The sequence below is a fragment of the Coregonus clupeaformis genome, unplaced genomic scaffold, assembly GCF_020615455.1.
Source record: "Coregonus clupeaformis isolate EN_2021a unplaced genomic scaffold, ASM2061545v1 scaf1070, whole genome shotgun sequence".
NCBI classification, from domain to species: domain Eukaryota; kingdom Metazoa; phylum Chordata; class Actinopteri; order Salmoniformes; family Salmonidae; genus Coregonus; species Coregonus clupeaformis.
This window is the reverse complement of record NW_025534524.1, coordinates 38,083-99,030: the sequence shown is the minus strand read 5'-3', so window position 1 is coordinate 99,030 and position 60,948 is coordinate 38,083. Positions and strand designations below refer to the sequence as shown.

The 60,948-nt window shown below is 39.1% G+C and overlaps 1 protein-coding gene across 1 annotated transcript; it reads right to left on the bottom strand.

Moving 5' to 3' along the window:
- Positions 1 to 8,605: 8,605 nt before the first annotated feature.
- Positions 8,606 to 27,309, bottom strand: LOC123486218 (PI-PLC X domain-containing protein 1-like; the record flags this gene model as incomplete). The annotated part of the gene is made up of 5 exons (XM_045217477.1): positions 27,249 to 27,309; positions 24,855 to 24,997; positions 23,771 to 23,899; positions 23,308 to 23,463; positions 8,606 to 8,692 (listed from the first exon to the last, which is right to left on the bottom strand). Coding segments are annotated over exons 1-5 (573 nt in total), but the record flags the coding sequence as incomplete, so codon positions are not given.
- Positions 27,310 to 60,948: the final 33,639 nt, after the last annotated feature.

The window sequence follows — 60,948 nt, the reverse complement described above, 5'->3', positions numbered from 1 at the left end:
CAGTGATGTTTTGGGGCTGTCGCTGGGCAACACAGACTTTCAACTCCCTCCAAAGATTTTCTATGGGGGTTGAGATCTGGAGACTGGCTAGGCCACTCCAGGACCTTGAAATGCTTCTACGAAGCCACTCCTTCGTTGCCCGGGCGGTGTGTTTGGGATCATTGTCATGCTGAAAGACCCAGCCACGTTTCATCTTCAATGCCCTTGCTGATGGAAGGAGGTTTTCACTCAAAATCTCACAATACATGGCCCCCATTCATTCTTTCCTTTACACGGATCAGTCGTCCTGGTCCCTTTGCAGAAAAACAGCCCCAAAGCATGATGTTTCCACCCCCCATGCTTCACAGTAGGTATGGTGTTCTTTGGATGCAACTCAGCATTCTTTGTCCTCCAAACACGACGAGTTGAGTTTTTACCAAAACGTTCTATTTTGGTTTCATCTGACCATATGACATTCTCCCAATCCTCTTCCTGGATCATCCAAATGCACTCTAGCAAACTTCAGACGGGCCTGGACATGTACTGGCTTAAGCAGGGGGACACGTCTGGCACTGCAGGATTTGAGTCTCTGGCAGCGTAGTGTGTTACTGATGGTAGGCTTTGTTACTTTGGTCCCAGCTCTCTGCAGGTCATTCACTAGGTCCCCCGTGTGGTTCTTGTGATCATTTTGACCCCACGGGGTGAGATCTTGCGTGGAGCCCCAGATCGAGGGGAGATTATCAGTGGTCTTGTATGTCTTCCATTTCCTAATAATTGCTCCCACAGTTGATTTCTTCAAACCAAGCTGCTTACCTATTGCAGATTCAGTCTTCCCAGCCTGGTGCAGGTCTACAATTTTGTTTCTGGTGTCCTTTGACAGCTCTTTGGTCTTGGCCATAGTGGAGTTTGGAGTGTGACTGTTTGAGGTTGTGGACAGGTGTCTTTTATACTGATAACAAGTTCAAACAGGTGCCATTAATACAGGTAACAGTGGAGGACAGAGGAGCCTCTTAAAGAATAAGCTACAGGTCTGTGAGAGCCAGAAATCTTGCTTGTTTGTAGGTGACCAAATACTTATTTTCCACCATAATTTGCAAATAAATTCATAAAAAATCCTACAATGTGATTTTCTGGAGAAAAAAAATCTCAATTTGTCTGTCATAGTTGACGTGTACCTATGATGAAAATTACAGGCCTCTCTCATCTTTTTAAGTGGGAGAACTTGCACAATTGGTGGCTTACTAAATACTTTTTTCCCCACTGTATTTAGATAGCTTTCTTTCATTGATCCCTAATATTCTGAACCTGCTCTCTCGATATATATATTGATTTTTTGAATAAAAAAAAAACCTTTATTTAACTAGGCAAGTCAGTTAAGAACAAATTCTTATTTACAATGACGGCCTACCAAAAGGCAAAAGGCCTCCTGCGGGACGGGGACGGGGGCTGGGATAAAAAAAAATATATATATATAAATATAGGACAAACACACATCACAACAAGAGAGGCACACAACACTACATAAAGAGAGACGCCACAACACTACATAAAGAGAGATGCCACAACACTACATAAAGAGAGACGCCACAACACTACATAAAGAGAGATGCCACAACACTACATAAAGAGAGACACCACAACACTACATAAAGAGAGACACCACAACACTACATAAAGAGACACCACAACACTACATAAAGAGAGACGCCACAACACTACATAAAGAGAGACACCACAACACTACATAAAGAGAGTCACCACAACACTGCATAAAGAGAGACACCACAACACTACATAAAGAGAGACGCACAACACTACATAAAGAGAGACGCCTACAACACTACATAAAAGAGAGACGCCACAACACTACATAAAGAGAGACACCACAACACTACATAAAGAGAGACGCCACAACACTACATAAAGAGAGACACCACAACACTGCATAAAGAGAGACACCCACAACACTACATAAAGAGAGACGCCACAACACTACATAAAGAGAGTCACCACAACACTGCATAAAGAGAGACACCACAACACTCACATAAAGAGAGACGCCACAACACTACATAAAGAGAGACGCCACAACACTACATAAAGAGAGACGCCACAACACTACACTAAAGAGAGACACCACAACACTACATAAAGAGAGACGCCCACAACACTACATAAAGAGAGACACCACAACACTGCATAAAGAGAGACACCACAACACTACATAAAGAGAGACGCCACAACACTACATAAAGAGAGACACCACAACACTACATAAAGAGAGACGCCACAACACTACATAAAGAGAGACCTAAGACAACACTACATAAAGAGAGACGCCACAACACTACATAAAGAGAGACGCCACAACACTACATAAAGAGAGACGCCACAACACTACATAAAGAGAGACACCACAACACTGCATAAAGAGAGACACCACAACACTACATAAAGAGAGACGCCACAACACTACATAAAGAGAGACACCACAACACTACATAAAGAGAGACGCCACAACACTACATAAAGAGAGACCTAAGACAACACTACATAAAGAGAGACACCACAACACTACATAAAGAGAGACGCTACAACACTACATAAAGAGAGACGCCACAACACTACATAAAGAGAGACACCACAACACTACATAAAGAGAGACGCCACAACACTACATAAAGAGAGTCACCACAACACTGCATAAAGAGAGACACCACAACACTACATAAAGAGAGACACCACAACACTACATAAAGAGAGACACCACAACACTACATAAAGAGAGACACCACAACACTACATAAAGAGAGACACCACAACACTACATAAAGAGAGACACCACAACACTACATAAAGAGAGACACCACAACACTACATAAAGAGAGACACCACAACACTACATAAAGAGAGACACCACAACACTACTAAGAGACACCACAACACTACATAAAGAGAGACACCACAACACTACATAAAGAGAGACACCACAACACTACATAAAGAGAGACGCCACAACACTACATAAAGAGAGACACCACAACACTACATAAAGAGAGACACCACTACACTACATAAAGAGAGACACCACAACACTACATAAAGAGAGACACCACAACACTACATAAAGAGAGACGCCACAACACTACATAAAGAGAGACACCACAACACTACATAAAGAGAGACGCCACAACACTACATAAAGAGAGACACCACAACACTACATAAAGAGAGACGCCACAACACTACATAAAGAGAGACGCCACAACACTACATAAAGAGAGACACCACAACACTACATAAAGAGAGACGCCACAACACTACATAAAGAGAGACGCCACAACACTACATAAAGAGAGACGCCACAACACTACATAAAGAGAGACACCACAACACTACATAAAGAGAGACACCACAACACTACATAAAGAGAGACACCACAACACTACATAAAGAGAGACACCACAACACTACATAAAGAGAGACACCACAACACTACATAAAGAGAGACGCCACAACACTACATAAAGAGAGACGCCACAACACTACATAAAGAGAGACGCCACAACACTACATAAAGAGAGACACCACAACACTACATAAAGAGAGACACCACAACACTACATAAAGAGAGACACCACAACACTACATAAAGAGAGAGACACCACAACACTACATAAAGAGAGACATCACAACACTACATAAAGAGAGACACCACAACACTCACATAAAGAGAGACACCACAACACTACATAAAGAGAGACACCACAACACTACATAAAGAGAGACACCACAACACTACATAAAGAGAGACACCACAACACTACATAAAGAGAGACACCACAACACTACATAAAGAGAGACACCACAACACTACATAAAGAGAGACACCACAACACTACATAAAGAGAGACACCACAACACTACATAAAGAGAGACACCACAATACTACATAAAGAGAGACGCCACAACACTACATAAAGAGAGACGCCACAACACTACATAAAGAGAGACACCACAACACTACATAAAGAGAGACACCACAACACTACATAAAGAGAGACACCACAACACTACATAAAGAGAGACACCACAACACTACATAAAGAGAGACACCACAACACTACATAAAGAGAGACACCACAACACTACATAAAGAGAGACACCACAACACTACATAAAGAGAGACACCACAACACTACATAAAGAGAGACACCACAACACTACATAAAGAGAGACACCACAACACTACATAAAGAGAGACGCCACAACACTACATAAAGAGAGACACCACAACACTACATAAAGAGAGACACCACTACACTACATAAAGAGAGACACCACAACACTACATAAAGAGAGACACCACAACACTACATAAAGAGAGAGACGCCACAACACTACATAAAGAGAGACACCACAACACTACATAAAGAGAGACGCCACAACACTACATAAAGAGAGACACCACAACACTACATAAAGAGAGACGCCACAACACTACATAAAGAGAGACACCACAACACTACATAAAGAGACACCACAACACTACATAAAGAGAGACGCCTACAACAATACATAAAGAGAGACACCACAACACTACATAAAGAGAGACACCACAACACTACATAAAGAGAGACGCCACAACACTACATAAAGAGAGACGCCACAACACTACATAAAGAGAGACACCACAACAATACATAAAGAGACACCACAACACTACATAAAGAGAGACGCCACAACACTACATAAAGAGAGACACCACAACACTACATAAAGAGAGAACACCACAACACTACATAAAGAGAGACACCACAACACTACATAAAGAGAGACACCACAACACTACATAAAGAGACACCACAACACTACATAAAGAGAGACGCCACAACAATACATAAAGAGAGACACCACAACACTACATAAAGAGAGACACCACAACACTACATAAAGAGAGACACCACAACACTACATAAAGAGAGACGCCTACAACACTACATAAAGAGAGACACCACAACACTACATAAAGAGAGACACCACAACACTACATAAAGAGAGACACCAACACTACATAAAGAGAGACACCACAACACTACATAAAGAGACACCACAACACTACATAAAGAGAGACACCACAACACTACATAAAGAGAGACGCCACAACACTACATAAAGAGACACCACAACACTACATAAAGAGAGACACCACAACACTACATAAAGAGAGACACCACAACACTACATAAAGAGACACCACAACACTACATAAAGAGAGACACCACAACACTACATAAAGAGACACCACAACACTACATAAAGAGAGACACCACAACACTACATAAAGAGAGACACCACAACACTACATAAAGAGAGACACCACAACACTACATAAAGAGACACCACAACACTACATAAAGAGAGACACCACAACACTACATAAAGAGAGACACCACAACACTACATAAAGAGACACCACAACACTACATAAAGAGAGACACCACAACACTACATAAAGAGACACCACAACACTACATAAAGAGAGACACCACAACACTACATAAAGAGAGACACCACAACACTACATAAAGAGAGACACCACAACACTACATAAAGAGAGACACCACAACACTACATAAAGAGAGACACCACAACACTACATAAAGAGACACCACAACACTACATAAAGAGAGACACCACAACACTACATAAAGAGAGACACCACAACACTACATAAAGAGAGACACCACAACACTACATAAAGAGAGACGCCACAATACTACATAAAGAGAGACACCACAACACTACATAAAAGAGAGACACCACAACACTACATAAAGAGAGACACCACAACACTACATAGAGAGACACCACAACACTACATAAAGAGAGACGCCACAACACTACATAAAGAGAGACACCACAACACTACATAAAGAGAGACACCACAACACTACATAAAGAGAGACACCACAACACTACATAAAGAGAGACACCACAACACTACATAAAGAGACACCACAACACTACATAAAGAGAGACACCACAACACTACATAAAGAGAGACACCACAACACTACATAAAGAGAGACACCACAACACTACATAAAGAGAGACACCACAACACTACATAAAAGAGACACCACAACACTACATAAAGAGAGACGCCACAACACTACATAAAGAGAGACAACACAACACTACATAAAGAGAGACGCCACAACACTACATAAAGAGAGACGCCACAACACTACATAAAGAGAGACACCACAACACTACATAAAGAGAGACAACACAACACTACATAAAGAGAGACACCACAACACTACATAAAGAGAGACACCACAACACTACATAAAGAGAGACAACACAACACTACATAAAGAGAGACGCCACAACACTACATAAAGAGAGACGCCACAACACTACATAAAGAGAGACACCACAACACTACATAAAGAGAGACAACACAACACTACATAAAGAGAGACACCACAACACTACATAAAGAGAGACGCCACAACACTACATAAAGAGAGACACCACAACACTACATAAAGAGAGACGTCCACAACACTACATAAAGAGAGACGCCACAACACTACATAAAGAGAGACACCCACAACACTACATAAAGAGAGACACCACAACACTACATAAAGAGAGACGCCACAACACTACATAAAGAGAGACACCACAACACTACATAAAGAGAGACACCACAACACTACATAAAGAGAGACGCCACAACACTACATAAAGAGAGACACCACAACACTACATAAAGAGAGACACCACAACCCTACATAAAGAGAGACACCACAACACTACATAAAGAGAGACGCACAACACTACATAAAAGAGAGACACCACAACACTACATAAAGAGAGACACCACAACACTACATAAAGAGAGACGCCACAACACTACATAAAGAGAGACACCACAACACTACATAAAGAGAGACACCACAACACTACATAAAGAGAGACACCACAACACTACATAAAGAGAGACACCACAACACTACATAAAGAGAGACGCCACAACACTACATAAAGAGAGACACCACAACACTACATAAAGAGAGACACCACAACACTACATAAAGAGAGACACCACAACACTACATAAAGAGAGACACCACAACACTACATAAAGAGAGACACCACAACACTACATAAAGAGAGACACCACAACACTACATAAAGAGAGACGCCACAACACTACATAAAGAGAGAACGCCACAACACTACATAAAGAGAGACGCGCACAACACTACATAAAGAGAGACAACACAACACTACATAAAGAGAGACGCCACAACACTACATAAAGAGAGACGCCACAACACTACATAAAGAGAGACACCACAACACTACATAAAGAGAGACGCCTACAACACTACATAAAGAGAGACGCCACAACACTACATAAAGAGAGACACCACAACACTACATAAAGAGAGACACCACAACACTACATAAAGAGAGACGCCACAACACTACATAAAGAGAGACACCACAACACTACATAAAGAGAGACGCCACAACACTACATAAAGAGAGACACCACAACACTACATAAAGAGAGACACCACAACACTACATAAAGAGAGACGCCACAACACTACATAAAGAGAGAAACCACAACACTACATAAAGAGAGACACCACAACACTACATAAAGAGAGACACCACAACACTACATAAAGAGAGACACCACAACACTACATAAAGAGAGACGCCACAACACTACATAAAGAGAGACACCACAACACTACATAAAGAGAGACGCCACAACACTACATAAAGAGAGAAACCACAACACTACATAAAGAGAGACACCACAACACTACATAAAGAGAGAGACCACAACACTACATAAAGAGAGACACCACAACACTACATAAAGAGAATGTGACTGTCAGAACGGGTGTTGTATGTGGAGGATGAGGGCTGCAGTAGGTATCTCAGATAGGGGAGTGAGGCCTAAGAGAGTTTTGTAAATAAGCATCAACCAGTGGGTCTTGCGACGGTTATCCAGCGATGACCAGTTTACAGAGGAGGATGTATAGATGTGTTCTAGTTTTCTATTTGAGTCTGTCAACAAAATTCTAACTAAAAGGTACAGCGGTCTAAGCGGCGTCACTACAGCCCAAAATTCAAAATATGAAAAGGTACACAGTATTTAAAGGGATGGCTTAAGATAGATGTACTGGAAAACCTTATTGAATGAAAACTCCACGAGAAACTCTGTTGGCCAGCAAGTGGGAGGGGTTACAGTGGTTGAATTACATTTATTCTGAGCGCATAAGGTAACTTAAGGTAGCCATAAGATACGTCTGAATACCAAATACTGAGAAGTGGGTAGGAGGGGTGCATAGAAAAGGCGTACATTTCTGAAGTCTGAATCGGCCCCTAAAAGTGCACAGCAGCACTTCTATTTCAAAATTATTTGCATAGGCAGTGTTAGATAATCCTTACTCTGCACAATATTTCATAGCAAAATGTGGCCATCTGCAGGTTACCTGGGCGGCCATGTTGTTTCCTGTGTTCGAACTCCTCGATCAGAGCCTCAGCTTTACACTTGTTGGCCCACCAGTAGGGGATGTGGAGGCCAAAGGTCGCTGTAGAGGCGGACCACGCAGTGCTCATAGGAGACAATCACCTGGTAACCCAGCGACCACAGGTTCCTCAGTGTCACCACTTCCTGGAACACAGAGGATCATGGGAATGTTGGGATCAGGGAATGGAATCACGGGAAATTATGGCTCATGCCATGCTAGGAAACATTGTGGTAACACTATATCATTTATTTATTTATTTTTATAATACACAACATACACATACAAACCACAACATACAGACGCACACAAACATCCACGACATCCCACCTGACCACACCCCCATCTCCAGATCAACAACATCCCACCTGGCCACACCCACCTGACCACACCCCCATCTCCAGCGCCAGCTTCACTCTCTGCCACATGGCTTCAAACCACACCATTTTGTTTCTCTGTCGCCCACGCACTTTCAACATTTAGATAATAAAGCATTTGACCTTTCCATTGTGTTAACGTTGAAGGATTGGTTGATTCCCAGTTTTTAAGTATAAATTTTTTCAAGATAACTGACGAGAAAAGTTAACGTCCAACCCATCGGGTATCTCACTGCACCCTCATATGCTATATCTTGAAATATGCTGACAGACAGATTAAAAGTACATTTACATTGTAATACTTCGACAGCCAAGTTTCAACTCTGCCCACTGGATTAAGCTTACATTTGTCTTAACTGTCATTTCGTTAGTTCTGTCCCAACCTCCATCTTCTGCCAATATCAGTTCTTTTTAAGTCTTGGTTCCAGTAGTTATACTTTTTTTCGAAGAGATTGTAAATTGTACAGGTTTTCTGCAAGGTTTGGTATATCTTACCTATCATATGAACATCATTTTCTAACTCAAATAGGATTCCCCTCAAGATTGCTCTGATGTCCAAAAGATTTCAGATCAAAATGTTGTTATATGAAACTTTTAAATTGCATGTATTGGAAAACATCTACATTGGTCAGTCCAAAATTGCTTTTTAATTCTGTAATGGAAATACATTTCTTTCCTATTACCAAGTCATTTACGGTATGGCAGCGTAAGTGAGGCTGACGTGAGGGCGCCCTGACGAAACTACGTTGGAGAGTACATAAACTGCCTCTACCCTCTGTTCTATTGGAGAGTACATAAACTGCCTCTACCCTCTGTTCTGTTGAGAGTACATAAACTGCCTCTACCCTCTGTTCTATTGGAGAGTACATAAACTGCCTCTACCTCCTGTTCTATTGGAGAGTACATAAACTGCCTCTACCCTCTGTTCTATTGGAGAGTACATAAACTGCCTCTACCCTCTGTTCTATTGAGAGTACATAAACTGCCTCTACCCTCTGTTCTATTGGAGAGTACATAAACTGCCTCTACCCTCTGTTCTATTGGAGAGTACATAAACTGCCTCTACCCTCTGTTCTATTGGAGAGTACATAAACTGCCTCTACCCTCTGTTCTATTGGAGAGTACATAAACTGCCTCTACCCTCTGTTCTATTGGAGAGTAGCATAAACTGCCTCTACCCTCTGTTCTATTGAGAGTACATAAACTGCCTCTACCTCTGTTCTATTGAGAGTACATAAACTGCCTCTAGCCTCTGTTCTATTGGAGAGTACATAAACTGCCTCTAGCCTCTGTTCTATTGGAGAGTACATAAACTGCCTCTACCCTCTGTTCTGATTGGAGAGTCAAAACTGCCTCTACCCTCAGTTCTGTTGGAGAGTACATAACTGCCTCTACCACTCCTGTTCTATTGGAGTACATAAACTGCCCACTCTACCCTCTGTTCTATTGAGAGTACATAACTGCCTCTACCCTCTGTTCTATTGGAGAGTACATAAACTGCCTCACCCTCTGTTCTATTGGAGAGTACATAAACTGCCTCTACCCTCTGTTCTATTATAGAGTACACATAAACTGCCTCTACCCTCTGTTCTATTGGAGAGTACATAAACCTCTACCCTCTGTTCTATTGGAGAGTACATAAACTGCCTCTACCCTCTGTTCTATTGGAGAGTACATAAACTGCCTCTACCCTCTGTTCTATTGGAGAGTACATAAACTGCCTCTACCCTCTGTTCTATTGGAGAGTACATAAACTGTCTCTACCCTCTGTTCTATTGGAGAGTACATAAACTGCCTCTACCCTCTGTTCTATTGGAGAGTACATAAACTGCCTCTACCCTCTGTTCTATTGAGAGTACATAAACTGCCTCTACCCTCTGTTCTATTGGAGAGTACATAAACTGCCTCTACCTCTGTTCTATTGAGAGTACATGCAAACTGCCTCTACCCTCTGTTCTATTGGAGATACATAAACTGCCTCTACCCTCTGTTCTGTTGGAGAGTACATAAACTGCCTCTACCCTCTGTTCTATTGGAGAGTACATAAACCGCCTCTACCCTCTGTTCTATTGAGAGTACATAAACTGCCTCTACCCTCTGTTATATTGGAGAGTACATAAACTGCCTCTACCCTCTGTTCTATTGGAGAGTACATAAACTGCCTCTACCCTCTGTTCTATTGGAGAGTACATAACTGCCTCTACCCTCTGTTCTGTTGGAGAGTACATAAACTGCCTCTACCCTCTGTTCTATTGGAGAGTACATAAACTGCCTCTACCCTCTGTTCTATTGGAGAGTACATAAACTGCCTCTACCCTCTGTTCTATTGGAGAGTACATAAACTGCCTCTAGCCTCTGTTCTATTGAGAGGATATAAACTGCCTCTAGCCTCTGTTCTATGTGAGAGTACATAAACTGCCTCTACCCTCTGTTCTATTGGAGAGTACATAAACTGCCTCTACCCTCTGTTCTATTGGAGAGTACATAAACTGCCTCTACCCTCTGTTCTATTGAGAACTAACTGGATGAGCTCCGTTCGAGACCATCCTATCAACGGACCTGAAGAACTGCAATATCCTATGTTTCTGCAATATTCTATCCTCTGTCGCGGCTGAACAAGGACATGGATAATATACATGTAAATGTTTTTTCTATTCATCGGCAGGACAGAACAGCAACGCTGGAAAGCTCAAGAGGGGAGGTGTGTGTATTTGTTAACAACAGCTGGTAAACAATCTCTAATATTAAGGAAGTCTCCGAGGTTCTCTCGCCTGAGTTAAAATCCCTAATGTTAAGCTGTAGACAACACTATTTACCAAGAGAGTTTATTTATATTTTTCATAGCTGTCTATTTACTACCACAAACCAATGCTGGCACTAAGACCGCACTCAACGAGCTGTATAGGGTCATAAGCAACAAGAAAATGCTCATCCAGAGGCAGCACTCCCAGTGGCTGGTTATTTTAATGCAGGGAAACTGAAATACTTGAAAAAGTAAGGGCCTAGACAGCTGCCCTGGGGAATTCCTGATTCTACCTGGATTATGTTGGAGACGCTTCATTAAAGAACATCCTCTGTGTTCTGTTAGACAGGTAACTCTTTATCCACAATATAGCAGGAGGTGTAAAGCCATGGGCGGCAGGTAGCTTAGTGGGTAAGAGCGTTGTGCCAGTAACCGAAAGGTCGCTGGTTCTAATCCCTGAGCCGACTAGGTGAAAAATCTGCCGATGTGCCCTTAAGCAAGGCACTTAACCCTAAATTGCTCTGTAAGTCGCTCTGGATAAGAGCGTCTGCTAAATGACTAAAATGTAAATTTAATAACACATACGGTCTTCCAGCAGCAGACTATGATCGATAATGTCAAAAACGCACTGAAGTCTAACAAAAACAGCCCCTCACAATATTTTTGTCATCAATTTCTCTCAGCCAATCATCAGTCATTTGTGCAAGTGCAGTGCTTGTTGAATGTCCTTCCCTATAAGCGTGCTGAAAGTCTGTTGCAATTTGTTTACTGTAAAATAGCATTGTATCTGGTCAAACACCATTTTTTTCAAAAAGTTTTCTAAGGGTTGGTAACAGGCTAATTGGTCGGCTATTTGAGCCAGTTAAGGGGCTTTACTATTCTTAGGTAGCGGAATGACTTTTGCTTCCCTCCAGGCCTGAGGGCACACATTCAGTAGGCTTAAATTGAAGAGATGGCAAATAGGAGTGGCAATATCGTCTCGCTATTATCCTCAGTAATTTTCCATCCAAGTTGTCAGACCCCGGTGGCTTGTAATTGTTGATAGACAACAATACTTTTTTCACCTCTTCCACACTCACTTTACGGAATTCAAAAGTACAATGCTTGTCTTTCATAATTTGGTCAGATATACAGTGGGGAAAAAAAGTATTTAGTCAGCCACCAATTGTGCAAGTTCTCCCACTTAAAAAGATGAGAGGCCTGTAATTTTCATCATAGGTACACGTCAACTATGACAGACAAATTGAGGAAAAAAAACCCAGAAAATCACATTGTAGGATTTTTAATGAATTTATTTGCAAATTATGGTGGAAAATAAGTATTTGGTCAATAACAAAAGTTTCTCAATACTTTGTTATATACCCTTTGTTGGCAATGACACAGGTCAAACGTTTTCTGTTAAGTCTTCACGAGGTTTTCACACACTGTTGCTGGTATTTTGGCCCATTCCTCCATGCAGATCTCCTCTAGAGCAGTGATGTTTTGGGGCTGTCGCTGGGCAACACAGACTTTCAACTCCTCCAAAGATTTTCTATGGGGTTGAGATCTGGAGACTGGCTAGGCCACTCCAGGACCTTGAAATGCTTCTTACGAAGCCACTCCTTCGTTGCCCGGGCGGTGTGTTTGGGATCATTGTCATGCTGAAAGACCCAGCCACGTTTCATCTTCAATGCCCTTGCTGATGGAAGGAGGTTTTCACTCAAACTCTCACGATACATTGGCCCCATTCATTCTTTCCTTTACACGGATCAGTCGTCCTGGTCCCTTTGCAGAAAAACAGCCCCAAAGCATGATGTTTCCACCCCCATGCTTCACAGTAGGTATGGTGTTCTTTGGATGCATCTCAGCATTCTTTGTCCTCCAAACACGACGAGTTGAGTTTTTACCAAAAAGTTCTATTTTGGTTTCATCTGACCATATGACATTCTCCCAATCCTCTTCTGGATCATCCAAATGCACTCTAGCAAACTTCAGACGGGCCTGGACATGTACTGGCTTAAGCAGGGGGACACGTCTGGCACTGCAGGATTTGAGTCCCTGGCGTCGAGTGTGTTACTGATGGTAGGCTTTGTTACTTTGGTCCCAGCTCTCTGCAGGTCATTCACTAGGTCCCCCGTGTGGTTCCTGGGATTTTTGCTCACCGTTCTTGTGATCATTTTGACCCCACGGGGTGAGATCTTGCGTGGAGCCCCAGATCGAGGGAGATTATCAGTGGTCTTGTATGTCTTCCATTTCCTAACAATTGCTCCCACAGTTGATTTCTTCAAACCAAGCTGCTTACCTATTGCAGATTCAGTCTTCCCAGACTGGTGCAGGTCTACAATTTTGTTTCTGATGTCCTTTGACAGCTCTTTGGTCTTGGCCATAGTGGAGTTTGGAGTGTGACTGTTTCAGGTTGTGGACAGGTGTCTTTTATACTGATAACAAGTTCAAACAGGTGCCATTAATACTGGTAACGAGTGGAGGACAGAGGAGCCTCTAAATAAGAAGTTACAGGTCTGTGAGAGCCAGAAATCTTGCTTGTTTGTAGGTGACCAAATACTTATTTTCCACCATAATTTGCAAATAAATTCATTAAAATCCTACAATGTGATTTTCTGGACATTTTTTTCTCAATTTGTCTGTCATAGTTGACGTGTACCTATGATGAAAATTACAGGCCTCTCTCTCATCTTTTTAAGTGGGAGAACTTGCACAATTGGTGGCTGACTAAATACTCTTTTTCCCCACTGTATGCTACTGCCCCGACTGTTGATCTGGCTGTGTCAAAACCAGTGGAGGCTCCTCAGAGGAGGAAGGAGAGGACCATCCTCCTCAGTGGATTTCATAATAATAAAAACAGTAAAACATAAAAAAAGTTATCCTTTTTAGATAAAACTATACTAAATACAGTTGAAGTCGGAAGTTTACATACACCTTAGCCAAATACATTTCAACTCAGTTTTTCACTATTCCTGACATTTAATCCTAGTACAAATTCCCTGTCTTAGGTCAGTTAGGATCACCACTTTATTTTAAGAATGTGAAATGTCAGAATAATAGTAGAGAGAATGATTTATTTCAGCTTTTATTTCTTTCATCACATTCCCAGAGGGTCAGAAGTGTACATACACTCAATTAGTATTTGGTAGCATTGCCTTTAAATTGTTTAACTTGGGTCAAACATTTCGGTAGCCTTCCACAAGCTTCCCACAATAAGTTGGGTGAATTTTGGCCCATTCCTCCTGACAGAGCTGGTGTAACTGAGTCAGGTTTGTAGGCCTCCTTGCGCACACACGCTTTTCAGTTCTGCCCACACATTTTCTATAGGATTGAGGTCAGGGCTTTGTTATGGCCACTCCAATACCTTGACTTTGTTGTCCTTAAGCCATTTTGCCACAATTTTGAAAGTATGCTTGAGGTCATTGTCCATTTAGAAGACCCATTTGCGTACCAAGCTTTAACTTCCTGACTGATGTCTTGAGATGTTGCTTCAATATATCCACATCATTTTCCTTCCTCATGATGCCATCTATTTTGTGAAGTGCACCAGTCCCTCCCTGCAGCAACGCACCCCCACAGCATGATGCTGCCACCCCCGTGCTTCATGGTTGGGATGGTGTTCTTCAGCTTGCAAGTCTTCCCCTTTTTCCTCCAATCACGATGGTCATTATGGCCAAACAGTTCTATTTTTGTTTCATCAGACCAGAGGACATTTCTCCAAAAGTACGATCTTTGTCCCCATGTGCAGTTGCAAACCGTAGACTGGCTTTTTTTATGGCGGTTTTGGAGCAGTGGCTTTTCCTTGCTGAGCGGCCTTTCAGGTTATGTCGATGTAGGACTAGTTTTACTGTGGATATAGATAATTCTGTACATGTTTCCTCCAGAATCTTCACAAGGTCCTTTGCTGTTGTTCTGGGATTGATTTGCACTTTTCGCACCCAAAATCACGTTCATCTCTAGGAGACAGAACGCATCTCCTTCCTGAGCGGTATGACGGCTGCGTGGTCCCATGGTGTTTATACTTACGTACTATTGTTTGTACAGATGAACGTGGTACCTTGAGTCGTTGGAAATTCCTCCCAAGGGATGAACCAAACTTGTGGAGGTTTCTGTTTTTTTCCTGAAGTCTTGGCTGATTTCTTTTGATTTTCCCATGATGTCAAGCAAAGAGGCACTGAGTTTGAAGGTAGGCCTTGAAATACATCCCCAGGTACACTTCCAATTGACTCAAATGATGTCAATTAGCCTATCAGAAGCTTCTAAAGCCATGACATCATTTCTAGAATTTTTCAAGCTGTTTAAAGGCACAGTCAACATTTACATTTACGTCATTTAGCAGACGCTCTTATCCAGAGCGACTTACATTATTTTTTAAAATCTTTTTATTTTTTTTATTTTTTCCATACCCCCAACCCTGGCGTTGCAAAACGCCATGCTCTACCAACTGAGCTACATCCCTGCAGGCCATTCCCTCCCCTCCTGGACGACGCTGGGCCAATTGCCGCGCCCCATGGGCCTCCCGGTCACGGCCGGCTACGACAGAGCCTGGATTCGAACCAGGATCTCTAGTGGCACAGCTAGCACTGCGATGCAGTGCCTTAGACCACTGCGCCACTCAGGAGAGCATAGTTGTGCCATAGTGTATATAAACTTCTGACCCACTGGAAATGTAATATAGTGAATTATAAGTGAAATAATCTGTCTGTAAACAATTATTGGAAAAAATTACTTGTCATGCACAAAGTAGATGTCCTAACCGACTTGCCAAAACTATAGTTTATTAACAAGAAATTTGTGGAGTGATTGAAAACGTTAATCAAATCAAATTTTATTTGCCACATGCGACGGAATACAACAGGTGCAGAGTAGACATTACAGTGAAAATGCTGTGATTGGTTGGCAAGGTACAGAGAGGGAAAAGGATTTGATCCCCAGCTGATTTTTTTACGTTTGCCCACTGACAAAGACATGATCAGTCTATAATTTTAATGGTAGGTTTATTTGAACAGTGAGAGACAGAATAACAACAAAGAAATCCAGAAAACGCATGTCAAAAATGTTATAAATTGATTTGCATTTTAATGAGGGAAATAAGTATTTGACCCCTCGGCAAAAACATGACTTAGTACTTGGTGGCAAAACCCTTGTTGGCAATCACAGAGGTCAGACGTTTCTTGTAGTTGGCTACCAGGTTTGCACACTCCTCTTTGCAGATCTTCTCCAAGTCATTAAGGTTTCGAGGCTGACGTTTCGGCAACTCGAACCTTCAGCTCCCTCCACAGATTTTCTATGGGATTAAGGTCTGGAGACTGGCTAGGCCACTCCAGGACCTTAATGTGCTTCTTGAGCCACTCCTTTGTTGCCTTGGCCGTGTGTTTTGGGTCATTGTCATGCTGGAATACCCATCCACGACCCATTTTCAATGCCCTGGCTGAGGGGAAGGAGGTTCGCACCCAGGATTTGACGGTACATGGCCCCATCCATCGTCCCTTTGATGCGGTGAAGTTGTCCTGTCCCCTTAGCAGAAAAACACCCCCAAGGCATGTTTTCCACCTCCATGTTTGACGGTGGGGATGGTGTTCTTGGGATCATAGACAGCATTCCTCCTCCTCCAAACACGGCGAGTTGTGTTGATGACAAAGAGCCTGATTTGGTCTCATCTGACCACAACACTTTCACCCAGTTCTCCTCTGAATCATTCAGATGTTAATTGTCAAAACTTCAGACGGGCCTGTATATGTGCTTTCTTGAGTAGGGGACTTTGCGGGCGCTGCAGGATTTCAGTCCTTCACGGCATAGTGTGTTACCAATTGTTTTCTTGGTGACTATGGTCCCAGCTGCCTTGAGATCATTGAAAAGATCCTCCCATGTAGTTTTGGGCTGATTCTCACCGTTCTCATGATCATTGCAACTCCACGAGGTGAGATCTTGCATGGAGCCCCAGGCCGAGGGAGATTGACAATTCTTTGTGTTTCTTCCAATTGCGAATAATCGCACCAACTGTTGTCACCTTCTCACCAAGCTGCTTGGCGATGGTCTTGTAGCCCATTCCAGCCTTGTGTAGGTCTACAATCTTGTCCCTGACATCCTTGGAGAGCTCTTTGGTCTTGGGCCATGGTGGAGAGTTTGGAATCTGATTGATTGATTGCTTCTGTGGACAGGTGTCTTTATACAGGTAACAAACTGAGATTAGAAGCACTCCTTTACGAGTGTGCTCCTAATCTCAGCTCGTTACCTGTATAAAAGACACCTGGGAGCCAGAAATCTTTCTGATTGAGAGGGGGTCAAATACTTATTTCCCTCATTAAAATGCAAATCAATTTATAACATTTTTGACATGCTTTTTCTGGATTTTGTTGTTGTTATTCTGTCTCTCAGTGTTCAAATAAACCTACCATTAAAATTATAGACTGATCATGTCTTTGTCAGTGGGCAACGTACAAAAATCAGCAGGGGATCAAATACTTGTTTCCCCCACTGTATATCAGTTAACATACAGTACATCTATCCCTCTTGATACATTTTCCTGTAGTGTTCTGTCTGTCTGATGATCCTCTGACACTATACTGTTTCCCTCCCTGTATATAGCCTCCCTACTGTCCCTGTAGATCCCTCCCTGTATATAGCCTCCCTACTGTCCCTGTAGATCCCCTCCCTGTATATAGCCTCCCTGTATATAGCCTCCCTACTGTCCCTGTAGATCCTCCCTGTATATAGCCTCCCTGTATATAGCCTCCCTGTATAGCCTCCCTGTATATAGCCTCCCTACTGTCCCTGTAGATCCTCCCTGTATATAGCCTCCCTACTGTCCCTGTAGATCCTCCCTGTATATAGCCTCCTGTATATAGCCTCCCTACTGTCCCTGTAGATCCCCCCTGTATATAGCCTCCCCTACTGTTTCCTCCTGTATATAGCCTCCCTACTGTTCCCCTCCTGTATATAGCCTCCTGTATATAGCCTCCCTACTGTCCCTGTAGATCCCTCCCTGTATATAGCCTCCCTACTGTCCTGTAGATCCCTCCTGTATATAGCCTCCCTTATATAGCCTCCCTGTAGATCCCCTCCCTGTATATAGCCTCCTGTATATAGCCTCCCTGTATATAGCCTCCCTGTATATAGCCTCCCTGTAGATCCCCTCCCTGTATATAGCCTCCCTGTATATAGCCTCCCTACTGTCCCTGTAGATCCCCTCCCTGTATATAGCCTCCCTACTGTCCCTGTAGATCCCCTCCCTGTATATAGCCTCCCTGTATATAGCCTCCTGTATATAGCCTCCCTACTGTCCCTGTATATAGCCTCCCTGTATATAGCCTCCCCTGTATATAGCCTCCTGTATATAGCCTCCCTACTGTCCCTGTATATAGCCTCCCTGTATATAGCCTCCTGTATATAGCCTCCCTACTGTCCCTGTATATAGCCTCCTGTATATAGCCTCCCTGTATATAGCCTCCCTGTATATAGCCTCCCTACTGTCCCTGTAGATCCCCTCCCTGTATATAGCCTCCCTGTATATAGCCTCCCTACTGTCCCTGTAGATCCCCTCCCTGTATATAGCCTCCCTGTATATAGCCTCCTGTAGATCCTCCCTGTATATAGCCTCCCTGTATATAGCCTCCCTGTAGATCCCCTCCCTGTATATAGCCTCCCTACTGTTCCCCTCCTGTATATGGCCTCCTGTATATAGCCTCCCTACTGTCCCTGTAGATCCCCTCCCTGTAGATCCCCTCCCTGTATATAGCCTCCCTGTATATAGCCTCCCTGTATATAGCCTCCCTGTATATAGCCTCCCTACTGTCCCTGTAGATCCTCCCTGCATATAGCCTCCCTACTGTCCCTGTAGATCCCCCTCCTGTATATAGCCTCCCTGTATATAAGCCTCCCTGTATATAGCCTCCCTGTATATAGCCTCCTTGTATATAGCCTCCTGTATATAGCCTCCTGTAGATCCCCTCCCTGTATATAGCCTCCTGTATATAGCCTCCTGTATAAGCCTCCCTGTATATAGCCTCCTGTATATAGCCTCCCTGTAGATCCTCCTGTATATAGCCTCCCTACTGTCCCTGTATATAGCCCTCCCTGTATATAGCCTCCCTACTGTCCCTGTAGATCCCCTCCCTGTATATAGCCTCCCTGTATATAGCCTCCCTGTATATAGCCTCCCTGTATATAGCCTCCCTACTGTCCCTGTATATAGCCTCCCTGTATATAGCCTCCCTGTATATAGCCTCCCTACTGTCCCTGTATATAGCCTCCCTGTATATAGCCTCCCTGTATATAGCCTCCCTGTATATAGCCTCCCTGTATATAGCCTCCCTGTATATAGCCTCCCTGTATATAGCCTCCCTGTATATAGCCTCCCTACTGTCCCTGTATATAGCCTCCTGTATATAGCCTCCTGTATATAGCCTCCCTACTGTCCCTGTATATAGCCTCCCTACTGTCCCTGTATATAGCCTCCCTGTATATAGCCTCCCTGTATATAGCCTCCCTGTATATAGCCTCCCTACTGTCCCTGTAGATCCCCTCCCTGTATATAGCCTCCCTGTATATAGCCTCCCTACTGTCCCTGTAGATCCTCCCTGTATATAGCCTCCCTGTATATAGCCTCCCTACTGTCCCTGTAGATCCCCTCCCTGTATATAGCCTCCCTGTATATAGCCTCCCTGTATATAGCCTCCCTACTGTCCCTGTAGATCCCCTCCCTGTATATAGCCTCCCTGTATATAGCCTCCCTGTATATAGCCTCCCTGTAGATCCCCTCCCTGTAGATCCCCTCCCTGTATATAGCCTCCCTGTATATAGCCTCCCTGTATATAGCCTCCCTACTGTTTCCTCCCCTGTATATAGCCTCCCTACTGTTTCCTCCTGTATATAGCCTCCTGTATATAGCCTCCCTACTGTTCCCCTCCCTGTATATAGCCTCCCTGTATATAGCCTCCCTGTATATAGCCTCCCTGTATATAGCCTCCTACTGTCCCTGTAGATCCCCCTCCTGTATATAGCCTCCCTACTGTCCCTGTAGATCCCTCCCTGTATATAGCCTCCCTGTATATAGCCTCCCTGTATATAGCCTCCCTGTATATAGCCTCCCTGTATATAGCCTCCCTGTATATAGCCTCCCTGTAGATCCCCTCCCTGTATATAGCCTCCCTGTATATAGCCTCCCTGTATATAGCCTCCCTGTATATAGCCTCCCTGTAGATCCCCTCCTGTATATAGCCTCCCTGTATATAGCCTCCCTACTGTCCCTGTAGATCCCTCCCTGTATATAGCCTCCCTGTATAAGCCTCCTGTATATAGCCTCCCTGTATATAGCCTCCCTGTATATAGCCTCCCTGTATGTAGCCTCCTGTATATAGCCTCCTGTATATAGCCTCCTGTAGATCCCCTCCTGTATATAGCCTCCCTACTGTCCCTGTAGATCCCTCCCTGTATATAGCCTCCTGTATATAGCCTCCCTGTATATAGCCTCCTGTATATAGCCTCCTGTATATAGCCTCCTGTATATAGCCTCCCTGTATATAGCCTCCTGTATATAGCCTCCTGTATATAGCCTCCCTGTATATAGCCTCCCTGTATATAGCCTCCCTACTGTCCCTGTATATAGCCTCCTGTATATAGCCTCCCTGTATATAGCCTCCCTACTGTCCCTGTATATAGCCTCCCTGTATATAAGCCTCCCTGTATATAGCTCTCCCTACTGTCCCTGTATATAGCCTCCCTACTGTCCCTGTAGATCCCCTCCCTGTATATAGCCCTAACCCTACTGTCCCTGTATATAGCCTCCCTACTGTCCCTGTAGATCCCCTCCCTGTATATAGCCTCCCTGTATATAGCCTCCCTACTGTCCCTGTAGATCCCCTCCCTGTATATAGCCTCCCTGTATATAGCCTCCCTACTGTCCCTGTATATAGCCCTAACCCTACTGTCCCTGTATATAGCCTCCCTACTGTCCCTGTAGATCCCCTCCCTGTATATAGCCCTAACCCTACTGTCCCTGTATATAGCCTCCCTACTGTCCCTGTATATAGCCCTAACCCTACTGTCCCTGTATATAGCCTCCCTACTGTCCCTGTATATAGCCTCCCTACTGTCCCTGTATATAGCCCTAACCCTACTGTCCCTGTATATAGCCTCCCTACTGTCCCTGTATATAGCCCCTAACCCTACTGTCCCTGTATATAGCCTCCCTACTGTCCCTGTAGATCCCCTCCCTGTATATAGCCCTAACCCTACTGTCCCTGTATATAGCCTCCCTACTGTCCCTGTATATAGCCTCCCTGTAGATCCCCTCCCTGTAGATCCCCTCCCTACTGTCCCTGTAGATCCCCTCCCTGTAGATCCCCTCCCTACTGTCCCTGTAGATCCCCTCCCTGTAGATCCCCTCCCTACTGTCCCTGTAGATCCTTTCTGGTCAGAAATGGGGAAGTGATTGCTTCCTACAAGAGCACAAAACATTTCCATTTCCAGCCTCTTTGAAAATCGAGTCATGTAAAAAGCTTTCCTATGTCAGTGTTTGGGACAGTGTTGTATTGAGACAGGCTTGAAAAAGCTAAGGAGCCAATAGCCAGAGGGTAGCATACATTTCTGATTCTTTGTTATAATAATGGTATGGGAACAACATTTTATTTTGTAAAGTGGTTTCTTGCATCAAACAACACAATACAAAAACATTTTCACCTCCTTGTCTGAGTGGATAAACAGGTTGATCCTGCCGACCAAGTGTCTGATCAGCTGCTTGGAGTAGCAGCTAGTCTAGCTGCCACTGTTTTAAATATCTGTAGTTCTGTCCTTGAGCTGTTCTTGTCTTTTAATGTTTCATGTTTTGTGTGGACTCCAGGAAGAGTAGCTGCTGCTTTTGCAACAGCTAATGGGGATCCTAATAAAATCCTGTAGGCTGTATCATAGAACAGCTATTTCAATTGCTATTTCCATGTTAAAATGTTATGAGATGAATTTTCTCCATAGTTTTTGATGGTAGGCCACTCTGGTAGGCCTACATTATGATCAAATAGCCACAGTAGCCTACTTGGCCACTGTTAAAACGGTAACTTAAAGCGGGTACAGCCTCAGTGTTCACAGTAAACGCACGCTGGAAGTTGCACAGAAATTGCGCTCAGCAGACCTGAAATTTGCTCAGTGCCAAAAAAGATTAGAGGGAACATTGGAGGTGTCCCTACCGTAGTTGGACAGAGCTTGGAGGTGTCCCTACCGTAGTTGGACAGAGCTTGGAGGTGTCCCTACCGTAGTTGGACAGAGCTTGGAGGTGTCCCTACCGTAGTTGGACAGAGCCTGGAGGTGTCCCTACCGTAGTTGGACAGAGCCTGGAGGTGTCCCTACCGTAGTTGGACAGAGCCTGGAGGTGTCCCTACCGTAGTTGGACAGAGCCTGGAGGTGTCCCTACCGTAGTTGGACAGAGCTTGGAGGTGTCCCTACCGTAGTTGGACAGAGCTTGGAGGTGTCCCTACCGTAGTTGGACAGAGCTTGGAGGTGTCCCTACCGTAGTTGGACAGAGCCTGGAGGTGTCCCTACCGTAGTTGGACAGAGCTTGGAGGTGTCCTACCGTAGTTGGACAGAGCCTGGAGGTGTCCCTACCGTAGTTGGACAGAGCCTGGAGGTGTCCCTACCGTAGTTGGACAGAGCTTGGAGGTGTCCCTACCGTAGTTGGACAGAGCTTGGAGGTGAAGACGGTTCTGATGGTGGATATGAGTTCAGTGTGGAGGTCCTGGTTCAGACCCAGGAAGTGACTGAAGGACAGAAGAACCACCTCTCTGGGATGGACGTCCAGCCAGGCTCTGATCTCCTGAAGAACGGTCTGTGGAGAACATAGACATGGGTCCAACTGGTGTAACATAATCACAGCAACACCATCACATCTGAAATCAATTATATATCCTATTTGTCATAAGGTTGTCAGATAAGAACACTAGAGTCTAGTAAATGGTACAACCCCTCTCTGTAGCTCCCTGCTAGTATAGAAGTACAGATTATACCTTTAACATTGAACGTAGTGTACACTCTGTGGTAGTACAGAAGTATCATACCTCTACAATTAGCATAGTGTACACTCCATAGTATCATACCTCTACAGTGAGTGTAGTGTACACTCCGTAGTATCATACCTCTACAGTGAGTGTAGTGTACACTCCGTGGTAGAAGTACAGGTTAGTAGAGGTGTCGTTGGGTCGATGTGCAATCCTCAGGTCCAGATATCTGACCCCACAGTCTAGCTGCTCCTTCACTGTCGCCTCCTATAGGACATTATCAGATCAACATTATCAGATCTTTTTTTTTTTTAAGCAGATGCTCTTATCCAGAGCGACTTACAGGAGCAATTAGGGTTAAGTGCCTTGCTCAAGGGCACATCGACAGATTTTTCACCTAGTCAGCTCGGGGATTAGAACCAGCGACCTTTCGGTTACTGGCACAACGCTCTTAACCACTAAGCTACCTGCCGCCTCATCATCAACATTATCAGATTAACAACATTATCAGATTAACAACATTATCAGAGCAACAACATTATCAGAGCAACAACATTATCAGATCAACAACATTATCAGACCAACAACATTATCAGATCAACAACATTATCAGATCAACAAAATTATCAGATCAACAAAATTATCAGATCAACAACATTATCAGATCAACAACATTACGAGATGAACAACATTATCAGATGAACAACATTATCAGATGAACAACATTATCAGATCAACAAAATTATCGGACCAACAACATTATCAGATCAACAACATTATCAGATAAACAACATTACGAGATGAACAACATTATCATATTAACAACATTATCAGATCAACAACATTATCAGATCAACAAAATTATCAGATCAACAACATTATCAGATCAACAACATTATCAGATCAACAACATTATCAGAGCAACAACATTATTAACCCAACCAGCACTGACGTACTGCCACCAGGTGTAAAGTCTGCACCTGTAGTGTTATGCCATCTAGGTCAGGGTGGTCAAACTCAATTCCTGGAGGGCTGTGTCTCTGCTGGGTTTTGTTATTTTGTTTCAATTTGAGTCCAATTAAGACCTAGCCATCCAGATGAGGGGGAGTACCTAACTAATCAATGACCTTAATTGATCAATAAAGTGCAGGAGAGGAGCGAAAACCTGCAGACACTCCAGAAATGTAGTTTGACAACCCTGATCGGCTGTTAAAAATCATACCTGTGTAACTGCCCATTTATAAACAAATGGTCGAATCAGGGGCTTCATGTATTTGTCTAGCTTCTGCAGCAGATCAGGTTGGGTCAGGTCGACAGGGGAGCGGTCACTCTTATCCAGACAGTAGGTTATAGCATTATGGCTTCCTGAACAGGGAACCAAGGAAGACAGACAGATAGAAACAGAGAAACTGTATTACATGTGTATGGTCAGTGTCATGTGTCAGCCTCGTGCCCATATGATGCCCCTAAGGATCCAGTTTAAAGTTTACGTTTCTATACTACATCATTCATTAAATCCCTTACTTGACACTCTAGATGCCTACAAGGGAAATGGAAAGTGTTGGCGATGACAGAATGCCATCTGATTAAAGTGTTGGTGTTGTGACATCAAATCAAATTGTATTTGTCACCTGCGCCGAATACAACAGGTGTAGACCTTACAGTGAAATGCTTACTTACAAGCCCTTAACCAACAATGCAGTTTTAAGAAAAATAAGTGTTAAGTAAAAAATAGATAAGTAAAAAATAAAAGCAGCAAAATAACAGTAAAAATAACAGTAGGGAGGCTATATACAGGGGGTACCGGGTACAGAGTCAATGTGCGGGGGCACCGGTTAGGCGAGGTAATATGTACATGTAGGTTTAATGTAAATGTAATAATAAACAGAGAGTAGCAGCAGCATAAAAGAGGGGGGGCAGTGCAAATAGTCCGGGTAGCCATTTGATTAGCTGTTCAGGAGTCTTATGGCTTGGGGGTAGAAGCTGTTAAGAAGCCTTTTGGACCTAGACTTGGTGCTCCGGTACCGTTTGCCGTGCGGTAGCAGAGAGAACAGTCTATGACTAGGGTGGCTGGAGTCTTTGACAATGTTGAGGGCCTTCCTCTGACACCGCGTGGTATAGAGGTCCTGGATGGCAGGAAGCTTGGCCCCAGTGATGTACTGGGCCGTACGCACTGCCCTCTGTAGTACCCTGCAGTCGGAGGCCGAGCAGTTGACAAACCAGGCAGTGATGTAACCGGTCAGGATGCTCTCGATGGTGCAGCTGTAGAACTTTTTGAGGATCTGAGGACCCATGCCAAATCTTTTCAGTCTCCTGAGAGGGAATAGGCTTTGCCCTTTTGTCCAGGTGGGAAAGGGCAGTGTGGAGTGCAATAGAGATTGCATAATCTGTGGATCTGTTGGGGCGGTATACGAATTGGAGTGGGTCTAGGGTTTCTGGGAAAATGGTGTTGATGTGAGCCATGACCAGCCTTTCAAAGCACTTCATGGCTACAGACGTGCTATGGGTCGGTAGTCATTTAGGCAGGTTATCTTAGAGTCCTTGGGCACGGGGACTATGGTGGTCTGCTTGAAACATGTTGGTATTACAGACTCAGTCAGGGACATGTTGAAAATGTCAGTGAAGACACTTGCCAGTTGGTCAGCACATGCTCGGAGTACACGTCCTGGTAATCCGTCTGGCCCTGCGGTCTTGTGAATGTTGACCTGTTTAAAGGTCTTACTCACATTGGCTATGGAGAGCGTGATCACACAGTCATCCGGAACAGCTGGTGCTCTCATGCAATACAGGACTAAGATTGAATCGTACTACACCGGCTCTGACGCTCGTCGGATGTGGCAGGGCTTGAAAACTATTACAGACTACAAAGGGAAGCACAGCCGCGAGCTGCCCAATGACAAGAGTTTACCAGACGAAGCTAAATCACTTCTATGCTCGCTTTAAGGCAAGCAATACTGAAGCATTGACGCTTTGCCTGTTTGATGGTTCGGCGGAGGGCATAGCAGGATTTCTTATAAGCGTCCGGGTTAGAGTCCCGCTCCTTAAAGCGGCAGCTCTACCCCTTTAGCTCAGTGAGGATGTTTCCTGTAATCCATGGCTTCTGGTTGGGGTATGTACGTACGGTCACAGTGGGGATGACGTCATCGATACACTTATTGATGAAGCCAGTGACTTTTACATTTTTTATTTAACCTTTATTTAACTAGGCAAGTCAGTTATGAACAAATTCTTATTTACAATGACGGCCTACACCGCCAAACCCGGACGATGCTAGGCCAATTGTGCGCCGCCCTATGGGACTCCCAATCACGGCCGATTGTGATACAGCCTGGAATCGAACCAGGGGTCTGTAGTGACGCCTCAAGCACTGAGATGCACCAATGCGCCACTGATGTGGTGTACTCCTCAATGCCATCGGAAGAATCCCGGAACACATTCCAGTCTGTTCCAGCAAAACAGTCCTGTAGCTTAGCATCTGCTTCATCTGATTAAAGTATTGGTGTTGTGACATAATGCCAGCTGATTAAAGTGTTGGTGTTGTGACATAATGCCAGCTGATTAAAGTGTTGGTGTTGTGACATAATGCCAGCTGATTAAAGTGTTGGTGGTGTCTTACCTGGTATAGCTAGGTTCCTCAGGGGAACGTCCCAAAGAGCACAGGACAGGTGGTCCATCCAGGTGTCTTACCTGGTATAGCTAGGTTCCTCAGGGGAACGGCCCATCATAGAGCACAGGACAGGTGGTCCATCCAGGTGTCTTACCTGGTATAGCTAGGTTCCTCAGGGGAACGTCCCAAAGAGCACAGGACAGGTGGTCCATCCAGGTGTCTTACCTGGTATAGCTAGGTTCCTCAGGGGAACGTCCCAAAGAGCACAGGACAGGTGGTCCATCCAGGTGTCTTACCTGGTATAGCTAGGTTCCTCAGGGGAACGTCCCAAAGAGCACAGGACAGGTGGTCCATCCAGGTGTCTTACCTGGTATAGCTAGGTTCCTCAGGGGAACGTCCCAAAGAGCACAGGACAGGTGGTCCATCCAGGTGTCTTACCTGGTATGGCTAGGTTCCTCAGGGGAATGGCCCATCATAGAGCACAGGACAGGTGGTCCATCCAGGTGTCTTACCTGGTATGAGCTAGGTTCCTCAGGGGAACGTCCCAAAGAGCACAGGGCAGGTGGTCCATCCAGCTGTCCATGGGAAGCTCCTTCAGAGACACCTGCACTTCAGACACCACCTCCGAGGACATCTGTGGGTTCTAAAGATGTACAGTCATATTTGTGCAAAGCTGTCATCAAGGCAAAGGGTGGCTACTTTGAAGAATCTCAAATATAAAATATATTTTGATTTGTTTAACACTTTTTTGGTTACTACATGTTTGCATATGTGTTATTTCACATATTTATTCAAGGGTTTTTCTTAATTTTTACAAATTTTTATAATGTAGAATAATAGTGAAGACATCAAAACTATGAAATAACAGATATGGAATCATGTAGTAACCAAAAAGTGTTAAACAAATCAAAATATATTTCATATTTGAGATAGCTACTCTTGCCTTGAGTTCAAGTAACAGACACATCTCAACATCAACATCAGCTGTTCAGAGGGGACTGTGTGAATCAGGCCCTCATGGTCGAATTGCTGCAAATAAACCACTACTAAAGGACACCAATAATAATAAGAGACCTGCTTGGGCCAAGAAACACGAGCAATGGACATTAGACCGGTTGGAAATGTGTCCTTTGGTCTGGAGTCCAAATTTGAGATTTTTTGGTTCAAACCGCTGTGTCTTTGTGAGACACGGTGTGGGTGAACGGAAGATCTCTGCATGTGTAGTTCCCACCGTAAAGCATGGAGGAGGAGGTGTTATGGTGTGGGGTGCTTTGCTGGTGACACTGTCTGTGATTTATTTAGAATTCAAGGCACACTTAACCAGCATGGCTACCACAGCATTCTGCAGCAATACGCCATCCCATCTGGTTTGGGCTTAGTGGGACTATCATTTGTTTTTCAACAGGACAATGACCCAACACACCTCCAGGCTGTGTAAGGGCTATTTTACCAAGAAGGAGAGTGATGGAGTGCTGCATCAGATGACCTGGCCTCAACAATCACCCGACCTCAACCCAATTGAGATGGTTTGGGATGAGTCGGACGGCAGAGTGAAGGAAAAACAGCTAACAAGTGCTCAGCATATGTGGGAACTCCTTCAAGACTGTTGGAAAAGCATTCCAGGTGAAGCTGTTTGAGACAATGCCAAGACTGTGCAAAGCTTTCATCAAGGCAAATTGTGGCTATTTGAAGAATCTCAAAATAAGATATATTTTGATTTGTTTAACACTTTTTTTGGTTACTACATGATTCCATATGTGTTATTTCACAGTTTTGATGTCTTCACTATTATTCTATGATGTATAAAATAGTAAAAATAAAGAAAAACCCTTGAATGAGTAGGTGTGTCCAAACTTTTGACTGGTACTGTATATAAATAAATACAATAAATAAATAAATAACACAGATACATAAAGGATGGTATGTGGACACCCCTTCAAATTAGTGGATTCTATTTCAGCCACACCCATTGCTGACCGGTGTATAAAATCGAGCACACAGCCATGCAATCTCCATAGACAAACATTGGCAGTAGAATGGCCTTACTGAAGAGGTCAGTGACTTTCAACGTAGCACCGTCATAGGATGCCACCTTTCCAACACGTCTGTTTGTCAAATTTCTGCCCTGCTAGAGCTGCCCCGGTCAACTGTAAGTGCTGTTATTGTGAAGTGGAAACGCTCTAGGAGCAACACCGGCTCAGCAGCGAAGTGGTAGGCCACACAAGCTCACAGAACGGGACCGCTGAGTGCTGAAGCGTGTAAAAATCATCTGTCCTAGAGTTGCAACACTCACTACTCGAGTTCCAAACTGCCTCTGGAAGCAACGTAGGCACAATAACTGTTCGGTCGGGAGCATCATGAAATGGGTTTCCATTACCATGCACAATACTAGGCGTCGGCTGGAGTGGTGTAAAGCTTCGCCGCCATTGGACATTGGAGCAGTGGAAACGCGTTCTCTGGAGTGATGAATCACGCTTCACCATCTGGCAGTCCGACGGACTAATCTGGGTTTGGCGGATGCCAGGAGAATGGTACCTGCCCGAATACATAGTGCCAACTATAAAGTTTGGTGGAGGAGGAATAATGGTCTGTGGCTGTTTTTCATGGTTCGGGCTAGGCCCCTTAGTTCCAGTGAAGGGAAATCTTAACGCTACAGCATACAATGACATACTAGACGATTCTGTGCTTCCAACTTTGTGGTGTAGAAGAACTTGACTGGCCTGCACAGAGCCCTGACCTCAACCCCTTCGAACAGCTTTGGGATGAATTGGAACGACGACTGCAAGCCAAGCCTAATCGGCCAACATCAGTGCCCGACCTCACTATTGCTCATGGCTGAATGGAAGCAAGTCCCGGCAGCAATGTTCCAACATCTAGTGGAAAGCCTTCCCAGAAGAGTGGAGGCTGTTATAGCAGCAAAGTGGGGACCAACTCCATATTAATGCCTATGATTTTGGAATGAGATGTTTGACGAGCAGGTGTCCACATACTTTTGTTCATGTAGTGTGTATATACATACAGCTCTGGAAGAAATTATGAGACCACTGCAAAATTATACGTTTCTCTGGTTTTACTATTTATAGGTATTTGTTTGGGTAAAAATAACATTTTTGTTTTATTCTATTAACTACTGACAACATTTCTCCCAAATTCCAAATAAAAATATTGTCATTTAGAGCATTTATTTGCAGAAAATGACAACTGGTCAAAATAACAAAAAATATGCAGTGTTGTCAGACCTCGAATAATGCAAAGAAAATAAGTTTAATAATATAATATAATATGCCATTTAGCAGACGCTTTTATCCAAAGCGACTTACAGTCATGCGTGCATACATTTTTGTGTATGGGTGGTCCCGGGGATCGAACCCACTACCTTGGCGTTACAAGCGCCGTGCTCTACCGTTTTAACTTAGGAAGATTTCAGAAATCTATATTTGGTGGAATAACCCTGATTTTCAATCACAGCTTTCATGCGTCTTGGCATGCTCTCCACCAGTCTTTCACATTGATGTTGGGTGACTTTATGCCACTCCTGGCGCAAAAAATTCAAGCAGCTCGGCTTTGTTTGATGGCTTGTGACCATCCATCTTCCTCTTGATCACATTCCAGAAGTTTTCAGTGGGGTTCAGGTCTGGAGATTGGGCTGGCCATGACAGGGTCTTGATCTGGTGGTCCTTCATCCACACCTTGATTGACCTGGCTGTGTGGCATGGCGCATTGTCCTGCTGGAAAAACCAATCCCTCAGAGTTGGGGAACAATGTCAGAGCAAAAGGAAACAAGTTTTTCTTCCAGGACAACCTTGTACGTGGCTTGATTCATGCGTCCTTCACAAAGACAAATCTGCCTGATTCCAGCCTTGCTGAAGCACCCCCAGATCATCACCCGATCCTCCACCAAATTTCACAGTGGGTGCGAGACACTGTGGCTGGTAGGCCTCTCCAGGTCTCCGTCTAACCATTAGACGACCAGGTGTTGGGCAAAGCTGAAAATTGGACTCATCAGAGTTTTGGCAAACCTCAGCCTGGCTCTTCTTTGCTTCTCATTGATGAAGGGCTTTTTTCTAGCTTTTCACGACTTCAGCCCCTGCCCCTAGGAGCCTGTTTCGAACCGTCCTCGCCGTGCATTTCACCCCAGCTGCCGTTTGCCATTCTTTTTTGTAGGTCACTTGATGTCATCCTATGGTTGTTGAGTGACATTCGAATGAGTTGGCGGTCATCCCGGTCAGTAGAAAGTCGTTTTCGCCCTCTGCCGGTCTGTAGCTTTGTTGTCCCCAATGTCTGCTGCTTGAACGAGTGGCGCAGTGGTCTAAGGCCACTGTATCGCAGTACTAGCTGTGCCACTAGAGATCCTGGTTCAAATCCAGGCTCTGTCGGCATGCCGGCCGCGACCGGGGAGACCCATGGGGCGGCGCACAATTGGCCCAGTGTCATCCAGGGTAGGGGAGGGAATGGCCGGCAGGGATGTAGCTCAGTTGGTAGAGCATGGTGTTTGCAATGCCAGGGTTGTGGGTTTGAAACTTTTTAAAATGTATGCACTCACTTAACTGTAAATCGCTCTGGATAAGAGCGTCTGCTAAATGACTAAAATGTAAAATGTTATGAACCGCCGTCATTGACATTTTAAGGATGGAAGCAACCTGACGCTCACTGTTTCCCTCTGCCAGTAAAGCCAGAATTGAACCCTTCTTTTCCTCACTCAAAACTTTCCTTTTCAACTCTTATTTTACTTTTGAGTTACTATTAGCACTGTTTTTGCCATCCAGCTGGTCCTATTGCAAGAGGATAGTGATGACCACAGCAGTGGTTTTTATACTTTTCCTCGTTATATAAGATTTGGTTCAGGTGATCACCTAATCAGTACCTAATTCCAGTAGAATGAGGTGTGCCTGTGTTGGAATTCAACAGACACTGGAATGGGAATGGCTGTCATACATGTAGATATGCTGATTTAAGAAGAATTTGCAGTGGTCTCTTCATTTTTTTCCAGAGCTGTATATCATTTTCTTAACAATTTAACCGGTTTGTTATATTTTCGTTACAATGAAACAACCAACATACTTACGTTTAAAATTATACAGCAGTAGCTGCCAGCTGCTGGCCGATCCAGTTTAAAGAGAAACCGTGGTATTGGTGACAGAAAAAGCCAAACGGGTGTACCACAAGAAGCCGTCCATTCTGATAATCCACAAAACACGGAAGGTAGGAAAGGAGAAGGTGTCAATTCAAGTGCACTTTGCGAGTACTTGTCCGATGCTTGCCTGGAAGATGCGCTGGGATCATACGGAAGCCGGTCCAGATCTTTTTTCCATCACCGGTGTCTTTATGGGCCTATCGTTTTTGCCAATATTAAACTGTACATACATGATATATTAGCGGAGACATTCTTTTTTTCTTCTTCAGAATAGTTATTTCCTTCCGGACCTACCGGTCCCCAGTCTACGCTAGTTTAGTGAGGGCGTGACCAGTTTTCTGCCAGCAACACAAATTATGACGTCAAGTTCGTATGGTAATGAGGAAACCTTAAAAATAAAAGCCCGCATTTCAAATCATTGCAATGTGGATAACTCATTCAAAAAAGACATTGCATTTTTTCATCAATGGCCATTTTTTATTGTGCCAACAAGAAAAGGCATTAAGTAATTTTTGAAAACAAAATTTAAAAATATGGTTTTAAAAACCTTTTTACATTATCATTTTAGTCATTTAGCAGACGCTCTTATCCAGAGCGACTTACAGGAGCAATTAGGGTTAAGTGCCTTGCTCAAGGGCACATCGACAGATTTTTCACCTATTAGGCTTGGGGATTAGAACCAGCGGCCTTTCGGTTACTGGCACAACGCTTCTTAACCATTAAGACCAATAATAATACAAATACAATGTTGACACTAGTATGTTGAGAATATTAGGTTGTAGAGAACCTTTTTACCCGTCTCAGCTAAAGTGGGGGTGGGAAATACTGAGTAGGGTCTCTACTAACCAAATATGATTAGTTTTGGAGGGAACTGTGTTGTACATATCCAGCAGCACTTCCTTCTCCACCCTCTCCATGGCCCCCAATGCAATACACTGTAATAGACTGTACATGGGATACATCTTGGCTTGTAGAGAAAACTTTTCTACCCGTCTCAGCTTAAGACGCGGTCACCTTGTTTTCTAGCTCCTAGCCAACTAGGAGTATTTTGTTATTTTGGGGGTTCTTTCTTACATTTGCTCAGAACGTTTATTGTATTATTACCTACAGCTGAAAATAACTTTGGGACATTAGATCAGCGGTCACTCACCAGAAATTCTAGCAGAAATTCGACTTCCTGACCTGGATCTTTTGTTTGAACTTCCCGAGGCAGCTCTATTCATCCCGGGAACTGCATCAAAACGCAGATGCCAGAGAAGAGGAAGAAGAAGTGTGTCCCTAGTCAGACTCAGGAGGCGTGCACACCATCCACCGCCTCTGAGTATATTACTCGCTAACGTTCAGTCCCTGGACAATAAAGTAGACGTGCTCAGGGCGAGGATCTCCTTCCAGAGAGACATCAGGGACTGTAACATACTGTTTACGGAATCATGGCTCTCTCCGGATATTGTCTACGTTCATTCCGCCAGTGGGGTTCTCCGTCCATCGTGCAGACCGGAAGAAGGAACTCTCCAGGAAAAAGAAAAGCGGAGGGGGTTTGTTTCATGATTAACTCCATGCTGTGATTGTGGAAACATCCAGGAACTAAAGTCATTTTGTTCTCCTGATCTGAAATACCTCACCATCAAATGTCGACCGCATTACCTCCAGAGATAATTTCCTTCAGCCATCGTCACAGCCGTGTACATTCCCCCACGCCGACAGCTCTCAAGGAACTACACTGGACTATGTGCAAACTGGAAACGGCATATCTTGTAGCTGGGGACTTTAATAAATGAAATCTGAGGAAAAAGCTACCGAATATCTATCAACACATCTCCTGTGCTACACGCGCATTACGTACCCCTGGATCATTACTACTCTCTCTTCCGGGATGCTACAAGGACCTCCCCCCACACTCCCTTCAGCAAATCAGATCGCGCCTCCATTCTGCTCCTCTCCACCTATAGGCAGAAACTTAAAACAGGAACACACCATTATATACTGTCTATACACACCATTATATACTGCCTATACACACCATTATATACTGCCCATACTGTCTATACACACCATTATATACTGTCTATACACACCATTATATACTGTCTATACTGTCTATACACACCATTATATACTGTCTATACTGTCTATACACACCATTATATACTGTCTATACACACCATTATATACTGTCTATACTGTCTATACACACCATTATATACTGTCTATACTGTCTATACACACCATTATATACTGTCTATACACACCATTATATACTGTCTATACACACCATTATATACTGTCTATACACACCATTATATACTGTCTATACACACCATTATATACTGTCTATACACACCATTATATACTGTCCATACACACCAGTATATACTGTCTATACACACCATTATATACTGTCTATACACACCATTCTTTACTGTCTATACTGTCTATACACACCATTATATACTGTCTATTCACACCATTCTTTACTGTCTATACTGTCTATACACACCATTATATACTGTCTATACACACCATTATATACTGTCTATAAACACCATTATATACTGTCTATACACACCATTATATACTGTCTATACACACCATTATATACTGTCTATACACACCATTATATACTGTCTATACACACCATTATATACTGTCTATACACACCATTATATACTGTCTATACTGTCTATACACACCATTATATACTGTCTATACACACCATTATATACTGTCTATACACACCATTATATACTGTCTATACATACCATTATATACTGTCTATACACACCATTATATACTGTCTATACACACCATTATATACTGTCTATACACACCATTATATACTGTCTATACACACCATTATATACTGTCTATACACACCATTATATACTGTCTATACACACCATTATATACTGTCTATACACACCATTATATACTGTCTATACTGTCTATACACACCATTATATACTGTCTATACACACCATTATATACTGTCTATACACACCATTATATACTGTCTATACACACCATTATATACTGTCTATACACACCATTATATACTGTCTATACACACCATTATATACTGTCTATACTGTCTATACACACCATTATATACTGTCTATACACACCATTATATACTGTCTATACACACCATTATATACTGTCTATACACACCATTATATACTGTCTATACACACCATTATATACTGTCTATACTGTCTATACACACCATTATATACTGCCTATACACACCATTACATACTGTCTATACACACCATTATATAAATGTCTATACACACCATTATATACTGTCTATACACACCATTATATACTACGCCTATACACACCATTATATACTGTCTATACTGTCTATACACACCATTATATACTGCCTATACACACCATTATATACTGTCTATACACACCATTATATAATGTCTATACACACCATTATATACTGTCTATACACACCATTATATACTGCCTATACACACCATTATATACTGTCCATACTGCCTTACACACCATTATATAATGTCTATACTGCCTATACACACCATTATATACTGTCTATACACACCATTATATACTGTCTATACACACCATTATATACTGTCTATACACACCATTATATACTGTCTATACACACCATTATATACTGTCTATACACACCATTATATACTGTCTATAGACACCATTATATACTGCCTATACACACCATTATATACTGTCTATACACACCATTATATAATGTCTATACACACCATTATATACTGTCTATACACACCCATTATATACTGCCTATACACACCATTATATACTGTCTATACTGTCTATACACACCATTATATACTGCCTATACACACCATTATATACTGTCTATACACACCATTATATAATGTCTATACACACCATTATATACTGTCTATACTGTCTATACACACCATTATATACTGCCTATACACACCATTATATACTGTCTATACACACCATTATATAATGTCTATACACACCATTATATACTGTCTATACACACCATTATATACTGCCTATACACACCATTATATACTGTCTATACTGTCTATACACACCATTATATACTGCCTATACACACCATTATATACTGTCTATACACACCATTATATAATGTCTATACATACCATTATATACTGTCTATACACACCATTATATACTGCCTATACACACCATTATATACTGTCTATACTGTCTATACACACCATTATATACTGCCTATACACACCATTATATACTGTCTATACACACCATTATATACTGTCTATTCACACCATTATATACTGCCAATACACACCATTATATACTGCCTATACTGTCTATACACACCATTATATACTGCCTATACACACCATTATATACTGTCTATACACACCATTATATAATGTCTATACACACCATTATATACTGTCTATACTGTCTATACACACCATTATATACTGTCTATTCACACCATTATATACTGTCTATACACATAATTATATAATGTCTATACACACCATTATATACTGTCCATACACACCATTATATACTGTCTATACACACCATTATATACTGTCTATACACACCATTATATACTGTCTATACACACCATTCTTTACTGTCTATACTGTCTATACACACCATTATATACTGTCTATTCACACCATTCTTTACTGTCTATACTGTCTATACACACCATTATATACTGTCTATACACACCTATATACTGTCTATACTGTCTATACACACCCATTATATACTGTCTATACACACCATTATATACTGTCCATACTGTCTATACACACCATTATATACTGTCTATTCACACCATTATATACTGCCTATACACACCATTATATACTGTCTATACACACCATTATATACTGTCTATACACACACCATTATATATTGTCTATACACACCATTATATACTGTCCATACTGTCTATACACACCATTATATACTGTCTATACACACCATTATATACTGTCTATACTGTCTATTCACACCATTATATACTGTCTATACACACCATTATATACTGCCTATACACACCATTATATACTGTCTATACACACCATTATATACTGCCTATACACACCATTATATACTGTCTATACACACCATTATATACTGTCTATATACACCATTATATACTGTCTATACACACCATTATATATTGTCTACTACTGTCTATACACACCATTATATACTGTCTATACACACCATTATATACTGTCTATACACACCATTATATACTGTCTATACTGTCTATACACACCATTATATACTGTCTATACTGTCTATACACACCATTATATACTGTCTATTCACACCATTATATACTGTCTATACACATAATTATATAATGTCTATACACACCATTATATACTGTCCATACACACCATTATATACTGTCTATACACACCATTATATACTGTCTATACACACCATTATATACTGTCTATACACACCATTCTTTACTGTCTATACTGTCTATACACACCATTATATACTGTCTATTCACACCATTCTTTACTGTCTATACTGTCTATACACACCATTATATACTGTCTATACACACCCTTATATACTGTCTATACTGTCTATACACACCATTATATACTGTCTATACACACCATTATATAACTGTCCATACTGTCTATACACACCATTATATACTGTCTATTCACACCATTATATACTGCCTATACACACCATTATATACTGTCTATACACACCATTATATACTGTCTATATACACCATTATATACTGTCTATACACACCATTATATATTGTCTATACACACCATTATATACTGTCCATACTGTCTATACACACCATTATATACTGTCTATACACACCATTATATACTGTCTATACTGTCTATACACACCATTATATACTGTCTATACACACCATTATATACTGTCTATACACACCATTATATACCCTGTCTATACACACCATTATATACTGTCTATACACACCATTATATACTGTCTATACACATCATTATATACTGCCTATACACACCATTATATACTGTCTATACACACCATTATATACTGTCTATACACACCATTATATACTGTCTATACACACCATTATATACTGTCTATACACACCATTATATACTGTCTATACTGTCTATACACACCATTATATACTGTCTATACACACCATTATATACTGTCTATACACACCATTATATACTGTCTATACACACCATTATATACTGTCTATACACACCATTATATACTGTCTATACACACCATTATATACTGTCTATACACACCATTATATACTGTCTATACACACCATTATATACTGTCTATACACACCATTATATACTGTCTATACACACCATTATATACTGTCTATACTGTCTATACACACCATTATATACTGTCTATACACACCATTATATACTGTCTATACACACCATTATATACTGTCTATACACACCATTATATACTGTCTATACACACCATTATATACTGTCTATACTGTCTATACACACCATTATATACTGCCTATACACACCATTATATACTGTCTATACACACCATTACATAATGTCTATACACACCATTATATACTGTCTATACACACCATTATATACTGCCTATACACACCATTATATACTGTCTATACTGTCTATACACACCATTATATACTGCCTATACACACCATTATATACTGTCTATACACACCATTATATACTGTCTATACACACCATTATATACTGTCTATACACACCATTATATACTGTCTATACACACCATTATATACTGTCTATACTACACACCATTATATACTGTCTATACACACCATTATATACTGTCTATACACACCATTATATACTGTCTATACACACCATTATATACTGTCTATACACACCATTATATACTGTCTATACACACCATTATATACTGTCTATACACACCATTATATACTGTCTATACACACCATTATATACTGCCTATACACACCATTATATACTGTCTATACACACCATTATATACTGTCTATACACACCATTATATACTGTCTATACACACCATTATATACTGGCCTATACACACCATTATATACTGTCTATACTGTCTATACACCATTATATACTGCCTATACACACCATTATATACTGTCTATACACACCATTATATAATGTCTATACACACCATTATATACATGTCTATACTGTCTATACACACCATTATATACTGCCTATACACACCATTATATACTGTCTATACACACCATTATATAATGTCTATACACACATTATATACTGTCTATACACACCATTATATACTGCTTATACACAACCATTATATACTGTCTATACTGTCTATACACCTTGCCTATACACACCATTATATACTGCCTATACACACCATTATATACTGTCTATACACACTCATTATATACTGTCTATACACACCATTATATACTGCCTATACACACCATTATATACTGTCTATACTGTCTATACACACCATTATATACTGCCTATACACTGTCTATACACACCATTATATACTGTCTATACACACCATTATATACTGTCTATACACACCATTATATACTGTCTATACTGTCTATACACACCATTATATACTGCCTATACACACCATTATATACTGTCTATACACACTATTATATACTGTCTATACTACACACCATTATATACTGTCTATACACACCATTATATACTGTCTATACACACCATTATATACTGTCTATACACTATATACTGTCTATACACACCATTATATACTGCCTATACACACCATTATATACTGTCTATACACACCATTATATAACTGTCTATACACACCATTATATACTGTCTATACACACCATTATATACTGCCTATACACACCATTATATACTGTCCATACTGCCTATACACAACCATTATATAATGTCTATACTGTCTATACACACCATTATATACTGTCTATACACACCATTATATACTGTCTATACACACCATTATATACTGTCTATACACACCATTATATACTGTCTATACACACCATTATATACTGTCTATACACACCATTATATACTGTCTATAGACACCATTATATACTGTCCATACACACCATTATATACTGTCTATACACACCATTATATACTGTCTATACACACCATTATATACGGTCTATACACACCATTATATACTGTCTATACACACCATTATATACTGTCTATACTGTCTATTCACACCAATATATACTGTCCATACACACCATTATATACTGTCTATACACACCATTATATACTGTCTATACACACCATTATATACTGCCTATACTGTCTATACACACCATTATATACTGCCTATACTGTCTATACACACCATTATATACTGCCTATACACACCATTATATAATGTCTATACTGTCTATAGACAACATTATATACTGCATATACACACCATTATATACTGTCTATTCACACCATTATATACTGTCTATACACACCATTATATACTGTCTATACACACCATTATATACTGTCTATACTGTCTATACACACCATTATATACTGTCTATACACACCATTATATAATGTCTATACACACCATTATATACTGTCTATACACATAATTATATACTGTCTATACACACCATTATATACTGTTCATACACACCATTATATACTGTCTATACACACCATTATATACTGTCTATACACACCATTATATACTGTCCATACTGTCTATACACACCATTATATACTGTCTATTCACACCATTATATACTGCCTATACACAACATTATATACTGTCTATACACACCATTATATACTGTCTATATACACCATTATATACTGTCTATACACACCATTATATACTGTCTATACACACCATTATATACTGTCTATACACACCATTATATACTGTCCATACTGTCTATACACACCATTATATACTGTCTATACACACCATTATATACTGTCTATACACACCATTATATACTGTCTATAAACACCATTATATACTGTCTATACACACACCATTATATACTGTCTATTCACACCATTACATACTGTCTATACACCACCATTATATACTGTCTATACACACCATTATATACTGTCTATACTGTCTATACACACCATTATATACTGGTCTATACACACCATTATATACTGTCTATACACACCATTATATACTGTCTATACACACCATTATATACTGTATATACACACCATTATATACTGTCTATACACACCATTATATACTGTCTATACTGTCTATACACACCATTATATACTGTCTATACACACCATTATATACTGTCTATACACACCATTATATACTGTCTATACACACCATTATATACTGTCTATACACACCCATTATATACTGTCTATACACACCATTATATACTGTCTATACACACCATTATATACTGTCTATACTGTCTATACACACCATTATATACTGTTTATACACACCATTATATACTGTCTATACACACCATTATATACTGTCTATACACACCATTATATTTTGTCTATACACACAATTATATACTGCCTATACACACCATTATATACTGTCCATACTGCCTATACACACCATTATATACTGTCTATACTGTCATATACACAATTATATACTGCCTATACACACCATTATATACTGTCCATACTGCCTATACACACCATTATATACTGTCTATACTGTCTATACACACCATTATATACTGCCTATACACACCATTATATACTGTCTATACACACCATTATATACTGTCTATACACACCATTATATACTGTCTATTCACACCATTATATACTGTCTATACACACCATTATATACTGTCCATACACACCATTATATACTGTCTATACACACCATTATATACTGTCTATACACACCATTATATACTGTCTATACACACCATTATATACTGTCTATACACACCATTATATACTGTCTATACACACCATTATATACTGTGTATACACACCATTATATACTGTCTATACTGTCTATACACACCATTATATACTGTCTATTCACACCATTATATACTGTCTATACACACCATTATATACTGTCTATACACACCATTATATACGGTCTATACTGTCTATACACACCATTATATAATGTCTATACACACCATTATATACTGTCTATACACACCATTATATACTGTCTATTTACACCATTATATACTGTCTATACTGTCTATACACACCATTATATACTGCCTCATACTGTCTATACCCACCATTATATACTGTCTATACACACCATTATATACTGTCTATTCACACCATTATATACCTGTCTATACACACCATCATATACTGCCTATACTGTCTATTCACACCATTATATACTGTCTATACACACACCATTATATACTGCCTATACTGTCTATACACACCATCATATACTGTCTATTCACACCATTATATACTGTCTATACACACCATTATATACTGTCTATACACACCATTATATACTGTCTATACACACCATCATATACTGTCTATTCACACCATTATATACTGTCCATACACACCATTATATACTGCCTATTCACACCATTATATACTGTCTATACTGTCTATTCACACCATTATATACTGCCTATACACACCATTATATACTGTCTATACACACCATTATATACTGTCTATACTGTCTATACACACCATTATATACTGTCTATACACACCATTATATAATGTCTATACACACCATTATATACTGTCTCTACACACTAATTATATACTGTCTATACACACCATTATATACTGTCCATACACACCATTATATACTGTCTATACACACCATTATATACTGTCTATACACACCATTATATACTGTCCACTACTGTCTATATCACACCATTATATACTGTCTATTCACACCATTATATACTGCCTATACACGCCATTATATACTGTCTATACAACACCATTATATACTGTCTATATACACCATTATATACTGTCTATACACACCATTATATACTGTCTATACACACCATTATGTACTGTCTATACACACATTATCATACTGTCCATACTGTCTATACACAATTATATACTGTCTATACACACCATTATATACTGTCTATACACACCATTATATACTGTCTATAAACACCATTATATACTGTCTATACACACACCATTATATACTGTCTATTCACACCATTACATACTGTATATACACACCATTATATACTGTCTATACACACCATTATATACTGTCTATACTGTCTATACACACCATTATATACTGTCTATACACACCATTATATACTGTCTATCTGTCTATACACACCATTATATACGGTCTATACACACCATTATATACTGTCTATACACACCATTATATACTGTCTATACACACACCATTATATACTGTCTATACACACCATTATATACTGTCTATACACGCCATTATATACTGTCTATACTGTCTATACACACCATTATATACTGTCTATACACACCATTATATACTGTCTATACACACCATTATATACTGTCTATACACACACATTATATACTGTCTATACACACCATTATATACTGTCTATACACACCATTATATACTGTCTATACTGTCTATACACACCATTATATACTGCTTATACACACCATTATATACTGTCTATACACACCATTATATACTGTCTATACACACCATTATATTTTGTCTATACACACAATTATATACTGCCTATACACACCATTATATACTGTCCATACTGCCTATACACACCATTATATACTGTCTATACTGTCTATACACACAATTATATACTGACTATACACACCATTATATACTGTCCATACTGCCTATACACACCATTATATACTGTCTATACTGTCTATACACACCATTATATACTGCCTATACACACCATTATATACTGTCTATACACACCATTATATACTGTCTATACACCCATTATATACTGTCTATTCACAACATTATATACTGTCTATACACACCATTATATACTGTCCATACACACCATTATATACTGTCTATACACACCATTATATACTGTCTATACACACCATTATATACTGTCTATACACACCATTATATACTGTCTATACACACCATTATATACTGTCTATACACACCATTATATACTGTCTATACACACCATTATATACTGTGTATACACACCATTATATACTGTCTATACTGTCTATACACACCCATTATATACTGTCTATTCACACCATTATATATCTGTCTATACACACCATTATATACTGTATACACACCATTATATACTGTCTATACTGTCTATACACACACATTATATACTGTCTATTCCACCATTATATACTGTCTATACACACCATTATATACTGTCTATACACACCATTATATCACGTTCCATACTGTCTATACACACCATTATATAATGTCTATACACACCATTATATACTGTCTATACACACCATTATATACTGTCTATTTACACCATTATATACTGTCTATACTGTCTATACACACCATTATATACTGCCTATACTGTCTATACCCACCATTATATACTGTCTATACACACCATTATATACTGTCTATTCACACCATTATATACTGTCTATACACACAATCATATACTGCCTATACTGTCTATTCACACCATTTATACTGTCTATACACACCATTATATACTGCCTATACTGTCTATACACACCATCATATACTGTCTATTCACACCATTATATACTGTCTATACACACCATTATATACTGTCTATACACACCATTATATACTGTCTATACACACCATCATATACTGTCTATTCACACCATTATATACTGTCTATACACACCATTATATACTGCCTATTCACACCATTATATACTGTCTATACTGTCTATTCACACCATTATATACTGCCTATACACACCATTATATACTGTCTATACACACCATTATATACTGCCTATACACACCATTATATACTGTCTATACACACCATTATATACTGTCTATACACACATTATATACTGTCTATACACACATTATATACTGTCTATACACACCATTATATACTGTCTATACTGTCTATACACACCATTATATACTGTCTATACTGTCTATACACACCATTATATACTGTCTATACACACCATTATATACTGCCTATACCACACCATTATATACTGTCCATACTGTCTATACACACCATTATATACTGTCTATTCACACCATTATATACTGCCTATACACACCATTATATACTGTCTATACACACATTATATACTGTCTATACACACCATTATATACTGTCTATACACACCATTACTATACTGTCCATACTGTCTATACACACCATTATATACTGTCTATACACACCATTATATACTGTCTATACACACCATTATATACTGCCTATACACACCATTATATACTGTCTATGCACACTATTATATACTGTCTATACACACCATTATATACTGTCTATTCACACGTCATTATATACTGTCTATACACACCATTATATACTGCCAATACACACCATTATATACTGTCCATACTGTCTATACACACCATTATATACTGTCTATACACACCATTATATACTGTCCATACTGTCTATACACACCATTATATACTGTCTATACACACCATTATATACTGTCTATACACACCATTATATACTGTCTATACACACCATTATATACTGTCTATACACACCATTATATACTGCCTTCCATACACACCATTATATACTGTCTATACACACCATTATATACTGTCTATACACACCATTATATACTGCCTATACACACCATTTATATACTGCCTAAACTGTCTATACACACTGGGTGAACCTAATTGCCTACCCTTGGTGTATGGTTGGCCACCAGAAGCAGTTCTGTGTTTTCCACTGTAGGCCATCAATGACACGTCCCAAATGGCACCCCATTTTCCCTACACAGCGCACTACTGTTGAGTAGAGTCTCATGGGTCCTGGTCAAAGTAGTGCGCTGAATAGGGAACAGGCTACTGTCCCCAGATATGGCAGGTTACTACTCGGTCTACGTTTACATCAAACCAAAACATTCAAACAGAGCCTTTACCCATTCACATTTCTATTGGGATCTTGTTGCACAATTGTTTCCTTGCAAGTGGGGTGATGAACAACATGACGGAGTCCTAATCGTCCCAAATGGCACTCTATTCCCTATATAGTGCACTACTTTGACCAGATCCCTGTGGGGATTGGGTGCCATTTGGGATGCCGTCTCCATGATGAATGAGGGAGGGATCGTAAATCTCAGATTGAGTAAGACTATTTGCGTGTGTAATGTTTTTTCTTACTGGAACCGGGGCAAGGTTGCTGTTTTGGGATAAAACTGGTGACTAACGTAAGTCAGTTAGGATTGGATCAGCTGTTTTCATGCTGTTGGTCAATACATCCCTGGCTGAGGCAGTACACCCTGGCTGAGGCAGCAGTACACCCCTGGCTGAGGCAGCAGTAACAGCACAGTACCACAGGAATAACACTAATCAGACAGGGGCAGCATACACCCTGGCTGAGGCAGCAGTAACAGCACAGTACCACAGGAATAACACTAATCAGACAGGGGCAGCATACACCTGGCTGAGGCAGCAGTACACCCTGGCTGAGGCAGCAGTAACAGCACAGTACCACTGGAATAACACTAATCAGACAGGGGCAGCAGTACACCCTGGCTGAGGCAGCAGTAACAGCACAGTACCACAGGAATAACACTAATCGACAGGGGCAGCATACACCCTGGCTGAGGCAGCAGTACACCCTGGCTGAGGCAGCAGTAACAGCACAGTACCACTGGAATAACACTAATCAGACAGGGCTGTGTCCCAATTGGTACCATATTCCTTATTTATATAGTGCACTCCATTTCACCAGGGCCTGGTCAAAAAGTAGTGCACTATATATGGCATAGGGAGCTATTTGGGGCGCAGCAGCAACCCAAGTGTTGAGAAATAGGAGCGCCCCAATTCCATCTCAGACACTTGCCCTAAACTCGAGATCAGAACGAACTTCGGTAGAAGATGGTGCCACCTAGCCCCTGCAACAGGGAAACTGCAGCTTCCCACTGATTACTTTCACCTATGCAGTATTTTCAGACTCCGGCTCTGCAGGTAAATCAAGACACTACGTTTAAAAGGGAACAAAAAATTGAATAAAAAAATACAAAATGTTCCCTGCTTTGAGTGTAAGGTTCCATATTTGTTTTCTTAGTTCACCTTTTGTTCTTGAACGTAGCCCCTGTTTCTTTGTGTTCTTGAACGTAGCCCTGTTTCTTTGTGTTCTTGAACGTAGCCCTGTAATCGATCCCGGCAGTCTGAGTCGGGTCCTGTCCTGGTGACTAGTTTTTCTGTTCGTGATCTCCAGTTTCCCGAGGGTTCGGGAACGCTCGGGAGCTCTCTTGATTTCCGCACCTGCATCCCATCAGCAATCTGCACACCTGGTCCTGATCATCACCCTTCTTAGGCTCTGGCCTAACATCCATTCCCCTGCCGGATCGTTAGCCATGAACAGTAGGTTTACCAGAGTATCAGTCTTAGAGCCTAAGCGTTAGTTTTGTTGTTTTTGCACCTTGTTGGTTTGTTGCTTACTTACCCCCGTTTTGTTCCATCTGCAGTCACCCGTCCGGAACCTTCATCCAACCTCTGCCTGGTGGTGCGGCTGCCGACCCAGGATGGGATCAACCACTGCACCCCCAACAACTAATCAACGCCGCCCGCTCTGTTCCCTGGATTATTCAGCATCACTCTTGAATTTGTAATAAACACTCACCTTCGTTTCAACTTACCTTATCTGGTCTGCTTCTGGGTTCTGGCTTAGCAACTCGTGACAAGCCCTGTTTCTTTGTGTTCTTGAACGTAGCTCTGTCTCTTTGTGTTATTGAACGTAGCCCTGTTTCTTTGTGTTCTTGAACGTAGCCCTGTTTCTTTGTGTTCTTGAACGTAGCCCTGTCTCTTTGTGTTCTTGAACGTAGCCCTGTTTCTTTGTGTTCTTGAACGTAACCCTGTTTCTTTGTGTTCTTGAACGTCCCTGTCTTTCATTTTTGTTCATTGATTTCACCTGTGTTATTTACTCACCTGGTCTCATCAGCTCCTTATTTAGTTCAGTTCTTTCTGTTTGTGCCTTGTGAGGTATTCCGTGTAGCTCAGTTGGTAGAGCATGGCGTTTTGCAATGCCAGGGTTGTGGGTTCGTTTCCCACGGGGGGCCAGTATAAAAAATTTAAAAAATAATGTATGCACTCTGGATAAGAATGTCTGCTAAATGACGTAAATGTATTGTTTGTTTTGACTCTACTAAGCCTTGTCCTAGCGCTTTGTGAGAACCAGTTATAGCCTTCAGTCCTAGTTTTTGATTCTCCTGCCTGTTTGTCTACCTGTGTATGGCCATTGCCTGCCTGTGACCACGATTCCTGCCTTCTGCAAAATGTAGAGGTCTGTAATTTTAAACACCTGAAGTGCTCGGTGAATCTATTCATTCCATTGAGTGCTTAAAACATAAAATACAAAATGTTCCCTGCTTTAGTGCTTTCCCACAGCTCTTTAAACATAAGGCTTTTTCTATCATACAGAGCAGGCTAAAAGGTTCACTCTGTAGCTACTCCCAATATGGTCATGACCTTTCTATCATCCAGAGCAGGCTAAAAGGTTCACTCTGTAGCTACTCCCAATATGTTCATGACCTTGTTCAAAGCTTTTATCACTCGAATAAAGGAACTAGGTGACAGGCTGTGTAAGGCCATTTCGGTCAGAGGCCTAGCAGTAGGCTATAAAGGGTGTGGGGCTAGAGAGAGAGAGAGAGAGAGAGAGGAACATACAAATTCCACCTAGACACTGTTGCCTAGAGCACACAAAAAACTATACCTACCTCGGCCTAAACATCAGTACCACAGGTAACTTCCCTACAAAGCTGTGAACAATCTGAGAGACAAGGCAAGAAGGGCCTTCTACGCCATCAAAAGGAACATAAAATTCAACATCCCAATTAGGATCTGGCAAAAAATACTTGAATCAGTTATAGAACCCATTTCCCTCTATGGTTGTGAGGTCTGGGGTCCGCTCACCAACCAATAATTCACAAAATGGGACAAATAAAATGTACAACGTAAAACACCAAATAATGCATGCAGAGCAGAATTAGGATGATACCCATCTGATTATAAAAATCCAGAAAAAAAGCCATTAAATTCTACAACCACCTAAAAGGGAAGTGATTCCCCAAACCTTCCATAACAAAGCCATCACCTACAGAGAGATTAACCTAGAGAAGCCCTCAGCAAGCTGGTCCTGGGGCTCTGTTCACAAACACAAACAGACCCCACAGAGCCCCAGGACAGCAACACAATTAGACCCAACCAACTTATGAGAAAGCAAAAAGATACACTGAACAAAAATATAAACACAACATGCAACAATTTCAATGATTATACTGAGTTACAGTTCATAGAGGAAATCAGTCAATTAAAATAAGTAAATTAGGCCTTAATCTATGGATTTCACATGACTGGGAATACAGATATGCATCTGTTGGTCACAGATGCCTTTTTTTTTTACGTAGTGGCGTGGATCAGAAAACCAGTCAGTATCTGGTGTGACCACCATTTTCCTCATGCAGCGACATCAGGCTGTTGATTGTGGCCTGTGTAATGTTACACCCACTACACTTCAATGGCTGTACAAAGTTGCTGGATATTGGCGGGACCTGGAACACGCTGTCGTACATGTCGATCCAGAGCATCCCAAACATGCTCAATGGGTGACATGTCTGGTGTGTATGCAGGCCATGGAAGAACTGGGACATTTTCAGCTTCCAGGAATTGTGTACAGATCCTTGTGACATGGGACCGTGCATTATCATGCTGAAACATGAGGTGATGGCGGCGGATGAATGGAATGACAATGGGCCTCAGGATCTCGTCACGGTATCTCTGTGTATTCAAACTGCCATCGATAAAATGCAATTGTGTTCGTTGTCCGTAGCTTATGCCTGCCCATACCATAACCCCACGCCACCATGGGGCACTCTGTTCACAATGTTGACGTCAGCAAACCGCTCGCCCACACGACGCCATCTGCCCAGTAACAGTTGAAACCGTGATTCATCCACTGAAGAGCACACTTCTCCAGTGGCCAACGAGGGTGAGCATTTGCCAACTGAAGTCGGTTCTGACGCCAAACTGCAGTCAGGTCAAGACCCTGGTGAGGGACTTGATCACGCAGATGAGCTTCCTGAGATGGTTTCTGACAGTTTGTGCAAAATTCCTCGGTTGTGCAAACACAGTTTCATCCGCTGTCTGGGTGGCTGGTCTCAGAACCCCGCAGGTGAAGAAGCCGGATGTGGAGGTCCTGGGCTGGCGTGGTTACACGTGGTCTGCGGTTGTGAGGCGGTTGGACGTACTGCCAAATTCTCTAAAACGACGTTGGTGGCGGCTTATGGTAGAGAAATGAAACATTCAAGTCTCTCACAGCAACAGCTCTGGTGGACATTCCTGCGCTCAGCATGCCAATTGCACGCTCCCTCAAAACTTGAGACATCTGTGGCATTGTGTTGTGTGACAAAGCTGCAAATTTTTGAGAAATGGCCTTTTATTGTCCTCAGCACAAGGTGCACCTGTGTAATGATCATGCTGTTTAATCAGCTTCTTGATATGCCACACTGACAGGTGAATGGATTATCTTGGCAAAAGAAGAAATGCTCACTAACAGGGATGTAAACTATTATTATTTTTATTTATTTTATAATTTAGGGGTAGATCAGCTTTAATATTGTAGATAGATTGTAACTTCCATCAATGTAATTGTCTGCATCACTTCAATCCCCCATGTTTTTTTCTTCTCGCATATATATACACATATATATACTATATACACACACATACATATATATTTTAGTCATTTAGCAGTACGCTCTTATCCAGAGAGCGACTTACATGAGCAATTAGGGTTAAGTGCCTTGCTTAAGGGCACATCGACAGGATTTTTCACCTAGTCGGCTCAGGGATTAGAACCAGCGACCTTTTCGGTTACTGGCACAACGCTCTTACCCACTCAAGCTACCTGCCTCCCTATATATATATATAGTATGCACAACATTTTAGAGAAATAAGCTTTTTGTGCGTGTGGAAAATGTCTTCTGATTATCCTTCTCATTGCAGTGATCACTGTTAATGCACAGGAGAACTATCGCCTTATGGTGAAGATAGCCGAAGGTTGCAGCCAGCTTCAGACGCATGTCCAGTGGCAAGGGCAATTTAAGTGTAGGAAAGGATGATACAGCATCTGTGCCACCAGTAAATACAGGTAGTAGTGTTAAAAACAAATAAAGCACCAACTCACGGCACAACGCCTCACCCCCATGTGACCGGCTTGTTGTGTGTATATACTGACATGTATGTGGAACTGCTAGATGCACACATACACTACGAGTTAATGTTTTTAAATGTATGTTAAATTGTAAACTCTTTCGTCTGTTAATGTATTTTTCGTTACATGTCGAACCCAGTAAGGCTAGTTGCCGCCATTTTGGCGTCGGCTAATGGAGATCTAATAAATCAAATCAGAATGCCCCTGCACAGTCCCGCAGAGAAAAGATTTTCTCTATGGCTTCTGGAAAGAAAATGTTTCAGATGCTCAACCGGTGTCACTCATTCAGCCAATAAACGTTCAACCGGGTTTTCCCCACTAAGCACAAGTCGGACCCAAACCTTCTCGGGTCTCTACTCCACCGTTAGGATCTGAGTCGCGAAGCCTCCCATCATTAGCTCTGACAAATTGAAAAAACATTGGTGACTCCATTACCTTCATATGTTTAGACTTGCTGCAGTTTTTATTGAATTGGTATAGTTGACTTGGTATAGTTTATATTGACTTGGTATAATTGACTTGGTATAGTTTATATTGACATGGTATAGTTGACTTGGTATAGTTGACTTGGTATAGGTTTGTATTGACTTGGTATAATTGATGGTATAGTTTATATTGACTTGGTATAATTGATGGTATAGTTTATATTGACTTGGTATACGTTTATATTGGCATGGTATAAAGTTTATATTGACTTGGTATAATTGATGGTATAGTTTATATTGACTTGGTATAGTTTATATTGACATGGTATAGTTTATATTGACATGGTATAGTTGATGTTGACATGGTACTAATTGATGGTATAGTTTATATTGACTTGGTATAGTTTATATTGACATGGTATAGTTTATATTGACTTGGTATAGTTGACTTGGTATAGTTTATATTGACATGGTATAATTGATGGTATAGTTTTATATTGACTTGGTATAATTGATGGTATAGTTTATATTGACTTGGTATAGTTTATATTGGCATGGTATGTTTATATTGACTTAGTATCAATTGATGGTATAATTTATATTGATTTGGTATAGTTTATATTGACATGGTATAGTTCTATATTGACTTGGTTAGTTGACTTGGTACAGTTTATATTTGACATGGTATAATTGATGGTATAGTTTATATTGACTTGGTATAAATTTGACTTGGTATAGTTTATATTGACATGGTATAATTGATGGTATAGTTTATGGTTGAGTTGGTATAGTTTATATTGAGTTATTTAGTTTATATTGACTTGGTATAGTTTATATTGAGTTGGTAGTAGTTTATATTGAGTTGGTATAGTTTATATTGACAGGTGGTATAGTCTATATTGACTTGGTTAGTTCTATATTGCATGGTATAGTTTATATTTACTCTGGTATAATTGATGGTATAGTTTATATTGACTTGGCATAGTTTATATTACATGGTACAGTTGACATGGTATAGTTTATATTGAGTTGGTATAGTTTATATTGACTTGGTATAGTTTATATTGGCATGGTATAGTTTTATTGACTTGGTATAATTGATGGTATAGTTTATATTGACTTGGTATAGTTCTTATATTGACATGGTATAGTTTATATTGAGTTGGTATAGTTTATATTGACATGGTATAGTTTATATTGACTTGGTATAGTTTATATTGACTTGGTATAGTTTAGATTGACATGGTATAATTGACTTGGTATAGTTTATATTGACATGGTATAGTTGACTTGGTATAGTTGACTTGGTATAGTTTATATTTGGACTTGGTATAGTTTATATTATTATGGTATAGTTTATAATTGCTTGGTATAGTTGATGTTTTGACATGGTATAATTGATGGTATAGTTTTATATTGACTTGGTATAGTTTATATTGACATGGTATAGTTTATATTGACTTGGTATATTTGACTTGGTATAGTTTATATTGACATGGTATAATTGATGGTATAGTTTGTGTTGACTTGGTATAGTTGACTTGGTATAGTTTATATTGACATGGTATAATTGATGGTATAGTTTATATTGAGTTGGTATAGTTTATATTGACTGGTATAGTTTATATTGAGTTGGTATAGTTTATATTGAGTTGGTATAGTTTATATTGAGTTGGTATAGTTTATATTGACATGGTATAGTTTCATATTGAGTTGGTATAGTTTTATATTGACTTGGTATAGTTTATATTGAGTTGGTATAGTTTATATTGAGTTGGTATAGTTTATATTGAGTTGGTATAGTTTATATTGACTATGGTATAGTTTATATTGAGTTGGTATAGTTTATATTGACTTGGTATAGTTTATATTGACTTGGTATAGTTTATATTGAGTTGGTATAGTTTATATTGACATGGTATAGTTTATATTGAGTTAGATATAGTTTATATTGACTTGGTATAGTTTATATTGAGTTGGTATAGTTTATATTGAGTTGGTATAGTTTATATTGACATGGTATAGTCTATATTGACTTGGTATAGTTTATATTGGCATGGTATAGTTTATATTGACTTGGTATAATTGATGGTATGTTTATGTTGACTTGGTATAGTTTATATTGACATGGTACAGTTGACATGGTATAGTTTATATTGAGTTGGTATAGTTTATATTGACTTGGTATAGTTTATATTGGCATGGTATAGTTTATATTGACTTGGTATAATTGATGGTATAGTTTATATTGACTTGGTATAGTTTATATTGAGTTGGTATAGTTTATATTGACATGGTATAGTTTTATATTGACTTGGTATAGTTTATATTGACTTGGTATAGTTTATATTGACTTGGTATAATTGATGGTATAGTTTATATTGAGTTGGTATAGTTTATATTGACATGGTATAGTTTATATTGACTTGGTATAATTGATGGTATAGTTTATATTGACTTGGTATAGTTTATATTGAGTTGGTATAGTTTATATTGACATGGTATAGTTGATGTTGACTTGGTATAATTGATGGTATAGTTTATATTGACTTGGTATAGTTTATATTGACATGGTATAGTTTATATTGAGTTGGTATAATTGATGGTATAGTTTATATTGAGTTGTATAGTTTATATTGAGTTGGTATAGTTTATATTGAGTTGGTATAGTTTATATTCGACATAGTATAGTTTATATTGACTTGGTATAGTTTATATTGACATGGTATAGTTTATATTGACTTGGTATAGTTGATGTTGACTTGGTATAATTGATGGTATAGTTTATATTGACTTGGTATAGTTTATATTGACATGGTATAGTTGACATGGTATAGTTTATATTGACATGGTATAGTTTATATTGACATGGTATAGTTGACATGGTATAGTTTATATTGGCATGGTATAGTTTAAATTGACATGGTATAGTTGACATGGTATCAGTTTATATTGACTGGTTAGTTTTATATTGACATGGTATAGTTTATATTGAGTTGGTATAATTGATGGTATAGTTTATATTGAGTTGGTATAGTTTATATTGACATGGTATAGTTGATGTTAGACTTGGTATAATTGATGGTATAGTTTAGTATTGACTTGGTATAGTTTATATTGACATGGTATACTTTATATTGACTTGGTATAGTTTATATTGACATGGTATAGTTTTATATTGACTTGGTATGTTGATGTTGACTTGGTATAATTGATGGTATAGTTTATATTGACTTGGTATAGTTTAATATTGAGTTGGTATAATTGATGGTATAGTTTATATTGAGTTGGTATAGTTTATATTGACTTGGTATGTTTATATTGAGTTGGTATAGTTTATATTGAGTTGGTATAGTTTATATTGAGTTGGTATAGTTTATATTGACATGTATAGTTTATATTGACTTGGTATAGTTTTATATTGACATGGTTGGTTTATGTTGACTTGGTATAATTGATGGTATAGTTTATATTGAGTTGGTATAGTTTATATTGAGTTGGTATAATTGATGGTATAGTTTATATTGACTTGGTATAGTTTATATTGGCATGGTATAGTTTATATTGACTTGGTATAGTTTATATTGACTTGGTATAGTTTATATTGGCATGGTATAGTTTATATTGAGTTGGTATAATTGATGGTATAGTTTATATTGAGTTGGTATAGTTTATATTGACTTGGTATAGTTTATATTGAGTTGGTATAGTTTATATTGACATGGTATAATTGATGGTATAGTTTATATTGACTTGGTATAGTTTATATTGAGTTGGTATAGTTTATATTGACTTGGTATAGTTTATATTGAGTTGGTATAGTTTATATTGAGTTGGTATAGTTTATATTGACATGGTATAGTTTATATTGACTTGGCATAGATTGATGGTATAGTTTACCTTATATTGACTTGGTATAGTTGACATGGTATAGTTTATATTGAGTTGGTATAGTTTATATTGACATGGTATAGTTTATATTGACTTGGTATAGTTTATATTGACATGGTATAGTTTATATTGGCATGGTATAGTTTATATTGACTTGGTATAGTTTATATTGACATGGTATAGTTTATATTGACATGGTATAGTTTATATTGAGTTGGTATAGTTTATATTGACATGGTATAGTTTTATTGACTTGGTATAGTTTATATTGACTTGGTATAGTTTATATTGACATGGTATAATTGACTTGGTATAGTTTATATTGACATGGTATAGTTGACTTGGTATAGTTGACTTGTGTATAGTTTATATTGACTTGGTATAGTTTATATTGACATGGTATAGTTTATATTGACATGGTATAGTTGATGTTGACATGGTATAATTGATGGTATAGTTTATATTGACTTGGTATAGTTTATATTGACATGGTATAGGGTTTATATTGACTTGGTATATTTGACTTGGTATAGTTTATATTGACATGGTATAATTGATGGTATAGTTTATATTGACTTGGTATAGTTGACTTGGTATAGTTTATATTGACATGGTATAATTGATGGTATAGTTTATATTGACTTGGTATAGTTTATATTGACATGGTATAGTTTATATTGAGTTGGTATAGTTTTATATTGACATGGTATAGTTTATATTGACTTGGTATAGTTTATATTGACTTGGTATAGTTTATATTGACATGGTATAATTGACTTGGTATAGTTTATATTGACATGGTATAGTTGACTTGGTATAGTTGACTTGGTATAGTTTATATTGACTTGGTATGGTTTATATTGACATGGTATAGTTTATATTGACATGGTATAGTTGTGTTGACATGGTATAATTGATGGTATAGTTTATACTGACTTGGTATAGTTTATATTGACATGGTATAGTTTATATTGACTTGGTATATTTGACTTGGTATAGTTTATATTGACATGGTATAATTGATGGTATAGTTTATATTGACTTGGTATAGTTGACTTGGTATAGTTTCTATTGACATGGTATAATTGATGGTATAGTTTATATTGAGTTGGTATAGTTTATATTGAGCATGGTATAGTTTATATTGAGTTGGTATAGTTTATATTGAGTTGGTATAGTTTATATTGAGTTGGTATAGTTTATATTGACATGGTATAGTTTATATTGAGTTGGTATAGTTTATATTGACTTGGTATAGTTTATATTGAGTTGGTATAGTTTATATTGAGTTAATTATAGTTTATATTGACATGGTATAGTCTATATTGACTTGGTATAGTTTATATTGGCATGGTATAGTTTATATTGACTTGGTATAATTGATGGTATAGTTTATATTGACTTGGTATAGTTTATATTGACATGGTACAGTTGACATGGTATAGTTTATATTGAGTTGGTATAGTTTATATTGACTTGGTATAGTTTATATTGGCATGGTATAGTTTGATATTGACTTGGTATAATTGATGGTATAGTTTATATTGACTTGGTATAGTTTATATTGAGTTGGTATAGTTTATATTGACATGGTATAGTTTATATTGACTTGGTATAGTTTATATTGACTTGGTATAGTTTATATTGACTTGGTATAATTGATGGTATAGTTTATATTGAGTTGGTATAGTTTATATTGACATGGTATAGTTTATATTGACTTGGTATAATTGATGGTATAGTTTATATTGACTTGGTATAGTTTATATTGAGTTGGTATAGTTTATATTGACATGGTATAGTTGATGTTGACTTGGTATAATTGATGGTATAGTTTATATTGACTTGGTATAGTTTATATTGACATGGTATAGTTTATATTGAGTTGGTATAATTGATGGTATAGTTTATATTGAGTTGGTATGGTTTATATTGAGTTGGTATAGTTTATATTGAGTTGGTATAGTTTATATTGACATGGTATAGTTTATATTGACTTGGTATAGTTTATATTGACATGGTATAGTTTATATTGACTTGGTATAGTTGATGTTGACTTGGTATAATTGATGGTATAGTTTATATTGACTTGGTATAGTTTATATTGACATGGTATATAGTTGACATGGTATAGTTTATATTGACATGGTATAGTTTATATTGACATGGTATAGTTGACATGGTATAGTTTATATTGGACATGGTATAGTTTAAATTGACATGGTATAGTTGACATGGTATAGTTTATATTGACATGGTATAGTTTATATTGACATGGTATAGTTTATATTGAGTTGGTATAATTGATGGTATAGTTTATATTGAGTTGGTATAGTTTATATTGACATGGTATAGTTGATGTTGACTTGGTATAATTGATGGTATAGTTTATATTGACTTGGTATAGTTTATATTGACATGGTATAGTTTATATTGACTTGGTATAGTTTATATTGACATGGTATAGTTTATATTGACTTGGTATAGTTGATGTTGACTTGGTATAATTGATGGTATAGTTTATATTGACTTGGTATAGTTTATATTGAGAGTTGGTATAATTGATGGTATAGTTTATATTGAGTTGGTATAGTTTATATTGACTTGGTATAGTTTATATTGAGTTGGTATAGTTTATATTGAGTTGGTATAGTTTATATTGAGTTGGTATAGTTTATATTGACATGGTATAGTTTATATTGACTTGGTATAGTTTATATTGACATGGTATAGTTTATATTGACTTGGTATAATTGATGGTATAGTTTATATTGAGTTGGTATAGTTTATATTGAGTTGGTATAATTGATGGTATAGTTTATATTGACTTGGTATAGTTTATATTGGCATGGTATAGTTTATATTGACTTGGTATAGTTTATATTGACTTGGTATAGTTTATATTGGCATGGTATAGTTTATATTGAGTTGGTATAATTGATGGTATAGTTTATATTGAGTTGGTATAGTTTATATTGACTTGGTATAGTTTATATTGAGTTGGTATAGTTTATATTGACATGGTATAATTGATGGTATAGTTTATATTGACTTGGTATAGTTTATATTGAGTTGGTATAGTTTATATTGACTTGGTATAGTTTATATTGAGTTGGTATAGTTTATATTGAGTTGGTATAGTTTATATTGACATGGTATAGTTTATATTGACTTGGTATAATTGATGGTATAGTTTATATTGACTTGGTATAGTTGACATGGTATAGTTTATATTGAGTTGGTATAGTTTATATTGACATGGTATAGTTTATATTGACTTGGTATAGTTTATATTGACATGGTATAGTTTATATTGGCATGGTATAGTTTATATTGACTTGGTATAGTTTATATTGACATGGTATAGTTTATATTGACATGGTATAGTTTATATTGAGTTGGTATAGTTTATATTGACATGGTATAGTTTATATTGACTTGGTATAGTTTATATTGACTTGGTATAGTTTATATTGACATGGTATTTGACTTGGTATAGTTTATATTGACATTATAGTTGACTTGGTATAGTTGACTTGGTATAGTTTATATTGACTTGGTATAGTTTATATTGACATGGTATAGTTTATATTGACATGGTATAGTTGATGTTGACATGGTATAATTGATGGTATAGTTTATATTGACTTGGTATAGTTTATATTGACATGGTATAGTTTATATTGACTTGGTATATTTGACTTGGTATAGTTTATATTGACATGGTATAATTGATGGTATAGTTTATATTGACTTGGTATAGTTTTGACTTGGTATAGTTTATATTGACATGGTATAATTGATGGTATAGTTTATATTGACTTGGTATAGTTTATATTGACATGGTATAGTTTATATTGAGTTGGTATAGTTTATATTGACATGGTATAGTTTATATTGACTTGGTATAGTTTATATTGACTTGGTATAGTTTATATTGACATGGTATAATTGACTTGGTATAGTTTATATTGACATGGTATAGTTGACTTGGTATAGTTGACTTGGTATAGTTTATATTGACTTGGTATGGTTTATATTGACATGGTATAGTTTATATTGACATGGTATAGTTGATGTTGACATGGTATAATTGATGGTATAGTTTATATTGACTTGGTATAGTTTATATTGACATGGTATAGTTTATATTGACTTGGTATATTTGACTTGGTATAGTTTATATTGACATGGTATAATTGATGGTATAGTTTATATTGACTTGGTATAGTTATTTGACTTGGTATAGTTTATATTGACATGGTATAATTGATGGTATAGTTTATATTGAGTTGGTATAGTTTATATTGACATGGTATAGTTTATATTGAGTTGGTATAGTTTATATTGAGTTGGTATAGTTTATATTGAGTTGGTATAGTTTATATTGACATGGTATAGTTTATATTGACTTGGTATAGTTTATATTGACTTGGTATAGTTTATATTGAGTTGGTATAGTTTATATTGAGTTGGTATAGTTTATATTGAGTTGGTATAGTTTATATTGACATGGTATAGTTTATATTGAGTTGGTATAGTTTATATTGACTTGGTATAGTTTATATTGACTTGGTATAGTTTATATTGAGTTGGTATAGTTTATATTGACATGGTATAGTTTATATTGAGTTGGTATAGTTTATATTGACTTGGTATAGTTTATATTGATGTTGGTATAGTTTATATTGAGTTGGTATAGTTTATATTGACATGGTATAGTCTATATTGACTTGGTATAGTTTATATTGGCATGGTATAGTTTATATTGACTTGGTATAATTGATGGTATAGTTTATATTGACTTGGTATAGTTTATATTGACATGGTACAGTTGACATGGTA